Consider the following 72,089-nt stretch of genomic DNA (forward strand, 5'->3'; position numbering starts at 1 on the left):
GAATGCATTTAAAAAATCAAAATGTTATAAATATGGTTCAGGAATTCAAAATGGAGCTGCATGGCCATTGTGGACATGGGTTCAGACAATGTACCTGTGTCACTGAGAACTTACTTGAATTCTCTGAACTGTATTAGGCTCAAGGACATCATGAGTCATTCTCAAAATAATATCTACTGGAAGTTGCCAACTGCAACCTTCTAGTCTCAAGGTCTCCCCTTGTAACTATGCAATCATTTCAGACCACAACCAATCTTTGCTTAACAAGCACTCTTCTTGCCAGGTCTGGTTATAATCCTTGACAAACAACTTATGTAATTTTGCACTTTTTGCTTTTATAAGACTTCTCCATTTTGTAGTCTGACAGGACACAACTCAAGTCCTTCTTGAATCTGTGTCTCCTAGGCGATAATACTCAGTTTGGCTCAAATAAAACGCTTTTCTATTCCTATTATGGATTTTTTATTGATTGTTTCCATCAACATTACCTAGACAAATTATGACAAAATAATTTATAGGAATAATGTAACTCACACAGACACCAACAACTGCACACACATTGGCATTTTGGCAGAAAAAGTTGTCGATTTCATTGTTGTCTTTTGTAACAAGAGTTGGAAAACCACAATACAATATGATCTACTAGATATTTAGTGAAAAATGTCAGGGTCAAAGAAATCAGTTATCACCCATGCTGTCATACAGGTGTGAAGGTGAAAAATATATTACTAGGTGTAGAAAGATTCAGAAAAGTTTTTACCTATAGACTTATCTTGAAATATTTACTTAGACTTATTCTATTTAGTTGATAGGTAAATTATATTAGCAATTCAAAGATGGAGAATTATTCTATAAAACATGTACAGTACTGATTTTCTTTTATCTAGATTGAACTTGAACTCCACAAATTGAGAAAGAATACCGGCAGTCACGTGTATGCAATCTAAGGGAACTAAACTTGAAATGCTTTGTGGCACCTCCACTGTTCTCCTTATTTCCCCTCCATTGCCATCACATAAAATGCATCTCTGTGAGACTAATCCCTATTTACAATCCGTTTGAAATTTTTTGCCACATCTGTTTATCAATTACAACAATAAATGGTCCAACAATAAATGGTCATGTTCTATTCCAGTACTTACTTACTAAATGCCATATTTGGGACACTGCTAAAAGACATACTCAGGTATTATTTTTTCCCCTTCAAAATGGTTGCACAAAGAAATTTAATTGTAATTTTCACTCTCAAGGATATTGCATAATGAAAGTGTGCAGCTTTTTTTTTTTTTTTTTTTTTACATCTTTATTGGAGTATAATTGCTTTACAATGGTGTGTTAGTTTCTGCTTTATAACAAAGTGAATCAGTTATACATATACATATGCTCCCATATCTCTTCCCTCTTGCATCTCCCTCCCTCACCCTTCCTATCCCACCCCTCTAGGTGGTCACAAAACACCGAGCTGATCTCCCTGTGCTATGCGGCTGCTTCCCACTAGCTATCTATTTTATGTTTGGTAGTGTATATATGTCCATGCCACTCTCTCGCTTTATCACAGCTTGCCCTTCCCCCTCCCCATATCCTCAAGTCCATTCTCTATATGACCATTTTCTTAATTGTTTTGGGTTTGTTTTTCTAGGTCCTTTTCTTCTTTTGTGTTTCCCACTTAGAGCAGTTCCTTTAGCATTTGTTGTAGAGCTGGTTTGGTGGTGCTGAATTCTCTTAGCTTTTGCTTGTCTGTAAAGCTTTTGATTTCTCCATCAAATCTGAATGAGATCCTTGCCTGGTCGAGTAATCTTGGTTGTAGGTTCTTCCCTTTCATCACTTGAAGTATATCATGCCACTCCCTTCTGGCTTGTAGAGTTTCTGTTGAGAAATCATCTGTTAACCTTATGGGAGTTCCCTTGTATGTTATTTGTCCTTTTCCCCTTGCTGCTTTCAATAATTTTTCTTTGTCTTTAATTTTTGCCAGTTTGATTACTGTGTGTCTCGGCATGTTTCTCCTTGGGTTTATCCTGTATGGGACTCGCTGCGCTTCCTGGACTTGGGTGGATATTTCCTTTCCCATGTTAGGGAAGTTTTTGACTATAATCTCTTCAAATATTTTCTCTGGTACTTTCTCTCTCTCTTCTCCTTCTGGGACCCCTATAATGCGAATGTTGTTGCGTTTAATGTTGTCCCAGAGATCTCTTAGGCTGTCTTCACTTCTTTTTATTCTTTTTTCTTTACTCTGTTTTGCAGCAGTGAATTCCACCATTCTGTCTTCCAGGGCACTTGTCTGTTCTTCTGCCTCAGTTATTCTGCTATTGATTCCTTGTAGTGTAGTTTTCATTTCAGTTATTGTATTGTTCATCTCTGTTTGTTTGTTCTTTAATTTTTGTAGGTCTTTGTTAAACATTTCTTGCATCTTCTCGATCTTTGCCTCTATTCTTTTTCCGAGGTCCTGGATCTTCTTCAATATCATTATTCTGAATTCTTTTTCTGAAAGGTTGTCTATCTCCACTTCATTTAGTTGTTTTTCTGGGATTTTATCTTGTTCCTTCATCTGGTACATAGCCCTCTGCCTTTTCATCTTGTCTATCTTTCTGTGAATGTGGTTTTTGTTCCCCAGCCTGCAGGATTGTAGTTCTTCTTGCTTCTGCTCGAAAGTGTGCAGCTTTAAAACACTTATTTAATGGTCTAAATTAGTACCTTTATTAAATATATAAATGCAAAGATAAGTAAAACCACCAGGATTTTCCAGAGATGGTTCTTCATTCTACAGAGCAATTCAGCTCTGCCGTGGTTCCTGTATTTGAATTAACATAAACTATTATCACCATTACAGGACTCAGCAGAAAAGAAGAAAGACACTTCAAATTTAAAAAATTATTCTCTTTATAAATAATAATAATAATTTTATGTTTCATGAACTTGAGAGATTAATTTTATCTACTTCTTATAATAACCCAATTATTAATCATTACTAGTAATTATTTCAGATACATCCAGAAATACTTGGTTGATGTGGAGGTGGGAGGCCGCAGAGACCATGATAGCAAAGGCAATATTCAATTCAAATAGTCTCCAGGGAACCAGTAGAAGGATACACCTTTAACAAAATGTTAATCTGCTTTATAATGTAATGGGGGGGAATGCAAAGAGTAAAATGATCTGTATAATATTTTCTCCACTTAAGATCATATTTCTCATCATTTATACTTACTCAACTAGCATTTATCTAAGTTCAACTTCTTCCTGGTGGCAAATGAGCACAATTAAAGTTCTGGCTGGAAACTTCAGGTAAGAAATTTTTAAATCTCATGACAAGCAGTACATAAGCAATGTGTAATGTACATGTAGACTTTATATTTTCTTCTAAAAGAAATATCAATCATTACAAGTTTGATGGTTAACTTCTGGTTTGTTTCATTGTTTCCCTTTGAAAAAGTTTTCAGGTTTCTGGAAATAACTTGAGGGTCCCTCCCCAGCTCCAGTTATACAATTCACAATAATTTTATAGATATTGAGGGAATTGTATTATAGAGCAGTAAATTGAGAGTTTTATCTAAACGTGAGCCCAAAGGTCTCTTTAAAACTTCACTTACCTCAGTTCCAACCAGTGGAAAACTTATTTCTTCCTGCATTAGCCAACACATAAAGTAACAAGTAAGATTTATACTGATGTATGGTGAAGGCAAAGGTGATTCTCACAAGTGACCACTATGGTCTTTACGATAGAACATGTATAAAGATCAAGATGACATCCTTCGATAGGTATTTTATTTTCTTAATATTGTGCAGTGGATTTTTTATATCTACATATTTTAAGTATACATATATCTCAAATAAATCTCAAATAAGTTTATGCAAAGTCAAATTTATTTATTAACAAAAGAAAATTTAAAGGTTCTCTAAACAAAATCCTGTTGTGCAACCAATTTCGTTATTGTAAATACTGTGCTTGCTTCCTTTGTGCAATTAGGTAAAGCACATTTTTTATTATCATCATCTATGATAAAAATATTCATATACACTAGCTTCTTTTCAAATATGTTAGCTTTTTCTTTGAATTCAATTGATTTCACAAATATATTAATCATGTTTTTAGCTGTAGTCTCTCAAAAATTTTCTGGAAAGAGTATATTAGCTTTTCAGTGCTCTTAAGGTCAGAATAATTAAAATCACATTTTCAGATCCTCACATTTCAAAAAAACCTTTTTTTACACCCTCTTTAAACGTCTATGGTCAATATAATTTCTTCATTTGGTTTTCTATTAAATTTAAGAACACAAACAAATCTAAAATTTAACCTCAATAGTTTGACAAATTTCTTAACACTTGTCATATTACTAAGATATTTTTTAAATCAAAAAGTTTACGATATAACTCTGGTTTCTTTTGTGCACATTACTCATCACTAATGTCCAGATACTTCAGACTCCAAGATGAGTGTCATATACCACATCTCTCAAAAAGACTCTTGTATCCTTATGCCCCACAAAAAGAAACCTGAAAGCAACTCTATTCTGTAGAGCTCTGAAACAGTTTTTTTAACCGTGTCATTTCATCTGATGGCACTTAGCATTTTCTCTAATTAAGAGAAGGAGAAGGAATTAAAAGAGAGAGAGAATAGATTTTAAACATGTCTTTTACTCCAGGTACTATACTTGTTGCTTAATCAATATTATTTTATTTATTTAAATATATATTTATCTTATATATTGTATATATAATTACGTAATTTATAGTATTTATTGTAAGTTATTCATTTATTATATATTAATAAATATTTTATTATCTATTTTGTTGTATTATTTTATACTCACAGAAGCATCCTAAGTTGTTTTAATTTTCATTTTCCAGATGAAAAACCTAAGCTTTGTAAATATTAAGCAGCATAATGTTGAGCTAGGACTTCTTGGCCTGATTCTAAAAACTAAATTCTTTTTATAATATCATGCTGACTTTAATATGCTATGCCGATTTTTGTTACATTTATGTATGCAATTTTCTTATCTTCCTCTGATAGACTGTAAGATGAATATTAGTATCTCTTTGATTCATCTTTTGCCTAGTAGGGAGTTCTGTGCCTAGTAAGTACCCAGTCAACACATATAACCTGAATAAAGACTATATTTTAGTTGTTTAAACTGGATCTGATTCCCTGCTAGTAAATAAAATGAATAAAATAGTAGTACACTGTGACCAGTTGTTCATCCTAGTGTATCAACTATTTGAAAGTCTCCTGGCAAGTAACTGTGGACCAGGGTGACAGCAGCAGACAGAAGTTTTGTGCATACCATAAAATCCTACTGCACAGAGGCTTGAATTGAAATCCACCCCATGAACTGTCTGATTACTCTGCTAAGCTTTGAATAGTACTTTGTAAAAGGTAGTAACTGTTTTAATGAAGCAGTTAATGTTTCACTACAGATTATCTTTGGTGATGGGGAGCTCAGAAGAGACATCACTAAAAAAAAAAAATAATAAGATTTCTGATTTCAACAGACATTAAAACAAAAAGATTCATCTCTGCTTACTCATAGACATATGCATGCACATACACAATTTTCATAGAGATTATGTTACTGGGATGACTTGATCCTACATTGTTCAGTGTGACTTACACAGATTTATATTGTGTCTTTTATATTGTCTCAGCATGTTTGGGGCAGTTTATGGTTCATATACATAGGTGTCTTATAGTTGATAAGCAGACAGGATATATTCTCATGGGCTAATCTATCCTAGTGTTTGACACAGTAGGCTATGGGAGGCAAGGAACCTTAATTCTGTTAATACCAGTTCCTTCTTTATTTTGCTGTATGAACTTGTCAAGTTACTCAACTTCTCTGAGCAACGGTTCTTTCTTTATGTGGGAATAATTAGAGTAACTGCTTCACTGGATCTTTTCTTTAGTGTAGAAGTAAATGACATTAATGCATGTAAAACACTTTGCACGATGTCTGACAAATAGTGAACACTTAAATGCTAGTAACAATTTTAAAATCTGAGTCTAGATGTAAAATAATTTATTCACATAGGCTTAGCTAGCTTTTGAGCAGCACTTTCAAAAGAAGGATGTTTGAATTAGCAATTCTCTTCAAATAGCTCCTATTCACATGTAACATTACCCATCATCTCTTGTATATATTACTTGCACATAGTTTATTTATTTACTTGTAATTTTTTCTCAGTAATTCATTAACATAAAATATTTTCCTAAACATATTATTAAAGTAGTAATAAATATTGCACTCACTATATTTCTTTGTACTTTGCATTTTGTAAGTATTCTCTTTGCAATAATCTTATCTATTAACAACTAAGAACTACTTAAAAAGTTTAATTGTTACTAATGACATTATATAAAATGTATTAAATCTTGGAAAATCTATAGCATTAGCAACTCTACATTTCTGAGTAAGTTCTAGCCCTCTCTGAGGTTTTGGTACCTAGGCCTGAGTGTAGAGTTGAGATACACAGTGGCTTTAAGCAGCTTAGTAGTAATAATTTAACAATTATAAGATGCAAAGGAAGGGTTGAAGGATCAACTTCAAGAAAAGGATTAGAGAGCCAGAATCATCACCAAAGCTAAAGCAACAGGTTGAGAGACAAGACACATGATACCCCTAAATCTCCAATTATCACAAAACTATGATTATAGAGCTACCATGACTAATATCATTTTGTAGAGAGAAGGCTCTTAAGAGTATCAGTGGTTTGAATCAAAACTTAGAAATAATCTGTCTCTCCTTTTTTGCTTAACAAGCAGAGAAATTCATTTGTGCCACACCTCATTGAATCTTCTACATCAAGCGACATCATGTTGAAGAAGAACATTCTGCTGTTGGCTCTTCAGATAAGTCTCTTAGGAACCACTCTTGGTGGGAATATTTTGATTTGGCCAATAGAAGGTAGTCATTGGCTAAATGTTAAGACAATTATAGATGAGCTAATTAAAAAAGAGCATAATGTGACTGTCTTAGTTGCTTCTGGTGCACTTTTCATCACACCGACCTCTAACCCATCTCTGATATTTGAAATATCTAAAGTGCCCTTTGGCAAAGAAAGAATAGAAGGATTGACCAAGGACTTTGTTTTGACATGGATGGAAAATAGACCATCTCCTTTAACCATTTGGAGATTCTATCAGGAGATGGCCAAAGTCATCAAGGACTTCCATATGGTGGCTAGAGAAGTCTGTGATGGTGTTCTCAAAAACCAAAATCTAAAGGAAAAGCTGAAGAAAAGCAAATTTGAGGTCTTGGTATCAGATCCAGTATTTCCTTGTGGTGATATAATAGCTTTAAAACTGGGAATTCCATTTATATACTCTTTGAGGTTTTCTCCAGCCTCAACAGTGGAAAAACACTGCGGGAAGGTACCATACCCTCCTTCCTATGTTCCTGCTATTTTATCAGAACTTACTGACCAGATGTCTTTCACCGACAGAATAAGAAATTTCATTTCCTACCATCTACAGGACTACATGTTTAATGTGCTTTGGAAATCATGGGATTCCTACTATAGTAAATCTTTGGGTATGTTACATTTTTTATTATTTAAGTTTGAACAAACAGAGCTTTGTATCACTTCTTCTCTATTTCCCTATGGCTATTCTTCTTCAATCCTACATATTGATTACTGTCTATTACTATCATTTGACAGCAGGAAAGAACATAAAAGACACTATGATTTGCAGCTACAGTGTGTTGTTTTCTAATTTTATGGACTTGAAGGTACCAAATAAGTTCTTTTATGGATAACATTCTGGTGACAAATACCTAAGTTTAAAAATAGGACTAAATTCTCATTTAGATATTGCACTGAAAATAGAAATTGCCTAGAAACTTCAGTGGGGTATGCAAAAAGCTGGAAGAAATTAAGCTGTCTACAAGCCCATTATTGTAAACATTTGTGCGTGTGTATTTAAAAACATACATGTTTATGGAAAATGTTTGATTATTGCACATAGATTTCTTACTGTTTACTAGGCTCTCCCTTAGATAGAGAGGTTACAACAAAGACTGAGACCAAGTTCTTGGATTCAAGGATTTCACAGTCAAGCAGAAGAGATGTCAGACATGAAAAGGAATACTTACAGTATGAATGAGGTGAGTAATGGAAATATGTATAAAGGACAGAGATAGTATAAAGGAGACAGGCAGTATGTGACGAGAGAGAGTGGTATTCTGAAAAACTTCAGAGTTGAGGTGTTGCACCTCAAAAGGAAATTTTTAAACAGTGAATATAAATTTTCCTGCAAATTAAGTGTGGGGAAGGAAACAGTGTGCCCAATATTGTGGAGTCTTAAAATAGCATGTGTGTGCTGTGTATTACTGATGATTCAGTATTTATGAAGGTCAAATTGATTTGCATTTCTTGGATGATTAGTGTTGTTGAACACATTTTCATGTATCTGTTGGCCATCTGTATGTCTTTGGAAAAATGTCATTTCAGATCCTCTGCCCATTTTCAGTCATATTGTTTGTATTTTTGCTACTAAGTTGTATAAGTTTTCATATATTTTGGATATTAGCCCCTTATCAGATATATGATTTGCAGATATTTTCTCCCATATGATAGGTTGTCTTTTTATTTTGTTGATAGTTTCCTTTTTTGTGCAGAAGCTTTTAAGTTTGAGGTAGTCCTACTTGTTTATTTTTTCTTTTGTTGCTTTTGCTTTTGGTAGTAAATCCAAAAAACATCATCAAGACCTATATCAAGGAGCTTAGCACCTATATTTTCTTCTAGGAGTTTTGTGGTTTCAATTCAAACCACAAAAGTCTTTAAACCATTTCAAGTTAATTTTTGTACATGATGTAAGATAGGGGTCCAGTTTCATTGTTTCACATGTGGTTGTGCAGTTTTTCCAACATGATTTATTGAAGAGTCTGTCTTCTCCACTGTATATTCTTGGCTCCTTTGTTATAAATTAATTGACAGTATATGAGTGGGTTTATGGGTGAGGAGTATGAAGAGGGATGTAAGTTACAACTGGCTGATCATATTCTCTGGATATATTAAATAGTTGCTCCCAAACTCAAAAACAGATATTTATCTCCTGGAATCCAAACAAAAGTCTACCTGTTCTGATTCTTAGAGAGAATAAACTCAGCTACTATGACAATCGTGAACTACCCTACGAAGATAAAAGTGAATGGTCAACATCATAGGGCTAAAACTGGACCTTAAAAATTAAGAAAGAGGACAAAGAAATGGCAATTTTATAAGGTAACAAAGCTGTCAAGATTTTGAAAACTCTTTAATCTCCTCATGCATGTAGTAAACTAACAGTGACATCTGAACATGTGCAGAATCTCAGTTAATGAACTAGAGGAATGTACATGGAGAGTTCCTTGGTCACAGTATGTGTCTACATTTTCATCTCATCACTTATGTTTTTATTAACTACTTGTTCTCAACTTGAGATAATAATTATCAGGATTATGATGTTCTTTATTTATATTGGTGAAATTATCCCTAGATAAACCTTCTCCATGCTGGCAATCTCAAAATAACATGTTTCATTGTATTTTGCTTGTAAGTTAATACTGGTAATAAAACCACACTATTTTCCCATCTTAAGATATTAGAATAATATTTCTTAACAATTTTTTCATGGGAATGTAATGAAGATTTCTAGAAAGGTTCTTACTCTCTGATTTTGATAATCTCATGTTTCTAATCAAATTATACTCTTCCGACTTAGAATGGCTATTTAAACTTTGTTGTACTAAAACACAATATTCTTATTGATGTCCAGGGACTTGAGCACTCATATTCCAAAGGTCAGGTAAGAAATGAAAGTACTGACATGACAGAGTAATTTATTTTTTTGCAAGACTTTGTACATGTGGAATGATAAATGAGGATGATGAACGGAACTGACTTGGAAAAATAACTTATTTCCAATTTGTAATTTGAATTTACCTTTTAATTTAGCTTGACTGCTCTAATCAAAGTCATTGCAACAAATCCATATCTACTCAGTTCTCAAATTGTCACACCTGAGTAAATAAATAGAGGACAACTTTCTTTCTATAACATTATTTTTCTGCAGTGGTATGCTATAAGACCTCAGAGTGAGTCCATCTCTGCTAATTGCTAGGAATTGGATATTATCATGTGAAAATTACTTCTTTTATTTCAGGTAACAGGTATTTGGTTGAAACTCCTGGATATCATTATAGTAAGAGCAGGCAATATTTGTTGATAAGTGCTTCACATGTAATATATACCTTAATCCTTGCAATGAACTTGTGAAGAAAAATCTACTATCACAAATGAAAATATTGAGGCTTAGAAATAGTGAACATGTTAAAATCAAATCATATAGCTATTAGGTTGAGAGAATTTTCAAACAATTCTTTCTGACACCAAAGCGTCTAGAACAATTTTTCTCTCCTTTAAAATCTTCAGGTACAAATTCATCAATTATTCAGAATATTTTAGGTTTAAACTTTCTTGGGTACTTTTCTTCTTCCTTTCAATATATTTAGTTTTTACAATCTGCTATTCTATTTCTCACGTATTTAATTTGCTGAATTGAATTTAATTGGGCCATGTTATCACTAGGCACCTTGTTATTCCTTTAGGCATAGCAATTATGTTGCCTGGGATAATTTGCCTGAGGATAGCTTTCTGGTCTTAAGAGAGCTTCACTTTAACTGAAAGTTAGAAACGGCTTCTGCAGATTTCAAATGTATTTGTCTAAAGTTGATCCAGGTAAATTTTATTTTTGTTTATATTAACAACAAAAAAGCTGCCACCAAAATTGGGGAAACATTTAGGGAAATGATAATGTAGCATTTTAATGCCAGTAAAAATATTTATAATCCATAAATATTACCTCTTGCTACCAACAGTTTTACCTTGTGGCCACTATAAAAACAAATATTTTTTGTGAGTAACTTTTACATATTAGATTTATATAAATATACAATGTATTTTTATATATGAATAATCTCTAAAAATGAATGCCATCTATAATAACAATAGATAATCATGCAAATATATTAAGTTCAATAGGAAAAACAGTAGACCTTCATAAAAGAAAAAAGCTTGACCATAGTATTCAGATCTTCACATGAACGAGGTACTCACTAAGCACAGGTAATTAATGTAAAATAAAGTGCTAGAAATTAGACATATTTGAGTGTGTATATCTGCACAGTGCTTGATTTCCAGTTGTCATTTTAAAAGAGAAAAAGTATATTGGGATATACTCTTCTTTTCCCTGAAGAGTAATACATTTTGGTTTGGAACATTCTTTTTCTTTCTTTTATTCTCTTCCTGTCTTTCCTTTGCTTCCCTCTCTCCTTCCTTCCTTTCTTCTTCTATTTCAAAATTTAAGTTAACCTTGATTGGTTAGAATTTTTCAAATCACCACTGGTAGCATTCCCTTTTACACAATTACCCATCAGCCAGATGATAGCCATAGGCGGCATGACAACAAAGATGGAACTTGCTGTGGGACATGCACAATTCCCAGAAAGAGCTTTCACTCTTTTTTGCTCCCACTCAATGAAAGGGAATGAAGGTTTTAATCTTTGTAGGTATAATCTTGAGCTTTATATCTGTGTATTTCTTAAATCATTTTTGAACTTTGCAACTGCATATATTGTTAGTGATAGATCATTTGTGATGTGCCTGGAGATTGAGCATGACTGACACTTGTGGGGAAAATTGCAAGTGTTTGGGAACATCTGCACTGAAGCTCAGGTGCCCCAGGGGGCCATTGTCTGAGTAGTGGAAGAGGGGAGGTGGGTCCAAGTGATGAGATCTAGGTGATCTGATCTGGTTAAATTGATCATTTTAAAGTCAGATTCTCTCCCTACAATATCAAATATAGCTAACATTTATTGAGTGCAAATGCTATTCTGAATAATTTACATGCATTGCTTCGTTTAGTACTCATAACTACAGAAAATAGGCACCGTCATTCTCCCCTGGTTGTAATGAGGCTGAGTAACTTGCCTGAGGTTACAATCAAGGAAGTGGTGAAGGATTTAATGCCAGACCCAGGGCTAGAAAGAAAGCTTTAGACAATATTCAGTGTATACAGGATAAAACAAAGGGAAAAAAGGAAATTCACCTAAGTTTAAAATTTCAAATTAGATTTCTGTGCATTAATTTTATACCTGGCTACTTTACCAAATTCATTGATTAGCTCTAGTAGTTTTCTGGTAGAATTAATGCACAGAAATCTTTTGCATTCCTATACACTAAAGCTGAAAAATATGAAAGAGAAATTAAGGAAACACTCCCATTTACCATTGCAACAAAAATAACAAAATACCTAGGAATAAACATACCTCAGGAGACAAAAGACCTGTATGCAGAAAATTATAAGACACTGATAAAAGAAATTAAACATGATACAAACAGATGGAGACAAATACCATGTTCTTGGATTGGAAGAATCAGCATTGTGAAAATGATTATACTACTCAAAGCAATCTACAGATTCAATGCAATCTCTACCAAACTTCCAATGGCACTTTTCACAGAACTAGAACCAAAAATTTCACAATTTGTATGGAAACACAAAAGACCTCCAATAGCCAAAGCAAACTTGAAAAAGAAAAATGGAGCTGGAGGAATCAGGCTCCCTGACTTCAGACTATACTACAAAGCTACAGTAATCAAGACAGTATGGTACTGGCCAAAAAAAAGAAATATAAATCAATGGAACAGAATAGAAAGCCCAGAGATAAACCCATGCACATATGGTCACCTTACCTTTGATAAAAGAGGCAATAATATACAATGGAGAAACGATAGCCTCTTCAATAAGTGGTACTGGGAAAACTGGGCAGCTACATGTAAAATAATGAAATTACAACACTCCCTAACACCATACACAAAAATAAACTCAAAATGGATTTAAGACCTAAATATAAGGCCAGACACTGTAAAACTCTTAGAGGAAAACATAGGCAGAACACTCTATGACATAAATCACAGCAAGATCCTTTTTGACCCACCTCCTAGAGAAATGGAAATAAAAACAAAAAAAACAAATGGGGCCTAGTGAAACTTAGAAACTTTTGCACAGCAAAAGAAACCATAAACAAGACCAAAATACAACCCTCAGAATGGGAGAAAATATTTGCAAATGAAGCAACTGACAAAGGATTAATCTCAAAATTTACAATCAGCCCATGCAGCTCAATATCAAAACAACAAAGAGCCCAATCCAAAAATGGGCAGAAGACCTGAATAGACATTTCTCCAAAGAAGATGTACAGATTGCCAGCAAGCACATGAAAGAATGCTCAACATCTCTAATCACTAGAGAAATGCAAATTAAAGCTACAATGAGGTATCACCTCACCCTGTCCATCCTCAAAAAATCTACAAACAATAAATTCTGGAAAGGGTGTGGAGAAAAGGGAACCCTCTTGCACTGTTGGTGGGAATGTAAATTGATACAGCCACTATGGAGAACACTATGGAGGTTCCTTAAAAATTTAAAAATAAAACTACCATACAACCCATCAATCCCACTATGGGGCATATAACCTGAAAAAACGATAATTCAAAAAAAGTCATGTGCCACAATGTTCATTGAAGCTCTATTTACAATAGCCAGGACATGGAAGCAATCTAAGTGTCCATCGACAGATGAATGGATAAAGAAGATGTGGCACATATATACAATGGACTATTACTCAGCCATAGAAAGAAACAAACTGTGTTATTTCTAGTGAGGTGGATGGACCTAGAGTCTGTCATACAGAGTGAAGGAAGTCAGAAAGAGAAAAGCAAGTACTGTATGCTAACACATATATATGGAATCTAAAAATATTTAAAATGGTTCTGAAGAACCTAGGGGAAGGACAGGAATGAAGAGCAGACATAGAGAATGGACTTGAGGACATGGGGAGGGGGAAGGGTAAGCTGGGACAAAGTGAGAGAGTGGCATGGACATATATACACTACCAAATGTAAAATAGATAGCTAGTGGGAAGGAGCTGCATAGCACAGGTAGATCAGTTCGGTGCTTTGTGTCCACCTAGAGGGATGGGATTGGGAGAGTGGGAGGGAGACACAAGAGGGAGGAGATATGGGGATATTTGTATATGTATAGCTGATTCACTTTGTTATACAGCAGAAACTAACACACCATTATAAAGCAATTATACTCCAAAAAAGTTGTTAAAAAAAAAAGAGACAATCCATCATATTAAAAATGTATAAATGAAGAAAATAAAAACAAATACAATTTCAAATGAATTAACTAAATGCCAATCAAGGAACTCAAATAAAATTGAAGTACTAAAGTAAGGCTAAAACTTTAAAGTTACTAAAGAGTTGATTACTCAGGTTCCTAAAACAGTGTGAAGACTGGTTTGTAGGCTTTTGTGGCCTCTGGAGCCACCTCCAAATCTGAGTGACAATGAGAAATGATCAGCACAATTAAATCCTAGCATCCAGGGCAATGCACAGAAAGAGGAAAGCTTCAAGGCAGGGCATGTGTTTGGGGAAAAAATTTGTAAGAAAAACTCCTGTACAAAAGTGTTGTTTTAAAAATTCTCAATTCAAACTAATAGCATTATACATTTTAAGATACTTTAACTCTAATTTAGTTTTATACAGATGACTAACATTCTCCAACAAAACCTCATTAAATCTTATTCTGAAAAATTTATGTCTGTTTTATTATCCTTTGGAGTCCTCTCTTTCAAAATAGGGAATGAAAAGGAGCAATTGATTCTGAGGGGAACAAAATCTTCCACCCCAAAATGTGTCTCTTTGGCTTGAGGATTATCTGAGGCTGATTGCTTTTAAGAGACAAAGACTCAGGAAGTCTTTCTTTTTACCTTCCCTTTAACTGCTTAAAGGAATTTAGATACGAGGCCCTGTCCAGGAAGAGCCCTCTCACCAGAGAAATCTACAGAGAACAACACCTACTGTGGTAGGGAAACTCAACAGGGCCTGGAGACCAAAGTCCAATCTGTGTCTCATTGTCTCTATGGCACAGCAAATATTCATTTACCAAATATTTGTTTTTCCATCTCTATGTGAATTGCCTTCCTCCACTGTAAAGCCCCAAACACTTACCCCGTTCTCCTTCCCTCAGGTGGCATATAGGCCTCAGTTGCCTAACTTGTTCTTGGGCCTCATAGTCTTGAGGAGACCCTGCATGTCACTAAATTTGGTTTTTCTCCTGTTCATCTGTGTCACATCGATTTAATTTTTAGATGAGCCAAAATAACCTAGAAAAGGTAGAGGGAAAGTTTTTTTCCTCTCCAACAATTCAAAGTACAAGAACAATATCATAATTGGTGCAAATTTTCTATGATTAATCTATTTTTCACTCATGGTACTTATGTATTGTTTCACAGGCATATGTTTTTAAAATTATTTTCTGAGCTCTTTAGTTATGTTTAAGATGTCATCATCAAATATTCACCATTGTGAAATGTAATATTTTCTAATTTTTACTGTTATAAAATATATATCAACTATTCAATTTAAAAAGTAGATTATAGAAGAAGGAACATTGGACTGGGAACCAGAATACTTATGCATTTCCAGCATTGTGACTTTCAGATTATTTAAACCTCTCTTAGTCTATTTTCTTACATACAAAATGATGGAGATGGGCAAACTGGACTTATGTTGGCTATAGAATGACAATCCCACATGCTATTACTGAAACCGTATTCAGAAGAGCTATAAGTAAACTCATAAAGCAAACAAATATGTGATTGTTTTAAATTACAGAACTTCATTATTTCATGAAATTATGCATATTTAGCATATTATTTTTTCACTGATGGAATTTTAAATCTAAGCTTATACTGCATATGTCCCCAAACATAATTTATTTTTTAATCTCTTCATCATTTTTGAATTTGCAAATTATGAAGCATTTCAGGTATACAGGAAACCATAGAATAAATGGAACAGAACTCTACATTGATGGTAGTGAGATTAAACATTTTAACATCCAAGAATAATTTTAAAACAAAAATAATATATATATATATATCAGCTACTAATTAATTCTATTATCTCTTATTGTCTTTATTAAATTATATAATTTTATTATTGTCCTGAAAAGACCACCTAACAGTGGAAAGTTAACTCCTTGAACGCTTGAATTTTTTTTTAAATGCAGGGTAATTTAGGGCTGCCTACCTGCATTTGATTCTTGGGTATATTTTGATAAGCTTTTAAATGTTATCATAGCTGTTGCTAGTGAGTAATGGCTAATTAATTATTATACTTACAAGGACTTCAATAACTGAACAAATCTCAGTATTTTATAAATGAACTTTCAGTTATCCTTTATATGTTGTTGTGTTTTGTCTCCTTTTTATAATAAGGTCATGACAGCAACAGATTTCTTTATGAAGCTATTTTAAATTCTCTTCACTAGGCCATTTTAATGGCCATCAAGATTAGTCATACTCTTCTCCTGCTGTTTTGTTTCAAAATGTAATTAATTTTAAAATTACTGCCCCTATAACCAAATTGAGGCTAGCTCTTGAAAGGACACAAATACAATCATTCTAAAAGCATAACTTCTCTCTCTCCTCTTTCCCTTTCTCTGCCTTCCTGGTCCTTTTGTTCCTTAAGGTCCTGAAATGACAATTCAAGGGCAAAAGATCATAAAGAGAAAACCCAGCACTTAATTTCCAATCTCAGTTCCCGGTTTCTATCCTTTTAATCACTTTATTTGTTCTTATTTTCTCTTTTTAATGGCAGCTTTCAAAGATTTTAACTTTTAAAATAGCACCAGTATATATTTGCCCTTGTTCAGTTTGGCATTCACTAAGAACCTCAACATGTATCATTACATCCATGTTTAGCCAGTAATTCTGTAGCTAACCCACTGATTTACTGGTCAATCTTTAGGCAAATTTATTAAACTGCTAACATTACTAAACTCTTGCTCTGAACCAAGCAGTCTGCAAAGCAGCTTTGCAGATATTATTGCTAATTTACAACTTAATATAACAAATTAGCATCATCTCTCATTTACACATGAGAAAACTAAGGCTGAGAGGATCTAGGTAATTCATCAGGGTCACAAATCTTGTTAAAGGTCAGTTTTTGAATCCGGGGCTGTTGAAATCTAGAGTTCACCTAATTTAAGCTACTAAACAGCTCTGAGTAAAAAGCGTATGTTTTCTCAGCGTGCTGGTTGCTATCTCCTTGATTGTGTATAAAGATATCATAGGGAAGAAAATTAAAATTTCCCTGTAACAAGGAGACAGTGATCAATTTGCTTTATCAGAGAAGAAAACAGTCCTCTATCAAATGTGTAGTAATTAACTCTATTACCCAATTAATCTAAAACTTCTTGAAGTGTTTGAGCAAACATCCTCTAAGGGAAGCTTGTTTTTAATATTTTCCTAAATATGAGCCATGGGGAAATGATAATAATGCTGGTCACTGGGCATTGCCAAAGTTCCTGAAACTTAACAAAGATGAGACGTGACATTGTAAAAAGCCAGAAATGAGTGAAATAGTGTTATGATTGTTGTCCCAATTGTACTACTCTGTCAAATATGCTTCTGGATATGCAATTCAACATTAGTTTCATTATCCATGAAATGGAGTAAATCACTTCTGCTAAACAAGATTATGAAAAGGATTGAGTCAGACAATGCATGTAGAAATGCCTTATAATAAAGATATCCAGCTTGAAAGTTCTGCAACTTTTGGCAAAGTGACTTTAGCAGTGAGAAATATTATTTTTCATTTAACAATTTGGGGAAAGGTATACTAAATTGAAGGCACATTTTATAAATTATGGTTATTTTCACAGAGAACACAGATATCAGGTTTATAACCTGCCTGCTTCTTTTTCTTTAAAATAGGGCCAGATTTCATTTCTTTTGTTGGACTAATCATATTAATATATTCAAGAATTTGAGTTATATTGTTTTCCTTTTAGTCTATAGATCAATTGACTTATGAATGAGTGTAGCCATCGCATTAAATATTATTTTGTTTGAAAAAATAGTCTACCTAAATATACTTTGAAAGTTTCTTTTCGTCTTAAAAGATCTGTAGTAGTATGGTTTCCATAATGGATATCACCATGCCTAAGAAGTTTTCCCATCTTCTGATTTTTAATTTGACTCCGATTGAAATTGTTCTAAGTGGGAATGTGCTAATTTAGCCAACGGATGGTAGCCATCGGTTAAACATTAAGATCATTTTGGAAGAGTTGAATCAAAGAAATCACAATGTGACTGTACAGGCTTCATCAGCGACTCTATTCGTCAACTCCAGTGATGATTCTCTTATGAATTTTGAGGTGATATCTATTTCCTACAAGAAAAGCAACATCGGCTCCTTAATTGAACATCTGATAATGCTGTGGATAGATCATAGACTGACTCCTCTCATGCTCTGGACTTTTTACAAAGAACTAGGAAAACTACTACCTACAGATTAATACACAAATCTGTGATTGAGTATTAAAGAACCCCAAGTTAATGACAAGACTTCAGAAAGGAGGCTTTGATGTGCTGCTAGCTGACCCAGTAACAATCTGTGGAGACCTGGTTGCTCTGAAATCAGGAATTCCATTTATGTACACGTTGAAGTTCTCTCCAGCCTCAGCAGTAGAGAGACACTGTGGAAAAATCCCAGCACCTGCCTCCTATGTACCTGCAACACTTTCAGAGCTCACTGACCAGATGACCTTTGGCGAAAGGGTTAAAAATACCATATCTTATCCACTGCAAGATTATATATTTCAGTCCTACTGGGGACAATGGAATTCATACTATAGCAAAATCCTAGGTAAGTCTCTAAAATATTATCTTACTATTGATTCTAGATATCTTATTTATTGTTAATACAGCAGAAGGTTTCCATACCACCGCCTATGCCAAGCTGAAGTAAATACACTTATTATGCCTTTGTACACATCCTTGAACATTATTTCTGGATAAATTCCTAGAAAATAGAGTGGTGGTATTAATACGTATGTTGTTGTCTCAAAGCAAATAACGTTGTGCTTATTTAGGTAATAGCTTTTCAATGTGTAAATCAATCTTCAAATATAAATGAAAATACCTTTACTAGGATGAATTATGACACTGCTAAAAAATACCTTGACACACATTTTGAAGTGATACCTGATTTACTTTCCCTCTTCATTCTTCATTTTTTCTTTGTCTGAGGAAGCTTTAAAAAGCCTAGGGAGAAAAAAAAAAAAGCCTAGGGTTAGGCATTGGAAACTTGAATTTATACTCTGCTCTGCCTCTCACTACCTCTCCATCCTTAGGTTCCCCTGGGTGCTTGCGGCAGCACTGCCTCCAACTTAATTGCTCAGGGACCTTTGGCAAACCTCAAGGTTCCTTGTCTCACAGATTCCTTTATGAGCATCAAACAAAATAAAACAAACTGTCAAGGCCAGTTCTGGTTCATTGTATATATTATTTCTTTTTCTCATCTTCATGAGTCTTCCTTTCTTTATTTTTCTGTTTTCTTTTCTAATTAATGCTTTTTTCTCTAGGTCTCTTAGTAGTAGCAGGGATACTAATTAAAAGCAAAAATTAATAGTTGATGTTACCAATGGTACTTTCTTATAAAGGTAATATGCAAAATACTATTCTTTCACTCACCTTTTGGCTTTCCTCTGTCCCTCCCTTTATTTCTTTTCTTCTTTCTTCCATCTCTCCCTAACTCCCTTCATTTATTTTACTTTCTTCTTTCCCTCTTCCTTCCTTCCCTCCTCTTTTCCTCCCTCCCTCCTTCCTTCCTTCCTTCCTTCCTTCCTTCCATCCATCTCGCTTTCTTTGTGTAGAAAAGTTACCAAATACCAGACCAGTACCTACCTCTTTTCTAGGTACTGGGAATACAACAGTTAGCAAAACAGATCAAAATCTCTACTCTACCCTTATGGAGCTCACACTAGTAAAAGGAGACAGTCAACAAATAAAATGAATCTATAAAATATACAGGGTGTTAGACTGTGATATATGCTATGTAGTAAAACATGAAGACTAGACAGTTCTGCAAGTAGTGTTATACTTTTAAATAAGGTGGCAAAGGAAGGTCTGAACTGAAAGGATGACATTCAGACAAAGACCTCAGAGCAGTGAGAATGAGAACCAGTAGGATCCCTGGAGAAAAAGCATTTCAGGCATAGGTAAAAACAAGTGCAAAAACCCATGGCAGGCCATAGATGCAGGACTTACATAAGGATTTACAATAAAGATTTAATGTATCTTGACCTTAAATCTTACTTTTCACAAGTAGAATCTGTAAAATTTTTTTCTTTCCTTGATTTTGGAATACTCTATCCTGTTTTCCATCACTTTTAAACTTCTTTGTGGAATTAGTCTAGAAGAAAGATATTGAACATATCATACACATATAAATAAAACATATGCAAGGTAATTAAATTTTGCATATACTTTTGTAGATATGGTAGAATTTTGAAAGTAAAATTCTGTGTATTTATATCTTTTATAATGTAACATAACTATATTTTCTTTTTTTCTGGGTTCCAAATTTCATATGCTTCAGAAACATATTTCACTTTAAATTTAGGTGTTATTCACATGATTATTTTCCAAGACATTTGAAATGTGTGCTATAATAGTTATCACTGCGCATATATGTATCACATACCAACAACTACTGTGGGTTTTGAATAAGGTAACTGTCTATAAATAAGGAGATGTAAAAAGTAAAATGGTGAAGGGCCTTGCAAAGCACAGGAGATTCTGGGTTCAAGTTCCATTTGCTAAATGTGTGATCTCAGGCAGGTAAACTCGAGTCACAGCACATCCTTCTCTTTAAAATGGGGAAATTATTTCACAGTACTCTTTAGGATGATCATATGACACTTTATGGATGGAAATGTTATGTCAATTATGAAGGTTTATACTTATGATGAATATTATTTACACCAAACTACACAAGAACTCTGTAATGACAATGCCCTAATTATACTATCATGGGGCTATGTACATAGAAAGTAGTCAGTAAATATTTGTAGAAAATAAACGGCCTCTGGGATATACTAAATCTCCCTTCTCAAAGGAAACCATGACAAATTATATAACGTGTGAAAAAGCTTTTGTGAAACAGAATGTTTCCAACTTCTCATTTGCACAGTATACTAATCTAGCTTCAGAAATCCCACATATTAAGAAATTAAATATTTTATTTACTTAAATCCTTTATGCTCTTCATGTTACTAAATGTAGTTGAACAACAAATAACTACCTTGAATATTTTATTTCAAATCAAGCTATATTTCCAAGAAGAACTGGTAAAATCTAATTTGTCTTTTGTTTTCAATTACATTCTTAAAGTATTAGAGACGCCTGTGAACTGTAAACTGACACTGAAATAGGGCAGGTACCTTATATTTGATATTATCTTTGAATACGAGATTTCATAATGTCAAATTTCTGAGAAGTTTCCATTTCAATGACTGTTCTTCAGTTCTGTGAGAAAAATAGACTAGAAAAATAGCATGCTTAAATGTGGTTAGAAAACAAACAAAAACCCTCAAAAATCTATTTTGAAAGAAATAGAAGTAAGTAACAAGGAAATATCTAACTGCATTGGTTAAAAATCCTGTTTTATTTATCAGTGAAGAAATATTTTGTGAATGAAGTAAATTAAAATGATCATCAATTCAATTTTGAATATGTTTCTAACACCTAATGGAACAGGCATATCTGGGAATATGCCGATATTGTTATTCACATTAAGGAGTGAATCTATTAATAAATCTTGCCCTGGCTAATTGTTCTGCAAGGCATCATCCAATTGCACTGAGCCTGATCTCTCCCCCCAACCTCAGAGAGATTTGCTGTACATATAGTACATAGGTAGTTCTCATGTGGGAAGGATTTGAGACTAGCCTTTGCTACAGCTATAGGAAGGCCAAGGACTTGAATGTTGTAATGAAAATAGTTAAACCGGTAAAGAAACTGAATAGTCCCATTTTGCCTGTGTCTTTTGGTTTCCTGATCTGTCTCCATTTTTCCCAGCACACTGCAGACAGGAGAGAGGAAAGCTCAGTACTAATCTATGTAACACTCAACCAGTGTAGCCTGCTTTTACCTCTAAGTACCATGTGGGTTCCATGTTGGTCCCTCTTTCCCTGCTGCTAAATTTTAGATGGATTCCCTAGAACTAACCCTACCTTTTCCCAGACGATTAAAATAAATTAATTAATTAAATAAATAAGCCTCATAACATTTCCCATCTACCCCACTTGACTGAAACTGGGCTAGGTTACTCACTACATTTTTTACATTTGGTTTCTGGCTCCCTTTCTGGGCCCAATATTTTTAAATTTGTTTTTCTGTAACTCACTCCCATTCTAATCCTCATTGCCAACATCTCATCCTTTCCCTGGAAAAGGTGGATCTCTGTTATTCTGCTCTCACGTAGGCTTTTATTTATTTATTTTGCGGTACGTGGGCCTCTCACTGTTGTGGCCTCTCCCATTGCGGAGCACAGGCTCCGGACACGCAGGCCCAGCGGCCATGGCTCATGGGCCCAGGCGCTCCGCGACATGTGGAGTCTTCCCGGACCGGGACACGAACCCGTTTCCCCTGCATCGGCAGGCGGACTCTCAACCACTGCGCCACCAGGGAAGCCCTCACGTTGGCTCTTAATTCCTTCTCACATACGGTTTTCCTGTGGCCAGTGCTGTGAGATTTAAAAAATTCTCTGTAACCTTTCTTTGGAGGTAAAACATAAATCATAAATTGTACAGCTCATTGCAGTTTCGCAATATAAAGCCACCGATGCAACCAGCACCCAAGCCAGTACGCAAAACATTATTATACCCATAACGTCTTACCCCTCCTCGCATCAGTCCCTACAACTCCCATCTAAGGGTAACGACTTTCTTGACCTCGAACACCACAGATTAAATTTGCCTGATTTTAAACTGTATAACTGAACCACACATTATGACTCTTTTGTATTTTGCTCCTTTTATTTAACATCATGTTTTTTTGTCCAGGTCGTTGTACGTATAGTATGTTCATTCTCAAATCTGTCTATTGAATTAATATACATTTTACTTATCTATTCTACTGTTGACGGTCATGTAGGCTATCTTGGTTTTGGCTATGTATGATAAACATTGCTATGAACATTCTTGTACATGTCTTTTGGTGAATACATGTATGTCATAGTATGGGGTATATACATAAGAGTGGAATTGCTAAGTCATAGGTTATGCATCTGTTTAGGTTTAGAAGATACTGCTGAAGTCTAGATTCTCAAGCACTTGTACGGATTGATAATCTCATCAGCCATTTACTAGGATTCCGATTGTTCTCCATTGTTTTTTTTCTTTTCATTTTCATCTCACTGGGCATTTTCTTTTTTTCTTTTATTTTAATTGTAACCATATTGTTGATGTGCTCATTATTATTTTTTTTATTAATGGTTAATTTGCATGTTGTTTTTCAAAAAGTACATAAAGCATACAGTGCTTTGTTTTATCAGATGTATATACCTTTGTAACCAACACGTCAATCTCTAAGATCCCTTTCTAACATGGCAGCTCTCCAGAACTTTTTAGACACTTATCAGACTGAATAACTCCTACCATTTAGTTCAGTTTTCTTATTTACTTCCATTTTTCTTTTTTTATTGAACTATAATTGATTTACAATATTATAACATATTTGTTTCAGGTGTATGACATAGTGATTCAAAATTTTTATAGATGATACCCCATTTAAAGTTGTAAAACACTGGCTATATTCTCTGTGCTGTACAATATATCCTTATTGCTTATTTATTTTACATATAGTAGTTTGTATCTCTTAATCCCACTTCCACCTCCCCACTGGTAACCACTGGTTTATTCTCTATATCTGTGAGTCTGTTTCTGATTTGTTATGTACATTCATTTGTTTTATTTTTTAGATTTCAAATATAAGTGATAACTTAGAGCATTTGTCTTTCTCTGTCCAACTTATTTTACTAAGCATAATATCCTCTAGGTCCATCCACATTGTTGCAAATGGCAGATTTCACTCTTTTTTATGGCTGAGAAATATTCCATTGTGTGTATTATGTATATATATATTTTATATATATATATATATATATATATATATATATATATATACACACATCACATCTTCTTTATCCATTCTTCTGTTGGTGAACACTTAGATTACTTCCATAACTTGGCTATTGTAAATAATGCTGCTATGAACATTGGGGTGCATATATCTTTTTGAATTAGTGTTTTTGTTTTCTTTGGACTTCCATTTTTCTAATCATTTTAACTGTAAAAGTAACATCATTACATTGTCACTCATGTTCAATTTGTGATCCATCAAGCATCTCTGGTCTAATTTTCTATTCAGTGATTTGGCAGCTAATGCCCTTCCTAGATGTACCAAGTGTACATCTAAATGTGAGTGGACTAGAATACGTAGAGAAGGTGTAACCAAGGGAACAGCAGAGGTGATGCTTGTAATCCCAGCAACTCAGCCCCAGAGAACATGGTTACAGCAGGGAAGGCAGTGCACACAACTCAGGCCTCCTGGCTGCAATGGTGCTCGCAGCCACAGGTAACCGGGCAGCAGTGGGAGCAATGTCTATGACTCTGTCCTTCTAACCATGGAGACACCCACAACTCCAGGCCCTTGCCCCTGCCTCCAGTGGTAGTGCCTGTGAACCCAATAACTCCGAACACAGCAGAGGAACCTGTGACCCCCACTTCCCTCCATCTTTCCCCACCCCCTGTGGAGAACAAGCCTATGCGTGACTCAGGAGATGGCAGACAGAGCAGGAGCACCCACTATCCTGGAGCTTCAGGCAGCAATGCCAGTGACATCAGCAGCAGCAAGGCACCAAGGACTCCAAAGTAGTGACAATGCCAGCACTAGGCAACACCCATGACAGAGTTAGCAGAGGGTGGAAAGTGCCTACTCTCAAATATAACCAGTCAGTGCAGGTAAGAGAAACGAAAAACCTTTGCTATAGTGCCATGTACTGGAAAACAATAGAAAGACATTCACTACTTCGAATGTGCCAGCAGAGGAACAACTCATCAAGCTCCATGAAGATCCACAGTAACATTGTACCACAAAAAGAAAATGACAGTTGTCCAGAAACCAATCTTAAAATCACTGAATATCACAATCTGATAGAGAATTCAAAATAGCTATCATGAAGAAACCCCAACAAGCTACAAGAGAACTCTGAAAGTCAATTCAATGAGCTCAGGAATAAAATTAATGAATTAATTAACAGAAAAAATAATTTACCAAGGAGATTTAAACTCTTAAAAGAATCAAACAGAAATTCTGGAGCTGAAGAACTCAAAACACTGGAGGTACCACACTCTCTGATTTCAAACTATAAAAAGCTATAATAGTCAAGACAGCATGGAATTGACTGAAAAACAGATACATAAATCAACGGAACAGAATTGAGAGGCCAGAAATAAACCCACATATATGGAGACTTAATTTACGACAAAGGAGCAAAGAACATACAATCTAGAAAGGATTCTCTCTTCAATAAATGGGTACAGGAAAAACATTTTACACAGAAATTTACATTGCAATATTGAATTACACTTTGTTTTATTGAATTATCCATAATGTTTTATTATTCTTACTGCTTTTTTAATTCCAAAATTATCAATATTATATATATGTGTATGTGTCTATTTGATATTGATGTTGTAGATATTGTTTAAAGTTGAACATATGCATCTATCTATATAAAGTGGTATTATATATTATATAATATTATATATAGTGTATATTATAAGAGCTATCAACTTTTTTTCAGTTTATCAAAGCATTTTTATTAATTTTTTCTTTTACTTTTTAAAAAATTTATTGAGGTATAGTTAATTTACAATATTATATAGGTTTCAAGTGTACAACATAGCAATTCACAATTTTTAAAGCTTATACTCAATTTATAGTTATTATAAAATATTAGCTATATTTTCTGTGCTGTACAATATATCCTTGTAGCTTAGTTATTTTATACATAGTAGATTGTATCTCTTAATCCCCTACCCCATCTTGCCACTCTTCCCTTCCCTCTCCCTAAAAAGAATTTTATTTTTAACAGTCTGCACTGACTCCCTGAGCATTAATATGGAAGTTGGCTTATCAAATGATGAACTCAATCTTCCCATTCAATGTAGGAACTGCTCATATTTAAACAATAAGTGGACCAGTTTTTTTTTTGGCCCTGTTAAAGCTAAACGTTATACCTGAAGGACCAGGAGATTCGTAATTCTTTGCATAGGGAGTCAAAGTTGAGCTAATTCTTTTTTTTTTTTTTTCATAAGATGACATTTATTACTGTCAGTAAAATATAACACTAAAGACACTAAGTACAAAATAGGTTAAATATGTCACCTCCCCACACAATTAAGAGCTGACCCCCAAGATCCAAGTGGACGATAGCTCTGAGGAAGCAGAAGGGCCATTCATTCTGCAAGAACCAAACTAGACATATCAACTTAAAAACATTACATATGTATAATATATATGTTTGTGTATGCAATATTATACTATGGATATGTTCAAGTTTGTAAAACATTACATATGCAGAACATCTCTCTATACATTATATATAATATTAAATATATATATATATATATATATATATATGTATAAGTTGAAAGTTTGTCTCCCCAGGTGCAGAGCTGTAACTTGGCAGTGGCTATATGTTTCTTTGAATTTCAATATAGATAACTATAGCATTTGAAAGTTATGGCAGTTTTATTTTCTTTTTTTTTCCCTTAGTGCATCCTTTTTTAAATACAATTTTTAAAAGTTACTTCCCATTTGCAGTTATTACAAAATATTGGGTACATTCCCCATGCTGTTATGTGAGTATTAGTATGTGCAAGTGTATTTACTAGCTTTGTCTTCTGAATAAGACTAAAAACCCCAGTAGCACTGAACACACCTAACATACCTTGATTTTTAAGTGCCATTCTCTAATAAAATGAACCAGCATTCATTGAAGAAATGGTTGATTTTAAGGTTGGGGCTGTGAAAATAGTAGAGGTTCCTGAAACATTTTGTGGTATCAGAAAGTAAAGAGTGCTTGAAAATGATGGGGTCATATCAAAAGGACATAGGAACTAATATATGATAAAGTTTCCAAAATCTGTGACAATTTGAGCAATAAAATGAATAATGATAATAAATTAAATAGAATCTATAAAAATAAATTTTTGAGTTATAGTGATATAAGTAAATAAATAATTAAGTAGGAAATTCTTTAAATTCTAACTAATAAATATAGAAGGAACAATTAAATTTTTTAATTGACTGGGTTTTTAACATTACATTTACACAACCAAAATAAAGTTATCAAAACTAGGAATTCTTATTAAAACATTGTCAATTATCCTGATGATACCCTTTTTTCTTTCCAATATATAATCCAGGTTTCCCCCTTATATTTACTTGTCCAGTATCCCTACTCTTCAATTTGTGACAGTTCCCAGTCTTTCTTTGTTTTTTCCTTTATGAAGAGTACTGGCTAGTTATTTTTCAGAATATCCCTCAATTTTTTTTTCTGGTATTCTCTTGTGATTAGGGTGAGATGATGCATTTGGTGTAAGAATACTACCAAAGCAATCTTGTGTCCTTCACAGTGTGACATAGCAGAGGTACATCATAGAGATAGGTTATTACTAGTGACCATATTTTGATCACTTAGTTAAGATGGTGTCTGCCAGGATTCTCCCTATTTCACCCTTTGTAATTAATAAGTATCTTGAAGGGAGATACTGTGAGACTATGCAAATCATGCTATTCATATGTTTGCACATATTTTTACGATCCTTTACAGTAAATTTCCAATTAATAGTTACAGAAGGAGTAATGGAAATAGAAAATCACTATTAGGCAAACACATAGTAATAACTACTGCAGGGTATACAGAAATTTCTATACTTAATTTGAAACTTTTTATGTCTAAAATGATTATTTATTTAAAAAGTTAAAGTAATTGGAAGATTTGGTTAAAGGAACATTAATGTAGGGCTTAGTTGTGCAGACTGGTTGCATGAAAAATGCACAAGCTTTAAAGAGTGAAAAAAGACTTGAGAGAGGAGGCACCAAGTAGGCAAAACCACTAACTAGATTCAAGTCTTAAGTCTATTCTCCATGCCTCTTCACCATTCTATCATATTTCCTATTTCATTTTTTTAAATTCAGAACTTAATTCCACATAACATCTTCTGATTTCTCTTTTGGGTCACTGTTCATTTGTACAGTTGCATTTAATCTGCTCTTCAGTCAAAATAGACTTTTAAATTTTATTTGTTGAATTCTTAATTTCCAGAAATTCACTTTATTTCTTTAGCAAATTTTCACAATTATTCTTTTTAATCTCTTGTTCCTTGCCCATATTTTCGGACTTCACTTTCATAGCCTTAAATCTATTGTACAAAATAATTTTATTTTTCATTCAAACAATAATAATACTTCAAATCATTGCACTAATATTTCTGGTCTCTGTTGCTTTTTCTGGTTCTCAGTCCTGAAGCCTTGTTTCCTTGTGAAAAGGAGCTGTTTATTTCCCTTGAAATTTTATCTGTGGGAACCTTTGAAGCTGGGGTCAGTTTCTTCAAAGAGCCTTTTCTAGTTTGAGCTGCAAATCCATACAAAAGCTGACTGTGTTAATTCTAAGGGAAGATTTTTTTCATCCATACAATGCCAAGTCAAAAATAGCAATTTTCCTTGCTGTAAACTTCTGTGTAAAGGAATTATTCATAAAAGTGAGGCCATATCTCGAGAATCTAACATTACATGAACATACGCAGGGTGTGGGGTCTTAGGCAAACCTTCAGACTTTCCTTCTCCCTACTCCTGCCCTATACTGTGTATTCTTCAAAGAAATGACAAGCTTGAACATCAGAATTCCTGCTTTGACTTTGTTTAGGGATTCTGCTGCCTTTTTACTTTCTTGCCAAATCAAAAATGAATTTTAATGGGGCAATTTTATATTTTATCTAGAATTTTAAATGTTTCAGTTTGACATAAGTGAAAAAAGGCCTATATTTTTAAATTTATGCAAATAAATCCTTCAAAATCTGAGTTCTACCTTAGTTTTCTCATATAATAAAAGAATTTAGAAATATTTCTCTACCAAATTACACATGTATGTTGTGGTCAATTTCTGAACTGTATTATATATCTCTACTCTCTCTTTGACTTTGTTTAAGCTGTTTACAGCATATGAATTTTGTCATAGTGAGTAGATAAATTTATGTCTTTTTTTTCAAATCACTTCTGGGTTACTTATCCTGTATAAAAGGACCTTCCTCCTTTAAGATTATAATGTTATCTCAATTTTTCTTTTCGTGGATTTATGGTTCTGTCCTATCTTCTTGTTTTCTGACTCTCTTTTGGATTCTACTTTTTACCAATTACTACCAGAACTTAGCCTAACTATGCAACATAGCACAACCCTCAATCCTTGGTCCTGGATTTATCTTGGCATCTTCTAAGCAAACCTACTCTGTGTTTTCATTTTAGCAAAACAGATAATCTCTCAAGGGATTTGAAATTTCAATATATCTCTTTCAAATTATTGAAATCAGTATAATTTTGTAACTGAATATAATAACCCTTGATATAACTATGCCACACGTCTTAGAACACAAATACATTAATATTATCTTTTACTTCTAAGTGATACTTTTCAACCTGCTAAATAGACTCTTAAAGACTTAGCTAACTCATAATTCCATCATTCCCTTCCTCCACTAAGCAACCTCCTTCATGGGCTTTGCCCTTCCTCAATTCATCTCTACCTCATATGATCCATCTCCCTTATACTTGCAGAATAAGTATTAGTTAACTGGTTAACTTAGTTTCTCCAATAATCTGTGAGATCATTTTGAATTAGAACTGTATCTTACTTGTCTCTTTATGCCCTGCAAATAATATAGAATCTGGTATATAATAAGTGCTAAAAATTGCTTGTTGAAGGTATGAAATATCAAGAATTTGGAGAAGAATTGGAATTGGATTGAAATATGGATGGATGACTAGACATAAAATCTGTACTTCTAAATTTTACCCCTTTCTTGGATTCACAGACATGTCCAGTCTTTAACTTACACACTGCAGGTCAAAAATTCTTCTGATAGCCACTCTTCCTTTAGTGTTTCATGATTTTGCTAGTGTCATTATCACACTCTGGTTGCTCAAAGTATAAACCAAGCACTTCCTTGTTAACTACTGGTCACCTTTCACTTCCCATCAGTCATTAAGACTTTCATTCTATGTTCTCCATTCACAAATCAATATTATATTCTCCCTGATACTCACATCAAATCTTGCTTTCTTAATATTTAATTTTTAACCAGTTACATATACTTTTTTCTCTACAACTCAAATCCTATTTAGAGGCCAGAATAGTTTTATTAAAGGATATATATGATCATTTTCTGAACCTGATTCGAAAATTTGAGTAGACATATTTTTATGGAGATTAAAACTGAACCCAGGGGCTTCCCTGGTGGCGCAGTGGTTGAGAGTCCACCTGCCAATGCAGGGGACACGGGCTTGTGCCCCGGTCCGGGAGAATCCCACATGCCGCGGAGCGGCTGGGCCCGTGGGCCGTGGCCACTGAGCCTGCGCGTCCGGAGCCTGTGCTCCACAACGGGAGAAGCCATAACGGTGAGAGGCCCGCGTACTGAAAAAAAAAAAAAAAAAAAAAAACTGAACCCAGAGTATAGCATTCAAGGCTCTCCACAGTGTCTTATTTTAACTAATATTTTCCTTTTCTGCACAGTTCTTTTGTGATAGCCTCTGCTCCATACATACTGAACTAATAACTGTATACTTAAATGACCATGACTTACATATTCATCTTTTTCTCCTGCTCTTCTACTTACCTTCAGAACCCTTCTCCTGTAATCTTTGCTTCTGGGCTCAGCTGAAATGTCCCCTCCATCTTGAAGCTTTGTCTGTTTTTCTTCACATTACAGTGACAGCATTTTCTGAGGCCCTGAAACTCTGTACCTTTGAACAGTATTTAGTATATTCCTTCTATATTATGTGATGTATGTGTTTTATCCACATACTAGCATGTGACCAACCTTATGACAAGACCTACATTTTATGTTTACCCAAATTATTAATCATCATGTTCCAAAAGATACACCATATTATTTACTAGACTTACTTAAATGGCTTCTTCTATCACATTTTAAAATTTTCATTTAAAAATATCTTTTCTATTTTAACATATTTAAAACAAACTCCTAGATGTGGCAATCATTTCCTCCAAAATATATAAATATTTCATACCTCCTCCTGAACAAATTTCATATAGTACTGTGCACAGTTAAAAACACTGGCAAAGTTCTCTGCATGTAAGTGCCATTTCCTAACTCTAGAAATTAATTTTTAACTTGATCTATGTCTAAATTGCCACTTCATTTCTGTGCCCAGCAAATATTCAACCTCTGTAGAGCAGTGAGTGAGGCAGCTGCTGTCATGGTGTCTGAGAAATGGGTTTCAGCAATTCTACTGCTGCAGCTCAGCTTCACTGGCTGTGGATTCTGTGAGACTGTCCTGGTGTGGCCCTGTGACATGAGTCATTGGCTCAATCTAAAGGTTATTTTGGAGAAACTCACAAAAAGGTGCTACGAAGTAACTGTGTGGGTGTCTCCACAAAATCTCATCACTGATCACAACAAGCCTTCCACACTGAACTTTGAGGTGGTCCCTGTGCCACAGGACAGAAAGACTGCTGAAAATACACTAAATGACTTTTCAGACCTGTCTGTTAACGTCATGCCATCATTGTCACCCTAACAATCAGCAAAACAACTGCAAGAATTTTTTCTTCAAATAAGTAGACACTTAACACTTCTGTGTGAGAGTGTTGTCTACAACCAGTCAATCATAAAGAAACTCCAGGAAAACAACTATAATGTTATGATTATAGACCCTGTGATGCCCTGTGGAGAGCTGATTGCTGAGTTTCTGGGAGTCCCTTTTGTGTACACGCTAAGGCTCTCCTTGGGTAGCACAAGGGAGGAATACTGTGGGAAACTTCCAGCTCTGCCTTCCTATGTGCCTGTTGCCATGGTAGGACTAACAGACAAAATGACATTTCCAGAAAGGGTAAAAAAATTAATGCTTTCCATTTTCTTTGACTTCTGGCTCCAACAATATGACTGACACTCAGCTTTGGGACCAGTTTTACAGTAAAGTATTAGGTAAGAGACTCTGCTCTTCATTCTAAAGTAGTTATCAGAAGAAGCTAAGGAGGTTTAAGAAAAGTCTAGAAAGATGAAAGGAATATATTTTTAAAACTTTCACTTCCACATAAAATTCCACAACTGATAGCAATGAACTGTTATTCAATAAAAAATTGGGAAGGGGAGGCAAGAAATATCTTGCTATAGTTACTCTTTCTTTCCAGTCATCTATTTTGTAGGATACTTCAATACTTAAAAGATTGTTACCAAAACAAAATGAAATATAAAACATGCTATTAAATGTCAATCCAGTGGAAGATGTATTTTTGTCAGATGCAGTATATCACAAATAGGTCTAGTACACTGAGTTTTCATAAAGGAGGACGTTTGACTTCTTATTGGTAAAGAGAGTGTAATGTTTGTTGAAAGAGGAAGATAATCTTCTTGCCTGGTTCCAGTAATAAACTGAAACCTAAGCTATATTAACAATGGGATTAAATTTGTTATTTAACTTTCTTTGAATTTTGCTCTACAAATTTAGAATATCATAGATTATTAGATTTAAAATTTATACCATTCTCTTGTTGGACCAGAGTACCTTCTATTCCTCTCTCTCTCATAAATTTGGGATGAAACTTCAGTAAGTCCTATGTGAACTGCTTCATCATAGCTGGTCATACTGAAAAGTTTCCTAGTATGTTTTATGTTTCTTGGAGGAGCATAATACAGAAACCTGGAAAATTAAATAGAAACTTAAAAGAGTTTACAGCTTGAGGTGTTAAAAACAGCATATTTTTCACTTCACTAGTTACATACATTCTATTTTTAATCACTTGCTTTTTCTAATAAAGAATTGTTTTGCTTTACAATTTTCACATATCTAGCTCTTATCTGATCCCATCAGCTGAGGCTGGCTTTCTCTCCAAATATTTTTTTTTTAACTGAAGTATAGTTGATTTACAATGTTGTGTTAATTTCTGCTGTATAGCAAAGTTATTCAGTTATATATATGTATACATTCTTTTTTATATTCTTTTTCCATTATGGTTTATTTCAGGATATTGAATATAGTTCTCGTGCTATACAGTAGGACCTTGTTGTTTATCCATTCTATATATAATAGTGCATCTGTTAACCCAGAATTCCCACTCTATCCCTTCCCCCACCTCCCTCCCTCTTGGCAACCACAAGTCTGTTCTCTATATCTGTGAATCTGTTTCCATTTCATAGATAGGCTCATATGTGTCATATTTTAGATTCCACATATAAGTGATATCATATGGTACTTGTCTTTCTCTTTCTGACTTACTTAGGATGATAATCTCTAGTTCCAGCCATGTTGCTGCAAATGGCATTATTTCATTCCTTTTTATGGCTGAGTAATATTCCACTGTATATATATACTACATCTTCTTTATCCATTCACCTGTCGATGGACATTTAGGTTGTTTCCATGTCTTGGCTATTGTGAATAGTGCTGCTATGAACATTGGGATTCATGTATCTTTTTGAATTACGGTTTTCTTTGGATATATGCCCAGGAGTGGAATTGCTGGACCATATGGTTCTAATTTTCATTTTCTGAGGAACCTTCATACTGTTTTCCATAGTGGCTACACCAACTTACATTGCCACCAACAGTGTAGGAGGGTTCCCTTTTCTCCACACCCTCTCCAGCATTTGTTATCACTCCAAATATTTTTGAGAGTCATGAAGAAATATGAACTAACAAACGAAAGATCATACTGGGTATTATAAATATTAACTAATTTAACTTCCTTAATGTAGTAGTTTTCTAGGGATGCTATAACTAAATCTAAAAGACTAGATGGCATAAAAAAACAGAAGTATATTTTCTCACAGTTCTGGAAGCTAGAAGTCCAAGACCAAGGTGTTGTCAAGGCTGGTTTCCCTTGAGGCCTATCTCTCTGGCTTGTAGATGGCCACCTTCTTGCTATGTCCTCTCATGGTCTTTCCTCTGTATATGTAAATTCATAGTGTCTCTTCCTCTTCTTGTAAGGTGATCTGTCATGTTAGATTAGGGCCCCACTCTTATAACCTCATTTAATTTTAATTACCTCTTTAAAGGACCTATGTTCAAATACAGTCAGATTTCAATATATTAATGTTAGAGGAACATAGTTCAGTCCATAACACTGATTTTTAATAGACACATTGTTTCACAGAAATAATAGTCAAAATAACCCACTTTAAAAATCCTTAGATTTACACACGATTTTGAATTTACACTGAATTGATTTCACAGTAAATAATTTAACAACTGATAAGAACTTCCTGGGTATAGGCAGTGTGTGGATTTAAGGTAAATAAGACTAGGGCCTTGGCCTCAATACTTCCCTCACAAATAAACACAAAACACAGAATTAGAAAAATACTCTGATTATTAGAGATGCTGCCCTAGTTCTAATCAATAACTTTCTAGGACATTTGTCATATTATACATAAATAGAGGAAAGGTATAGGATTCTGTATGTATACATATTATGAAACAAATACAGTCCTTAGGATCAATGGCAAATTTTTAACTCTAACATCTTTAATAGGTTTTTCTTTTACTGTAAGTACTGTCATTGATTTTCATTGCTGTACTCTCATGTTCTTTATTAAGCAATTCTGAATGCACTATGAGTATAATTTCATTCCTGATGTTATGATAAAAATAACTAATACAAATTGCTAAAAAATTTGAATGGAACAAAAGTATATATAATGAATGTTAATTAGCTTCATGTTTCTCCTACATAAGCACTATTAACTTTTCTTATTTTTACATCAAGATATTGTCTATGTATTATTAAACATAAATATACATTTTTTTCTTTCTTTTACCAGTAGGAATAATGAGTAAATATTCATGTTTACCTACTTTTTCACTTAATATATATTTGACATCTTTCCACACAACATTTTAAAATCTACATTATCCTTTATATTGATTTAGTAATATTCATATGAATAGGTATAACAAATCATTGAACTGGTCTAGTGTGAAAGCTATACTTCGATTGTTCCAGCTCTGGTGTTACAAAAAAACATATATATATATTGCCCTAAACTTTGGTACTTATATCTCTGCCACAATGTCCTCTAAAATTTTTGAAACATTTAACCTTTATCTTCAGACCTTTTCTTAGGTGGCCAGCAATTATTCCATTTTCTTATGGACTGTTTATTCTATTGATCTCTAACTGGTCTGGAATTTTAGGGAATCTAAAGCCTTTCTTTCTATGACATGCATTACAAACATCTTTTTAAGCTCATCAATTGACTTAGGAATTTTAAACCAATTTACATCAACATAAAAATATTTTTATATAGTTTAAAAGATTACACATGAAGTTTCAGATTTTAGAAAATATCATACCAATAAAAAGTGAAAAAATGTAAGTATACAGTTGATGTAAATAATAAAATAAACTTCTGTGTGCCATACAAGCAAGTTAAGAAATAGATAGTCGTCAGTTTCTTAGAAACATGCTTCTTCCAGTAAAAACCACAAGTCTGATTTTGGTGAACATTTTCTTGGAAATTTGATGTCTACCATTATATGTGATTTCCTCAACACTCTATTGTTTAGTTTATTTAAATATTATACAAATACAAGCATAGATGGGCTACTTATGCTCAGTACTCTTAAAGATGCAATCATGTTTTTTTTTTAAGCTCTATAGATAGTGTTCTGTTGTGTGACTACATCATGACATTTTGTGGGTGGACAACTATCTATTTACAATTTTTTTTATATAATGCTGCTATTATGAACATTTTTGTATATGTCCTCTGTTGTAATAACAGAGCAATAGTATCAATAGGATGTAAATTGTATATATATATATAATATATTTCCCCTACTAGGTAATTTCAGACTTTTCTCAAAAAATTATACTCCAACCAAGACTCAAAATTTTACCTTAACCAACACAGCATTTTAGTCCTCACAGTACCACATCCTTACTTAGCATATGATTGAATGACTTTTATTAACAGTCATCAGCAACTGTCGCCATGTTCTAATTTTATAATTCCTCAAAATAATGATTTTTTTTTAAGTTTGGTCAATATGGTAGGTCTGAAATTGCATCTTAGGTTTTATTTAGATTTCTATTACTAAGATTAAGTAACTTTTCATATTTTATGGGCCGTTTTTATTTCTTTTTCAGTGAATATCTTTCTCATGTCTTTTGCCCATTTTTTCTAATGGGTTTGCTTGTGCTTTCATTATGGATTCAATAAATTCCTTGTATACTCTATATAAGCCTTTGTTAGTTTCATGTATTGCAAACATCTTCTTGGGAGTTTATAATGTGCTTCTCATTGTCCTAAATATCATATGAAGACCTTCAGGTTTTAAACTTAATGGAGTCAAATTAATTAACCATTTTCTTTATGCACTTGAGGAAATCCTTTCTTACTCTGAAAGCATAAAGATTGTCTTTTGTATTGTCTCCAAAGAAGCTATGGTCTTGCTTTGCTTTTGAAGATTTTAATCTACTTACTAATTTATTTTTGTGTATTTTGTAGGTTGGACTCAATTTCTTTTCTTTTCACCTTCCTTCCTTTGCTGTTCCTCCTTCTTCCTTCTTTCATGCCTCCTTCCCTCTCTTCTTCTCTCCTCTCCTTTCTTTCTTCTTACCCTTGCCCAGGGATAAGGAGTTGTACCATTACTATTTATTCAAGGCTTCTTCTTTTCCCTAGTTAACTACAATGTTTGCTTTATCATTCAGAAATTTCACTACTTAAGTGGTTTTTCTTCTATTCATTATCTTTCTTTCTTGTACTTGTTCTTTTTTGTAGCTTTATTAAGACATAATTGACATATAACATTCTGTAAGTTTACAGTGCACAACATGATGACTTGATACACACAGAAGTATAGTGAAATGTTTACTACAGTAATGTTAGTTAGCACATCCATCACCCCACCTATTTACTATTTTTGTGGTGAGAACATTTAATGTCTACTCTCTTAGCAGCTTTCAAGTATATAGTACAGTATTGTTAACCATAGTCATCATACTGAATATTAGATCCCCAGAACTTATTCATCTTATAACTGAAAGTTCGTACCCTTTGACCAACATCTCCCTAAGTCTCCCCCGCCCATCCCTGAAAATCACCAATCCACTCCCCATTTCTTTGAATTTGGCCTTTTTTTTTTTAAGATTCCACATTTCAGTGAGATCATATAGTATTTGTTTTTCTCTGTCTGACTTATTTCACTTAGAATGTTTCATTCATTTTGTCACAAATGTCAAGATTTTCTTCTTTTTCATGGCTGAATAATATTCCATTGTGTGTGTGTGTGTGTGTGTGTGTGTGTGTGTGTGTGTGTGTGTACCACATCCTCTACCCATCCATCAAAAATTAGACTTATGGACTGTGGCTGGGAGGAGCTGGAACTAAGTGTATGGCCATTTCAGTATCTCTGAGAGCACAGACAGGAGTGTCTCCTACTGGGTCCCTGTGTGGCAGATCTGCTAATGGACTGTAGCTGTGATGAAGTTGCAGCTAAGTAGGGAACTCTTCAGGATCCCTGGGGACACAGCCTTGAGTGTATTTTGCTGGGTCTGTAAGTTAGCAGGATTTCCACAGACTGTGGCTAGAAGGGGCTAGAGCCAAGTTAGGGCCCTTTCAGAATCTCCAGGTTGTAGGTCAAAGTGTCTCCCTCTGGGACCCTGAACCCTCAGGACAGCAGGCAGACTGTGGCAGTGAGCAAGCTGGAGTTAAGTATAGGAGCCTTTCAGGATCTCCTGGGGTGCAGACAGGAGTGCCTCCTGCCTGGTTGCTGTGCCAGCAAGGCTACTTGAGGACTGTGGCTGGGAGGGGCTGCAGCCCAGTTACAGGGTCTTTTCAGAATCTACAGTCTGACCAAGTTTAGCAAACTTGCTTCCAGGGATCCCATAGGTGCTCGAGCCAGTTCATGGGCCACTTCAGGGCCCACAGCTGAGACTGAAGTTTGTGTGTTTATTACTCGACATGCAGGTGGGCATGACTCTTCTTGGGTTCCTTGGCATATGGTGTTGGTGACAGAACCAAAGAGAAACAGGCTGTAGCTGAGTTCTCAGGGGTACAGAGCTTTTTTCCACGTCTGCAACCAGGATCACACTCTATGGGTCAGTCATCTGATTGCAAACTTGCCTTCTCAAAAGGTCTTTTTCTGTCTTGTACTGCACCCGGATTTCACAGTCTCCTATCTGTATTCTGAATCTCCAGCAAAGGCACATTTGTCTGTGGATAAATGCCAAATCATTGTTGTTGAGGGGTAGGAGGATACATGAGAGACATCTTATTTGGTCATCCTGCTCAAAATACCTAGAAGGGTAATACCCTATCCCCTTGTATCTCTTCTAGAGCACCTTGGTTATCCTTAGCTCTTTGCTCTTCTATTGTAGATTTTTTAAATTAAATATAAAATTCTACAAAAATTATCAAGTTTCATGAACCTTGGGATTTTGAGATTTTAATAAGAATTACAAGGAATCTGTAGATTGATTTGGAGAGAATGGACATCTTTATGAATTTTGATTTTCCTATCAATGCACATGATAGCTCTATTTATTTTTCTACAATTTTTTTTATTGGAGTATAATTGCTTTACAATGGTGTGTTAGTTTCTGCTTTATAACAAAGTGAATCAGTTATACATATACATATGTTCCCATATCTCTTCCCTCTTGTGTCTCCTTCCCTCCCACCCTCCCTATCCCACCCCTCTAGGTGGTCACAAAGCACCGAGCTGATCTCCCTGTGCTATGCAGCTGCTTCCCACTAGCTATCTACCTTACGTTTGGTAGTGTATATATGTCCATGCCTCTCTCTCGCTTTGTCACAGCTTACCCTTCCCCCTCCCCATATCCTCAAGTCCATTCTTTAGCAGATCTGTGTCTTTATTCCTGTCTTACCCCTAGGTTCTCCATGACATACAATGGGTTTTAATAAGACTTTACAATTCTAATCAGACATAGTTTACACAACTCTTATACAATTATTCAACAATTAGAAGTTGAAGTATATATTTTACTTATATTTTCTTTTATTCATACACACAAATTTCAGTTGCCATTTCACAATATTTTGTATCCACTGAAATTATCAAACTCTATTCTAATAATGTATCTGTATATTCTTTTGGAATATACAGAGAGTTTCAGCTTATCTGAACACTCAAGAGCAGAGACTCAGGATTGGAAATCACCACAGGAACCAGTCCCTGGGTAGGAATACCTAAACTATAATTGGTGAATTGCTGGAGGTTCAGTGTGGACAAATCTGAGGGTTAAAAAATCCAGTGGGACTCAATCATAAGGGAGTCCCCACAATATTGTGAGATTTATTTCCAGGAGCTCAACCAATTTTCCATAGTGAATATCAAAGAAAAATCCCTTACTTCCAGTTAGGGGAGGGGAAAAGGAATCATTTTGAAAGAAGCTAGAGCACTCTGTTCTTCCTAAAAAGGTCTGTCCTCAGGGTAAACTAGTTAACCAGTACACAATGTGTTGGGGTATTATCAGAGCCTAACTGACCTGCAGAAGAAAAATACCCAACTCCAGGTCCCGCTAGACTACCACATGGAAAAGGGATATACCCAACTCTAGACCATCCTGCCCCAAGTAAAGTGGGAGAAAAAATTGAGAAAGAGTTGTGATGAGTCCAGAGGCATAGACTCAGTAAAATACTGAGACCAATCTTAGGGCTGTAGACTGCCTCTCTACCCACAGTTCATGACCACATTTAAAAGGCCTATTTACAATAGTTTATTTTATCCAGTACATCATGACTGGCTATGAAGAAAAAATTACAAGGCATACCAAAAGGCAAAAACACATTTCGAGTAGTCAGAACAATCATCACCAGAGATGGCAAGAATGTTGTAATTTTCAAAACAAGGACCTGAAACAATTCTGATTAATATGCTAAAGGCTCTAAATGGAAAAAGTGGACAACATGTAAAAACAGATGAACTGTGTAAGCAGTGAGATGCAAATCCTAAGAAAAACCAAAAAAGGAGAGATAAAAAAATTGTAACAAAAATGAATTCAAAGATGAAATTATACTAATTCTTTATAGTCATTTTTAGAGGATAAAAGCTGAGAGAATAAGTTCTAACTCATTTTATGAGGATAGCATTACCTAAATGTCAAAACCAGACAAAGACATTACAAGGGAAGAAAGCCACAGATCAATATTTCTCATAAACATAGAGTCAGAAGTCCTCAACAAAATGTTAGAAAATTCTGCTCTGTGAAATAAAATGTCAAGAGAATGAAAAGACAAGGCACAGACTGGGAGACAATATTTGCAAAAGACAGGTCTGATAAAGAACTGTTATCCAAAATGTTTTTTAAAAACACAAAACTCCACAAGAAGAAATCATGAAACCTGATTAAAAAGTAGACGAAAGACCATAACAGATACTGCACAAAGGAGATATATAGTTGGCAAATAGCATATAAAAAGATGCTCCATGTCATTTGTTTTGAGGGAAATGCAAATTAAAATAATAATGAGATACCACTTCAAATCTATTAAAATGGCCAAAATGCAAAACACTGACAACACCAAAAGCTGGAAAGTTGTGGAACAGGAACTCTCCTTATTGCTAGTGGGAATGTAAAGTGGTACAGCCACTTGGGAAACACTTAGGTGGTTTCTTATAAAAGTAAACATACTCTTACCATACTACCACACTCCTTGGTATTTAACTAAAGGAGTTAAAAACATGTTTACACGAAAATGTGCACGTGGATATTTATAGAAGTTTTATTCGTAATTGGCAAAACTTGGAAGCAATCACATTGCCTTTCAGTTGGTGAATGGATAAACTTGGAAGCAACCAAGTTGCAGATCCAAACAAAGGAATATTATTCAGCTCTAAAAAATGAGTTATTGAGCCAAAAAGAGACATGGAACAATGGAACAACCTTAAGTCCCTATTATTAAGGAAAAAATCCAATCTGAAAAGTTTACCTACTGTACGATTCAAACTCTGACATTCTGGGAAAGGTAAAACTGTGGAGACCATAAAAAAAAAAAATCAATGGTTGCTAGAGGGTTAGATGGGGATGGGGGATTTATAGGCAGAGCACGAAAGAATATTGGGGCAGTGAAAATACTCTGTATGATACCATAATGATTGATCATGTCTTTATTATTTGTCCAAAACCACAGAATTTATAATACTAGGAGTTAATTATAAGGTAAACAACAGACTTTGGATGATTATAATGTTTCAGTGTGGGTTCATCAATTGCAACAAACGTACGATTCTCTTGGGGGATGTTGATACTGAAGGAGTCTATGCATGGGTGAAGACAAGGGTACACGGGAGATATCTCCACTTTCCCCTCAGTTTTGCTGTGATCCAAAAATTGCTCTAAAAAAGTAAAGTATTAATTTTTTAAAAGTGATACAGAAATTATGCATATTAGTTTTCTCACATGCCTTTGAAAGGAATGAATAAGCTAAAGAGCCTAGAAAAGTTATTTCTAGGTTGATATCTGCGGCTTGCCTGACTTACCACCGAGAGATTGGTAACTGTCCTCTGCTCAATTCCCTCCATCCAACTCACCTACATTAAGGCTTTTGCCATACATTCAGGCTACCTCTAAGAATTCTTTGAAATTGAAAGGCATCTCAGTAAACTCACCATGTAGGATTACAGTAATAGATTCAAACAATAACAATATTTACATGGTAATTCAAATTTAATGGCCATTTATCAATTATTTATATAATTTTCCACTGTGTTCATAACTCATTTTGTGTAATAATATAACTATAGGAAAAAGATTGGTGGTAAAGTTTAATTCCATATTTTTGTTTTGCAAGTCCTCAGCATAACATTTAGAATGTCTTATGAAAGTATTTAACAACTTTTGCATACTTTTGCTCAGTTTTGTTCTCACATTTTATTGGCTTTGTATTTCATACTGCGCATAACTGTTTCAAATATAGAAGCTTAGTGAATACTTTAAGCTAGGTCTTTCTTAAAATGTGGTCTACAGGTTTACACAATAATTTCACCTAAGTACTTAGTAATCAAGGCAGGATGTCACACGCATGGAACAAGACATCTAAAGAACAATAACATATTGGTGGGAAATTGTGAGGCAGTGTTCTCATCCAGTCTCTGGCAATTTCAAGCTGAGTGTCCTTGGAAATTGCTTCTTTATTATCAAATTAAATCATTGCCTATATAACTTCAGACATATATCCAAGCACTACAAAGTAGTAATGATTCTAAAAGGAGGCTATCCAACCTGCAGTATACATGATCACCAATTCTGAATAGAATCCTTAAGAAAGGAACATTCTCATCTGAATTCTTCTTTACTTGGATGCAAAACACGTTTTCTGTGTATACGAATGATTGACTTGGTAATTTGCAAATACTCATTCTTCTCCACAGTGTCAATAACAGAGCTATGCTGCTGGATGTCTTCAGTTTGCTACACCAAATCTATTTTCAAAATCATAGGGGTCTTTTGTGAATGATATTACTTTTTTTTTTTTTACTTTACTTTGATATTTAAGCAGAGAATGAAGTCTGCCATGTGACATGTTAAAAATATCATTGTGTCCATAGTATAGATATTGGATTGAAGAACAGGAAGCTAGAGCCTTGGAAATCATTAAGAAGACTGCTGTAGTCTTCCTAACAAGTATGATAGAGTTATGAATAGGGACATTTACTATGATCATTTGAGTGATAAAGATGCTTTCGTGAGTCTTGGGCAGACTCTTACTGACAGGCTTTGGTCAGTAAGAAGAAGTTAAGTGTTGATGGAAGACATGGAATCAGACAGGGCCTCTTGGAGAGCAATGAGATTTACTGAGCCAGGAAACAGTTAGTTGAAAAAGCTTTTTTGAGATAGCAATGATGAGTTCCATTTCAAATTCACTTTAAGAAGTCTAAAGAGTTTTCAGGTGGAGATTTCTAGAAGTCATCTTTTAATACAAGGTTTAGTCTCAGCAGAGAGCATTAGAAATAAATTGGGAGTCATCAACATAAAGTAGAAATCATAAAACTGAGAAACCCAAACACTGAATTGGTTCTTTATGACCATGATATCAGGGGTTTTTTTGGAGTAAAAGAGAAAATCATATACCCATATTCCAATGTTATTAAAGAATAAATATGGACTGCCAGAAATATTAGAAGCAAACAATATTGAGAAACAAAGGAAAATAATAGGTAAATACAGTAAGAATATTGTATTTAACTATCTTTATCAATAGGCAGTGAAGAGACAGATATTCATTTGCTTGGGTTGTGGGTAAACAAACATAATCTCTGTAGAAGATAGCAGGTTAAATGGTGTTCCCAGGTGAGTTCTTGATTTCTGTTTAGGGTAAGATGAATATTGAAGTTTAAAACTTTACTTCAGGATTCTGAATATGCTTTTCACACCAACTAAGGTATAGCTGAAGACAAGCTCTATTGAGTGTTATTACTGGAGATAGTAAACCAATATCTAAAATAAATAAAGGTACAGAAAGAGATAAGACATATCCCATGGCTCATTAGGTAATACCTTGCCACACTATTATGTTTATCCTTCCAACCCCACTTTTCACATGCAGACAATTTCACAAAAATGACTCAGACATGTTTCACAAGGTAGAAAAATTATTCCATCCCAAACCCAATTATTAATATAGATATTTGGGCAATACCAATCTTGGCTTATATCTCTGATGAAAGAATTATGCCAGTCACTGGATACACAGAATAGAAAAGAAATGACAGTTAAATCAAGAATCCAAATCAAACAGGTAAGTGTGTAAATCTTAATATACCTGTGTGTATATGTGCCTGCATATGTGCTTGTGTGTGTGTAATGTTTCTTTATTCAATCACTATCTGTTTAGGGAGTTGAATCAAAATGGTAAAATACCAATTCCTGGGACATCAGATATTCTCTTAACATTAACTAAGTAAAAATAGCAGTCTAATTTCATTTATGGCATTGTCCTTCCCATTGTAATTTTATTAGCCTTAAACTGAGAAACATAGTGATTGCAGGGTGACCACATATAGTTACAAAGAGATGACATATCTCTAGAGGGTGACATTACATAGATTATGTGAAACACCCCAATCCCAGACTTTGCTATGCCTAGTTTGCACAACTGTAAGTGATGATCAAGAGAATTTTATTTGCAGAGAATCTGTGCTAAGGCTCAAATTTTGGGCACGCAGTTAGTGTCACACTCTTGTGGGAAGGCAGAGAAACACTGTCTCATAAGTGTTATCATGATTGTAGCAGGAATTTAACTGCATTATCATCTTTTCAAATGTATTACTATATATACCATTTCTTAAAAAATATTTTTTAGCCCTATTAATCAGGGAAATAATAAACATGAGAAAAATATTCTGAACGCCCAACAGGAAGTTAGATCAAGTTATTCATAATTTATTGGATGTAAACTGGCGTGCTAAAAATTTTCAAAGCCTCATTCAGAACCCTTCTTTGGGCTTCCTTCCAAGGAATATTTTTACAAGTTTGCCACCAGCTCTGTTGGTTCATAAAATTAAGCCTTGGGAGTAATAGTTCCACGTACCATGAGAACATCGGCCTCTTATCGCCTATTCATTTTGTATAATGGTTTGGTTCCATTGCTTTATGTGTAATCACTCATTATATATTTAAGCCATAGTTTTCAGAAATACATTTCCTCTTAAAGAGACTAGATGGTTCTATGTGGCAGAAGACAGAATCAGTCTAACAATGTCCCTGACACTTCTCTTGAGTCTGCCTATTTAGAAATGTAGGAGAGCCTTTTTCCCCCTGTGATTCTGCACTTGTGTAAGAGAAAGAATTTTATCTCTGCAGGAAATGGAAGAATTTGTCCAAAGTTCAGGCGAAGATGGTATTGTGGTATTTTCTCTGGGGTCAATGGTCAAAATCCTCACAGAAGGAAAAGCCAATCTCATTGCCTCAGCCCTTGCCCAGATTCCACAGAAGGTTAGTACAAACTCCAGTCATGGTGGGCAGCTGCTCTGCCAACTGGAGAGAGTGTGTGGCTAATAGTACTCTTTCTAGGTGAAAGTTGTAACTCATCATACACTGAGAAGAACTGGTACCACCTTCAAGTAAAAATGTCTCAAAACATTAAAATGTATTTGGGGCACATTTTACCATTTGCCTACTGAGCCTTCGCATTACTATGAAAATACATCTTTTTATGAAGTCACTTATTTTCAATGAAATAGAGATGAAAATGTTAAGATTCTAATAACTTTTTACTCTTTGAAACCTTATGACTTGCACTGACTCTTTCCAAAAGTTCTAAAGTGTGTTAGCTTCAAGGTCCAGGAAAAGAGAGATTACACATAGAGTAGAGTAGAATCATGTTCAAGAATATACTTTATATTGCTAGGCTTTATTAGGATTCAATTAAAGTATAGTTGGTTTAGAAATAGAAGCCTAATCTTTCTAAGATAAATTTTCTACAGTTAAAACAATTAAAGATCCTAGTGTTATTGTCAAACAGTATATATTTTCTAATTTATGACATTCAATTAACTTTAATTTTGTTAATTCTAGATTTCTACTCTTTATATACTTCCATTCACAAAACACCCTGTCTCTTTATATTTTTATATTAAAGTAAATAAAACTCTATAATTGTAAGTGTACTATTTAGGCCTGTTAAAACTCTGGATTTTTATTTTTAAACTTTTCTGTTAAAGAGTTTGCCACCTATTAGTATTTAATCTGAAAATTGTCATACAGAAAAGAAAAAAAAAAAGAAAGAAAAAAATTATGTAACAAAAGGTTAGCATCCTAACAAGATACTTCATTAAATAATAGAGTATAAAGAAATCCTCTATCTCATTCCCCCTCAAAAACAAAAAAGGGAAAAAGAGAGAAAAAGAGAGAGAGAAAGGAAGGAAGGCAGGCAGGAAGGCAGGAAGAAAAGAAAGAGAAACAAAGGGAGGAAGGAAGGGAGGGAGGGCAGAAAGGCAACAAATCATCCAAAAAGCAGCCAAAAAAATTTTAAAGCTAATTATATTTTTGGAAAACATTACATTTGAAACTTAAGAACTAGGATGGCCTCATGACAAGTAAAGTTACGTAGTATTCATGTTCGTTTTAATGCTTTTTAACCCTCATATTCTGCCTAAACTAGTCCTATTTATTTTCTGTTTCTTCACTCACAATCTCACTTCCAAAAGCTTTTAAGTGATAATACTATATTTAATAGACTATTAGTATAAGCCCTTTCAAAAAAGGTAAAGGCAAGCAGTTTTACCTTATTTATCAATGTTTGCAAACTACCTCTTTTGTATGTTCCTCTCAACTATCACATAAAGGAGGATGGGCTAAGAAAGGGCGGGTTTGTGCACCACCTGCCGGCCATTGAGGGCAGAACAGGATGCTTAGAACTCAGAATTTGGAGGACATGTGCACCCCTCACACCTGCCTGGCTGGGATGTTAAGTCATTCAATATGTCAATGTCCCAGACTCTTTGCTGATGACACTGGTGATGCTCTGCTCCAGTCATGCCTGGTTTCCTGCCTGAGACGTGCCTCACTCCTTGGAGCCATAGCCTGGGGAACAAGAGAGTCAGCCTTTTATGCTACCTGAAAAAAAAAAACCCTCTCTCCTGTCCCTAGAAACGAGCTTCTGGTTTCCACCATCAGATTCTCCACTGGATCTTCAGCCTGTTAGGCACAGAGGACTGCAGCTCTGCTTAGAATAAAATCTTCCTTGATAAACTACTATGCAACCTAGATCAGTTTCACAAATAACTGAAACAGAAGATGAAAGTGAAAAGTGTTTGGACTTGTCTCCATTTGGGAATTAAGGCCCAGAGTTGATTCCAAGAAAGCAGGAGCTATTTGAAGCATGTGGAATACAACTGTCATGCCTTGGAGCTTGTCAGGGAGGGAAGCAAACTGCACTTTTCTCTCATTTATCAATTCCTCTCAAAATACAAAGAAATAAGGAAGAACATTATGTTCATGACCCTCTCTATTCAATTATATTTTTATGCAAGAAAAGTAATCTGCACTCAGTTATAAAATATCTGAAAACAAAATAATGGTTATAGATTTAAACATGATATATTATATCTTGAATATCCAACAAATTATTTAGAACACAATCTGTGTTTCTTAAATTAATAAAACTTACAAATTATAATTTTTATCCTTTCAGAACATCAAGTGGTATTTGCTGTTTTCAGATTTTAGTATACTTTTTCTTGAAAAACTTTCTTCGCAATATTCTTTTGTTTATGACTTAAAGTTAACTGCTGTAACAGATATACATGAACATCAGTTGTTTGAACTTTTTATGAACTTCTGTATACTTCATGTAATACCTCAACACAGGCTTTCAAATAGTCAAAAAAAAAAACCACCTAAGATGCACTATATGATTTATAAATAACTCTATGGCCTTAAAATGCCTTAATTTTGTGTTTTTACTTACAAAATTAAAGCACTGTCTTCCACAGGTTTTATGGAGATACAAAGGAAAGAAACCGACCACGTTAGGAGCCAATACTCGGCTCTATGATTGGATACCACAGAATGGTCTTCTTGGTAAGACCAAGAAAAAAAAGCTGTACAGTTGGATGATGGGCAAGTAGCTGCTTAACAGCAAGTAAATTCAATAAACATTTTAAATATTTAAATTTCCACATTTTACTTGCAGTTTTAAAGCAGATATAATTAAAGAATGGGCCATTAATTTTATAGATTGATGCTTACTCTGGCTCATAAAAGAGAATCTTCAGTTAAGACTCTCACCGCTCTCCAAGTTTCAATTTCAGTTCTGATATGGCCTCCTCAGTAAGTCTTTCTAGACAATGCAGAGGAAGTTAATTCCACCTTTTTCGGGGATCATGATTATCTGAGATAGCAATTCCCCATGTTCTTGGCTTTTGTAGAAAACACTGCCTTCTTCATTGAGTTATCCAATAGTTTTTTCCCCATCTCTCTCTGAAATTCTATTAATGTATTATGTATCATGAAATCCTCACCTGCTTCTCATCCAATCCCCAAACTAGGTCATCCCAAAGTAAAAGGTTTTATCACTCATGGTGGAACCAATGGGATCTATGAAGCTATCTATCATGGGGTGCCTATGGTGGGAGTTCCCATGTTTGCTCATCAGCCTGACAACATTGCTCACATGAAGGCCAAAGGAGCAGCTGTGGAGGTGAACATAAACACAATGACAAGTGCAGATTTACTCAATGCCTTGAGAACAATCATTAATGAACCTTTGTAAGTACTACTACTTTTAAAGGCTTGTCATTAATTATGCTACCCATCATACTCAAAAATGTCCAATGTTTCATGCATTTCTAACTAGTGTATTTTCAAATAACAACTATAACATGACCATTTAAAAACCATTTTATTATTTCATTTCCCAAATTGCTGAAGTGATTGTCTGAGATGATAAAACAAACTAAGATTTCAAATATTATATTAATGTTTTTTCAAAATAAATAATGTTGGTGATTACATAAATTCTTAGATAATTTTCTGGATAATCTGCTTTTTTTATAAACAAATATATATGTTTATTTAAATATTATAACCATTCAGTAAGTACAAAAATGGAAGTGATAATTCACCCAATATTGATCATTCAAAAATAATCATTGTTAACACTTGGTGTATATCATTAATCAGTATATGCATATATACAGGGAGGAGTAGTTAGAGTAGTTAATAATTTTATAAATATCAATTGATACTATATATGCATTTTTAAACAAAATTTTAAATTTTATCTGATTTAGCTAAAGATAAAATAAATTTGTAAACTACATTTATAAACTATATGAACTTTAGATACAGATGATTATATCTTAATATTTTTCTCTGAAAGGTCTCACCAAGGTTAAGAATTAATATATGTATACATAGTGTTTATTTTTAACAATGTGTTTTAATTTTAGCCACTAATAGTTGAAATTGGAAGTTATTTCATCTCTAATATATATTACTTAAATTTTTAATTTGTCAATATTTATGGCACTTATTTTCCTCACAGTAATTTAATCTTTTCACATATTTTAAGAGAATCAATAATCACCATTGAATCAGAGATTCTACAAAATATTTTGAATTCATTCTTAACTGAATGCTTCATATGGAATTTTCTTTCATCAAAGAGTCATGGACTCCCTGAAATCACAATTAACAATATTTGCTCATTGACTTGATGGGAGAATGACACCTATCTGAATATAACATACTTAGATCTCACTTTCTTTCCTTTTGAACTGTGCAGGGTTACTTATGATCTTCTGGCTTTAAATGCTGCTGTAGGGTTTTGAGGACTTTCTGATCAGTATTACTTTTTAAGAGTTTCTTGTTCAGCCTGGAAATAGATAGTATTTTTTAAATTCAGAAACTTAAACATGGCATATCCTTATCATTTGTTTTCTACATTTTCCTGGGATTATAGTGTATTCTTTTACCACTGTTAATCTAGGATGAAAATTATTCAATTTTCCTTTTCAGAAATTAATTTTTTTGTTTATTAAAATGTCTTTTAGTTCCATTTTTTATCTCTATTTCAGGGACATCAGATTTTAATATTCCCTATGTTAAAATATTTGAGTTTGTTTTCTTTCTCTATTATTTTCTAATTGTTCTAATCATTTTTTGCTTTCTTAATTTACTGAGATTCCTTCAAATAGTCCATAAATTAGTAAATTCACTTTTTCATGAACATTACTTACTGTTTGTAATTTTCTTATTAATCCCTTAAAGTGCTATTTTTAACAACTAATTTCAATAGCTCATCTTGTCTTTTGTTACCTCCTCTTGTTTCATAATCTGATCCTCGAGCTTTTGTTCATAACTCTCACATTCTTACTCTACTCAAACTTTCCTCTTCTTTTGAATTATGTATTATGCCTAATTACATTCTAAGTCTGTCATTTTTATGTTTTTTCCCCAGTATTGTGTAAGTTGCTGTCATGTGTTTCATCTTGCTTTCACTATTTGCTCCACATTTGTATAGATACCTTATTTTAAATTTTGTTTCTGGGCTTCCCTGGTGGCGCAGTGGTTGGGAGTCTGCCTGCCGATGCAGGGGACACGGGTTCGTGCCCCGGTCCCACATGCCGCGGAGCGGCTGGGCCTGTGACCCATGGCCGCTGGGCCTGCGCGTCTGGAGCCTGTGCTCCGCAATGGGAGAGGCCCGTGTACTGCAAAAAAAAAAAAAAAAAAAAAAAATTTGTTTCCAGTTTATCTCAGACTCAATTATTTTTATTCAGAGGCAAAACTTGAAGGATATTTGTAATATTCCATTCACATTACTGAAACCTGCAATTTAGGAGTTAGGAGAGAAGGTCAACATAAATGGAATTTTTTGCAGCTTTTTTTAGTGGAACTAGTCTATGAAAAACCATCTGTTAAAGCCCTAGCAGCAACGTTTTCTAGACAAAGTGGTCAATGTATTCATTTCCAAAAGGGAAGACACGCAATATCTGCCTTGAACTCATCCTAAAAAGTCAGCCCTGGTGGTCCATTTTCCCCTTCCACTCACATTGCAGTCAAAAGATTTTTGTTAAGATACATATATATTCAAATCATATATTTCAGAATATTATATATATCATCAGGATCTGGAAAGGGAGGTTAGGAGTTTCAGCAAGGCTTACTATGATCTTTTGTTTCTCATAAATGATGATCTTGATGTCTAATCTATTAGGCTATTACCAAATTGTTAATTGCTGATAATTTGGTTCATTTTACTAAATATCAGAGTAGGTAAATTCTGTAATTTTTAAAAATTCTACTTCATTTTGTAGAAGGCTTACTAAATTTTCTTGTTGATTTGAAAACTATTGATGTGAAAAAATTATACTCTTAGAATTTCCCAGGAAAATACCTGAAATTATTTATTTTAAAAATACTTTAACTGGGCTTCCCTGGTGGCGCAGTGGTTGAGGGTCCGCCTGCCGATGCAGGGGACGTGGGTTCGTGCCCCGGTCTGGGAGGATCCCACGTGCCGCGGAGCGGCTGGGCCCGTGAGCCATGGCCGCTGAGCCTGCGCGTCCGGAGCCTGTGCTCCGCAATGGGAGAGGCCACAACAGTGAGAGGCTCGGGTACTGAAAAAGAAAAAAAACAAAAAAAAGAAACAAAAATAACAAACAAAAAAATACCTTAACTTTAACCCTAAACTTAATTCTAAGTCTGAAATTATCTGGGAACAAAAGTGTTTAGTGTAGAGTATATATATAATGTATTTGTATTCCATTTTCTTATTCCTTAAAGGAGTTAAGGAGCACGAAGTTTATATTTAAATACATAAACCATAGCAATTTCATAATATTTTAACATAACTGTCATAAAACAGTGTACAACAAATATTAAGTAATCATCTTAATGAGCATAGATTATCCTATCTCATTTGTAGGAAGGCTTACTGTATTTTTATTTGTATTCACATGTACAAGTGTATCTGTCAAGTATATGCATATTTCAAATTTTAAATCTCTATCTATAAATGGAGAAAACCTTGAATAAAAATATGATTTGAACAGATAGTCTCTTATCACCACTGTAGTTTGCCTAAAATGTATTAGGATGAAACTTGTGTAACTACTCTTCTAGTTCTACCTATATTTCAATCTGGTTGAAAGAGAGTATGAAAACAACGAAAAACAAAACAAACAAAACAACAAAACAAAAAGAGAGAGTATGACTATTCTTTCTCACTGTGCACAAAAAAAAGAACACAAGTAAATTACCTCTTGCTGCTGGATGTTGTGTATCATGTTCACTGGTGAATGATGATTACATTTCTTCTTCTCTGATCCCAACAATGTCCAACTTGCACCAGGACATCTCTTCACATCTCTACCTTCTGTCATCTTCATGTCTGCAAGCTGGAACTTTTATCTCTAACACAAAACCAAAGGTAAACATACTAATTCTTGTCTCAGCCATCAAGAAATCTCCAGTGAATTCAGAACATGCCTTTTGAAGACATACATATAACCATTGGTGTTTGAGAGACTATTAGAGTTGTTAACTATTGCTCTTGTGATGCCACATTGATTATGGGCTTTATGCTAGTGAGACATTTCTATTTACCTCAAAAACTCAAAACCCATGTCCTTGCCATTTCTAAAATTACCTTAGTATCTTCATTCAATCTTGACACTGCCAATATATAGACACTGTCTTTTGCATCACAAAGGCACAGGTGTGTGCAATGGAGGCATTATCACAGTGTCGATCTCAGGCATTGCAGAAATGTCTCACTACTGTTGACTATCAGTTTCTATGTCTGTCATCATTAATTAGTCTGACATTAGAGGCCATGCTTATGGACTCTCTAATGGGTATTTTCTCTCAAAATAGGGTTATTCAGAGTCTTGGTCTGGAACAGTCCTGGAAACTATAATTCACACAATACCAAAATTCCTTTTTGGAAAAATGAGGCTATACATTTACAACTGATTTATTCCATCTTTTTTATATGTTTGCATTTTACCACACTCCATTAAGAATATATTTCTTCCACACCCCTCTTTCACAACTCTTAACATGCTATGTGACCAGCAAAGTTCATGTCACAGCAAGAATTAAAATGTTTTTCTCAACACACCTATGGATTTTGGCTTGCATAACACATATCATGTATTGTATGCTTACTTTTAATGAAAACAAAAGCTCTATAATTTCTATGTTTTTGTTTGTTTTTGCCTACCAGTTATAAAGAGAATGCTATGAGGTTATCACGGCTTCACCATGATCAGCCTGTAAAGCCCCTGGACCAAGCAGTCTTCTGGATCGACTTTGTCATGCACCACAAAGGAGCCAAGCACCCGCGGCCAGCTGCCCACGACCTCACCTGGTTCCAGTACCACTCTTTGGATGTGATTGGGTTCTTGCTGGCCTGTGTGGCAACTGCTGTATTCTTGGTCACAAAATGTTGTTTGTTTTCTTGTCTAAAATTTGTTAAAACAGGAAAGAAGAAAAAGAGAGAATAGATCTTTCTAAGTTTGGTAAAGACTTGTATGGGCAATTCTGTTCATTCTAGCCACAATGGCCTTAATGAAAACATAACATCTTCATTCTGTTTTCAAAATTCCCATTCCTCTCTGCCTTAAGCTAGAGATAAAGTCTAGAATTCAACAATAGCATTAACTGGTGGGCATGTCCCCTTCTTCTTTTGTCTTTTCCCAGGTGGCTTTACCCTCTTCCTCAAACATTCCTGACAAAGGTTCACTAATAATTTTACGTTTATTCTATTAATAATATCAATTTTTCCTTTACTTTTAACCTTAAGTGATATGCTGACTGACAATATGCTGAATCCTGGGGAACACACAAAATGTAAGCCAAAGTTGATAGATGCAGGGACCACAGAGAAAAAAAATTCACATGTTCCTCTAGAACATACAAATTAGGAAACCATCACAGGAGACTAGTATATCATAAGAGTAATGATTTCATTTGTCATAAAAATAAGTCTTTCTGTTTGCCCAGTGTTACTGGGGTCAGAGCACGAATTGATAATAATTGTGATGGCACATCACACCAGGGAAGGTCTACAAATTTCCATTAAACACATAGATAATCATACCCACATTTCTGCCTTTAGTCAGCAAGTATGCTTGTGTGCCCTTTAGTGCAAGAGACTGAGCACTGCCTTCAAACAAGAGATCGATTGAATCATTGATTTTTTTGTCAGGGACAGAGAATGTAAGCAATATTTTAAGGGGAACAGATAATTTTTAGAAAAAAATAAAAAATATAGGAAAATTTTAAAATAATTTTATGAAAATTTTAATTTACAGTACAATTGATAACGTTAAAGTTAAATGTCAATTCACTATATTTAAAAATCATTAAAGCTCATAATCTACAATTGCTATTTATAATCAAAAGTGTAGTTTTCTGTCAAAAACAAATATTTACCTGAAAGATACGATTATTATGCTATTTTTCAGTCTCTATCTCCTACAAATTTAAATTCATCAATAATTGTTATGCCAAGGATATAAGATGTTAGCAGACCTGTTTGACCAAAGATATGTTGTAGTAAACATGCATCAATGCAAAGCACTAAAGAGAAATGTTCATATTGGATTCAGCTTTGCATTAGTTTAACAAATAGATTAAAGATTTTACTTTCTTTACCCATCATAAACTTAATGACATGTCTAATTAAAGTTTTAATTTCAGTATTTGATATATAATTGAAGAAATAAATGACATCTATCAGCTTACTGAATTTTTTGAAATTCTTATTTATTTTAATATGGTATATCAAAAATTACTTCCAATTTAAAAATAATTGTATCACCAGAACGTACAGGTATTTCCTCTAGAATATGTACATTACTGAAAATGCAAATAAATTCTAAAAATTTTTTTGTGAAGCCTGAAAATGTGTTTGTTAAATGTTTTCTTTCTAAAAGAGTGATTCATACGGATACGTTTTGACTTTTACAATTATGTTTCGAGAAGAGCTGTTTGTGTTTGTTCTATGCTCAATTTATTTTTGGTAATTAAAATGTAGCAAATAGCTGAGATCTAATGAGAGGTGGGCTGGCCATCCCTGGCCCTGAACACTGCCCAAGTGCAGGCACCCATTTGGTTTGACTTACTTCAGCTCCATAGCTGCTGCTCACCTGATTTATCCCTTTCTGCCCTCTGGTCATCTACAGGTTTCTTCCTTTGCCTGAGAATCATCAGAAGTCATCTGGCAAAAATTCCTGGGTGATACCAACTGCATTAGCTAAAATAACTGCAGCATATATTTGGATTTTTTTAAAAAAAAGGTTAAGAACAGACTTTCCTTACCAGTCATTCATAAAACTGTTCATTCTAGGATAATAAAGCAGAAACCAAGTCCCATCAGCCAGGTACTTTTACATAAATCTTACTTTCTCAGACCTTAGTTATGACCAAGAGACTGAACTTAATATTTTTACTTACTTTGTTCATAAACATTCCACATGCCGTTTATCCTCTGGTCAGGGTTCTTTACCTGGTAGGATGATCCAAATCTTTGTACACTCCAAATCAATGTGAAAATATATCTTGTCTTACTGGTTTGCCACAGCTTTCCACTGACATTTTACTATTGGACATCAGAGTATTGAGATGGGTACTAGGCATAATTTTGCCTACACTTATCATGTGTCAGCAACCTAGTTTATCTTTGGTATTTTGGATAAATTACCACAGCCAGGAGAGTAAGCCCTTCTCTAAGTGAATTCTGATGCAGAGGAGCTCAAAATAATTAAGAAGTATGCATGCTTCCAATCTAAGTATATTATGTCCATATGCCTGGGTAGAATCACTGCTCTCTTGAGAAATGCACCCTCTAAACTGCCTGTCTCCAAGTTGTAGTAAAGAAAAACAAACTTGTCTAAGGGAAATAGGGAAGCATACTTGTTAGAGGATCCATTCCCACTTTCAACCCCTTAATATCGTAACCCATGTATTCAAACTGAAATACAGAATATATCGTATATCAGGCCATAATTTAAAGCATACACTGCCTTCTTTAAAACAGAACCTAAAATATACAGGGTATTAGCCCCCAGCTAAAACCCTGAAAAGCTCTCATTACCTAATGGGGAACCTGGTAAAATCAGCAAATTTCATGGATATTAGACTTTGTGGAATTTCCTCAGCTGTAAATATGTTTCCTGCCCATACACAATGCTGATATCATTACCATGATTTTTTTTTAAGATATTGGGGGTAGGAGTTTATTAATTTATTTATTTATTCTTGCTGTGTTGGGTCTTCGTTTCTGTGCAAGGACTGTCTCTAGTTGTGGCAAGCGGGGGCCACTCTTCATCGCAGTGCGTGGGCCTCTCACTATCGCGGCCTCTCTTGTTGCGGAGCACAGGCTCCGGACGTGCAGGCTCAGTAGTTGTGGCTCACGGGCCTAGTTGCTCCACGGCATGTGGGATCCTCCCATACCAGAGCTCGAACCCGTGTCCCCTGCATTAGCAGGCAGATTCTCAACCACTGCGCCACCAGGGAAGCCCATGATTTTTATTAAGACTATGTCCCTGGTTTGTGATGCTGGCAGAAATACTATAGAAAGGTTTTAAAAGCATTGGTAGGTTCCACAAAAGTCTAAGCCACCTGCAGAGACAATTTACTTGTTTCTCTGGAACTGCTTTGGCCTGTTCTCATATATACTATATCTATTTAATTGTAGAATGTTGCTGCTAATGTTCAGTTATATTTTTGTTATTGCAAAATAATAGTCATCATAAGTAACATAGTCACTTGGTACCCATGATCAGGTATTCATTCTCAACCAGAGCTCAATAACAAGCCAGGGACTGTTTCTTCTAATGGAGAAGAGACATCAGAAAAATAGGTCATAGTAGTGCTCCAGAATCTTAGGACTTCTATTTTTCTGATGCTTATCAAATGTTTATTTAACTCTCTGCTATCTGCTACAAGCACAGCAGGTACACTTGGATATTCTTTCTTTTTTTTTAATTGTGGTAAAAAAATATATCTACCTTCTTAGATTTTTACAGGTACAATATAGTATTGTTAGCTCTATGCACAATGTTGTACGACAGATCTCTAAAACTTGTGCATCTTGCAGAACTGAAACTCATACTTCTTGAATAGCTACTCCCATTGTCCCTTCCCTCCAGTTGCTGGCATCCACCACTTTATTTTCTGCTTCTATGAGTTTGATTATTTAAGATACCTCATATAAATGGAATTACGCAGTATTTTATTCTTCTATGACTGGCCTATTTCACTTAGCATAATGTCCTCAAGTTTCTTCCCTGTTGTAGCATGTGACAGGATTTCCTTCATTTTTGATGCTGAATAATAGTCCATTGTATGTATATACCACATTTTCCTTATCCATTCATCTGTGGGTTTACATTTAGTTTGCTTCTATATCTTAGTTATTGTGAATAATGCTGCAATGAACACGTAAGTGTAGATATCTCTTTGAGATAGTGATTTCAATTATTTTGGATAAATACCCAGAAAAGAAATTGCTGCATCATATGGTAATTCAATTTTTACTGTTTGGGGAAATCCCCTTACTGTTTCTAATAGTGGACACACCATTTTACATTCTCACCAACAGTGCATAAAGATTCCAACTTCTGCAGATCCCTGACAATACTTGTTATTTTTTGTTTGTTTGTTTTATAATTGCCAACAGGTATAAGGTGATATCAAACTGGTTTTTATTTGCATTTTCCAAATTGTTAGTGATGTTGAACATCTTTTCATATATACATACATGTTCACCATTTGTATATTATCTTTGCAGACATATTTATTCAAGTCTTTTGCCTATTTTGTAATTAAGTTTTGTGGGGATTTTTGCTATTGAGTTGTAGGAGTTCCTTATATATTTTGGATATTAACCCCTTATCAGATATGTGATTTGCAAATCTTTTTTCCATTTCATTACCTTTTAAATCTTCTAACAGTTTCCTTTGTTTTGCAGAAGTTTTTAGTGAGATGTAATCTTACTTGTCTATTTTTGCCTTTTGTTTACTGTGCTTTTTGTGTTGTATCCAGTAAATCATGGTCAATACCAAAGCCATGAAACTTTTCCTCTGTTTTCCCCTTGGGGGTTTGCAATTTCAGGCCTTACATTTAAGTCTTTAGTGCATTCTGAGTTAATCTTTGTGCATGATGTAAGGTAAGAGTCCGATCTCATTTTTTTGCATGTGGATATCCAGTTTTCACAACACTATTTTTTAAAGACACTATCCTTTCCCCACCATGTATTCTTGGTGCCTTGTCAAAAATCAGTTGACCATATATGTGTGGGTTTATTTTTGGACTCTTTATTCTGTTTCATTGGTCTATATGTCTGTCTTTAAGTCAGAACCATACTATTTGCAATATGTTTGAAATCAGGTAGTGTGATGCCTCCAGCTTTGTTATTCTTTCTTGAAATTGTTTTGGATATTTGGGGCCTTTTGTGGTTCCAAATCAATTTTAGATTTTTTTTCTATTTCTGTAAAAATTTGCATTTGGATTTTGACAAGGATTTCATTGAATCTGTAGATCGTTTAGGGTAGTATGGACATTTAATAATGTTAGTACTTCCAATGCATGAGCACAGAATGTCTTTCCACTTATTTGTGTCCTCTTTAATTTCCTTTATCAATGTTTTGTAGTTTTAACTATCCAAGTCTTTCACCTCTTTGGCTAAGTTTATGCCTAAGTATATTTGGCTAAGTATATTCCTTTTAATGTTGTTATAAATGGGACTGTTTTTTAAATTTTCTTTTCAGATAGCTCATTGTTAGTGTGTAGGAAACAATTTTTTTAAATAAATTTATTTATTTATTTTTGGCTGCGTTGGGTCTTCGTTGCTACGTGTGGGTTTTTCTCTAGTTGTGGCGAGCGGGGGTTACTCCTTGCTGTGGTGCACAGCCTTCTCACTGCGGTGGCTTCCCTTGCTGCAGAGCATGGGGTCTAGGCGCGCAGGCTTCAGCAGTTGTGGCACACGGACTCAGTAGTTGTGGCTCAAGGGCTCTAGAGAGCAGGCTCAGTAGCTGTGGTGCATGAGTTAGTTGCTCCGTGGCATGTGGGATCTTCCCGTGTCCCCTGCATTGGCAGGCGGATTCTTAGCCACTGTGCCACCAGGGAAGTCCAGGGAACAAATTTTATATTGATATTGTAATCTGCAAACTTACTGAATCAGTTGATTTGTTCTAACAGTTTTTTGTGAAATCTTCAGCGTTTTCCACATAGAAGATCATGCCTTCTATGAATAGATTTTATTTCTTCCTTTTCAATTTGAAAGGATTTTATATCTGTTTCTTTCCTGATTGCTCTGGCTAGAACATCCAGTACTGTATTGAATATATGAGGTAAAAGTAAGCATCGTTGCCTTGTTCCTGATCTTTAGAGGAAAAATTTTCATGTTTTCACCATTGAGTATGACATTAGCTGTGGGCTTTTCATATGTGACCTTTGTTACGTTGGGTAGTTTCCTTCTATTCCTAGTTTGCTGAATGTTTTTATCACGAAAAGGTGTAGGATTTTTCAATTCTTTTTCTGCATATTGAGATGATTATGTGATTTTTTTTATCCTTCATTTTGTAATGTGGTGTATCATATTGATTGCTTTCCTTATGTTGAAACATCCTAAGAATAGAGCCCACTTGGTAAGAGTGTGTGATCTTTTTTAACATGCTGCTGAGTTTTCTTTGACAGTATTTTGTTGAGGATTTTGCATCTATATTCATCAGAGATGTTGGCCTATAGTTTTCTTTTAAGTGTCCTTATCTGGCTTTGGTACCAAGATAATGCTGGCTACATGAAATGAATTTGGGAGTGTTTTCTTCTCTTCAAATTTTTGGAAGAGTTGTGAAGGATTGACATTAATTCTTCTTTAAATGTTGGTAGAGGGCTTCCCTGGTGGCGCAGTGGTTGAGAGTCTGCCTGCCAATGCAAGGGACGCGGGTTCGTGCCCCGATCCGGGAAGATCCCACATGCCGCGGAGCGGCTGGGCCCGTGAGCCATGGCCGCTGAGCCTGCGCGTCCGGAGCCTGTGGTCCGCAACGGGAGAGGCCACAGCAGTGAGAGGCCCGCGTACCGCAAAAAAAAAAAAAAAAAAAAAAAATGTTGGTAGAATTCATCAGTGAAGTCACCTGTTCCTGGGCTTTGCTTTGTTGGGAGACTTTTTGATTACTGATTCAATGCCCTTACTACTTATAGATCTGCTCAGATTTTCAATTTCTTCATGATTCAGTCTTGGTAAGTTGTATGTTTCTAGAAATTTATTCATTTCTTTTAAGTTCACCAATTTGTTGTCATATAATTGTTCATAATAGTCTCAAGATTCTTTTTATTTCTGTGGCATAATTTTCAGTGTCTCCTTTTTCATTTCTGATTTTGAGTTTTCTCTTTATTTATTTTAGTCTAGCTAAAATTTTGTTGAGTTTGTTGATCTTTTCGAAAACAACTCAGTTTTATTGATTTTTAATAGTTTTTCTATTCTCTAGTTCATTTATTTCTGCTCTAATTTTTATTATTTTCTCTTTCTACTAATTTTGGGCATAGTTTGTTCTTCTTTTTCTACTTCCTTGAGGTGTAAAGTTAGGTTTTATTTGAGATCTTTCTTCTTTTTTAATGTAAGTGTTGATCATTAAAAACTTTCCTCTTGGAACAGCTTTTGCTGCATCTCACAAGTTTTGGTATCTTGTATTTTCATTCTTGTTTATCTTAAGATATTTTCTAATTTCACTTTTAATTTCTTCTTTGATCCATTGATTTTTCAAGAGTGTGTTGTTTCATTTCCACATATTTGAATATTTTCCAATGTTCTTTCTACTATTAATTCCTAGTTTCATTCCATTGTAATAGAAAAGGATACTTGGTATGTTTTCAATCTTCTTAAATTTGTTAGGACTTGTGTTTGACCTAATATGTGATCTATTGTGAAGAACATTCTGTTGCTTTTAAGAAGAATATGTATTCTACTGCTGTTGGGTGCTATGTTTTATATATGTGTGCTAGGTCCATATGGTCTATTGTTTCATTTGAGTATGCTACTTCTTTATTGATCTTCTGTCTAGATTTCTATCTATTAGTGATAGTGGGATATTGAATACTATTGTTGTATTGCTATCTATTTCTCTCTTCAGTTCTGTCAATGTTTGCTTCACATATTTGGGTGTTCTGATACTGGGTGTGTATATACTTACAATTTTTTATTTTCCTGGTGTATTGATACTTTTATCATTATCTAGTGTCCTTCTTTGTCTTTTCAGCAGTTTTTTATTTAAAATCTATTTTGTCTATGTTGTCCAATATCATTACAACTGCTCTCTTTATTTTAGTGTTTGATCTTTTAAAAAAATTTATTGAAATATAGTTGATTTATAATATTGTTAGTTTCAGGTGTACAGCAAAGTGAGTCAGTCGTATATATATATATATATATATATATATATATATATATATATATATGCTGTTTTTAAGATTCTTTTCCATTATAGGTTATTATAAGATACTGAATATAGTTCCCTGTACTATACAGTAGGTCCTTGTTATATATATATATATATATATATATATATATATATATATACTAGTGTGTGTATTTTAATCCCTAACTCCTAATTTATCCCTCCCTTCCCCCTTTGATAACTATAAATTTGTTTTCTATGTCTGTGAGTCTGTTTCTGTTTTGTAGATAAGTTCATCTGTATCATTTTTTTTAGATTGTACATATAAGCGATATATGATACTTGTCTTTGTTTGACTTACTTCACTTAGTATGTTCATCTCTAGGTCCATCCATGTTGTTGCAAATGACATCATTTCATTCTTTTTATGGCTGAGTAATATTCCATTGTGTATATGTACCACATCTTCTTTATTCATTTATCTGTCAATGGACACAGGTTGCTTCCATTTCTTGGCTATTGTAAATAGTGTTACTATGAACATTGGGGTGCATGTATCTTTTCAAATGAAAGATAAAACTATAATGACTGTTCTCTTTTGGTACCATTTGCATGGAATAACATTTTTCATCCCGTCACTTTCAGTCTGTGTGTCCATATAGCTGAAGTGAGTCTCTTGTAGACAGCATATAGTTAAGTGTTTTTTAAAAAAATAATCATTCCGTGAAGTCATTTGCTGGCTCTAAGAATTAGCTAGACCTGGGAGGAGCAGCTCCGGGATCCCTCCAGGATCAAGGTCCCAAATACCAGAGCATCAAGTACACAGACAATAAGGAAACGTAGTCAATACAAACACATAAAGAGAAAGAACACTATGTGAACAAGAAGATAGCCATCTAAATGCCAAGAAGAGAGATCCCAGAGAAAACAACTCTGGAAACACCTTGATTTCAGACTTCTAGACTTTAGAACTCAGAAAAAAAAATTTACTGTCTAAACCACACAATCTGTGGTACTTTTTTATGGCAGCCCTAGAAACCTAATCCAATGAGCATTGTAATTTACCACCACTATTAGATGTGGGGACTGATAGTCATGATTTCAATTCAGCTACATCATATAAGGTATTATTTTACAACTTCCATACAGGATTTTGTTTCTTCATCCATGAGTTATGAGTTCAAGGTCTTAACCTAATCTGTTCTGTTTTTGTGTTTTTCAATTTAGTCAGAAGCACTCATCTCCAACTGAAACTTCCATTAAAATCACAGTGAGCTAATTTGAACTCACAAAGCTTACTCACTACAAACATTTCAACACATTTCAAATTATAACACATTTCAAACCAAGGTTATTTGAAGAGTCATGATACAACTTTATATAGACTGAATTGTGTCCCTCCCCAAATTTCATATGTTGAAGCCTTAACCAGCTTTGTGACAGTGTTTAGAGACAGGGCCTATAAGAATGTAATTAAGGTTAAATGAGGTCATAAATGTGGAGCCCTAATCCAATGGATTAGTGTCCTTTTAGGAAGAGACTATAGAGCTTGCTCTCTCTCTCTCTTTCTCTCTCTCTCTCTACACCATGTGAGGACACAAGAAAAAAGCAGCTGTCTGCAATCCAGAAAGAGAGCCCTCAGCTCTCACCAAAACCAGAATCAGCCAGCACCTCAATTTTTGGTATCCCAGCTTCCAGAACTGTGAAAAAATAAAATTCCTGTTGTTCAAGCCACCTTGTCTATGGTATTTTGTTATGGCAACCTGAGAAGAATAATACACCACTATATGAAAACATTACAATGTTTTAGCTTCTTCTGTCAAGGAAAGTATCCATATATTAATCAAATATGATAACAACCTCAGATTCTAACTATATAGTCTATTTCCTGAGGCCATGACTGCTATCAAATCAGAATCACTGAGTTTCCATGCAGATAAAAATTTCACCTCAGACATTTCAAATTGGGATACTTTAATGAAAAGAGTACTTAACAAATATCTGGACAATGTGAAGGGAACTGAAAGGAATAGTGAGGCACCCAAAGGCTAGCAAAAGTGGAAGCCATTAATATCCCATTAGGCTAAACCATAAAGTAAAGCAGTAACGTTCCAAGAAATTAGTGAGATTTGGAACATGGAGGAAGAAACAGATGGCAAAAATGTAGTAATGGAAGGATAAAGAGATTGCTGAAGACACGGTCCCAATCCAGGAATAGAACAGTGACAAAATACAATTACCCTTCCCCCATTGTCTAAATCCAGCCAGAAGCCACATAGCAGAGGAATTTAGTAGATATAGTGCACAAAGCTGAGCCTCCTGAGATCCAAAATTAGAAAATAAAATTGAGGATAATAGATCTGGAGAGATAAATGAAGAGTAATTAAAGCATTCCAGGGTCACCATTGAGAGCAGAGACAGAGGAACAGGAGCTATGAAGTGAGAATAAGAAAGAGTGGCTAGTTATTAGGAGCAAAACTGGGGGTTCTGTTGTTAGGGAAGCAGGAGAGGATGATTCAAGAATAAAGGAATTAACAATTGTGAAATAATTTAAGTATTCTAATTGATACATGGTATAAAACCAAGGAAATTTGTGCCTTCGTTGACGTGAACTTGAACATGAAAAAAAAAATCAATAAAAAGCACACTGCCATACAATGGCTATATCTGAGAAGTAGCTGAGCTGAACTTTGAATCATAGGCTAAACCACAAAATACTTATATAAACTAATTTTTGCAACAGCTCCCTTTAGAGCCATTGAAACAAAAACACTTAAAATATATTTGGATATTTTCTCATAAAACTGATTTAAATTTTAAAAATCATTTCCTTTAGTAAATGCTGTCTGGATGTATTAATTTTCTATTTCAAAGATAGAGTATAAGATTTTTTCACATTTCCTTCAAGTTCTACAGGCACTCAAGTGTTTTAAACTCAAGCTAGGCACTGCTTATGCTCTTCCATATACTGAGCAACACTCTCTTCATCTTACCTACCATCAAATTACAGCTGGCAGCACTTCAGAAACCTTCCAGCACTCCTGGTGAACTCTGTGTCCTTTGCCAGCTCTAGACAGTGACCTCTGCTCCTGTTCTACTGGGAGTGTGTCCAGGATTTATGAACCACTTCATACTCCCCTGCCTCCATCTGAGGCTCCACTTCTCTTTCTCCATATTCCGCCATCCTCATGTAGTAGTAAGGGAGGCTTGTGTCAATTGCAGTCACCACTCATAGTAAATGAGTAGGGGCTCCACAAAATAGAATTATTTTTGATTTCCACCTCCAGTGATAAGGACCAAACACTTATCAAAGTAAAAAAAATAAGTTCTTTTCATATAATCTTATCTTTTTCCCGTCATTTTTCTAAAATGTCAATGTAATCTCATATCTAATTCAGTGATAACCCTCGGGACTTTTGTTAGAAGTTAACACTACCTTTTTAAAACTCTTTCACTAATGCTTCAATTGTCCGGCTTCCTAAGTGCTGTCAGTCCTGTTTGTTTCCTTGTATATAACTGCTGGTCCTACCCATTAGCTTTTTGGAAAAGCAAACAAAGTGCTTGCACAGGCCACAGAATGACAAATACCACTACAGGCCACAGAATGACAAATACCACTACAACTGAGACTGTGAAGTGGAAATCTTTATATCTTGCTTTGGCGTTACTCATTTGGAATTAATAAAATAGCAGAGATGTGACCCATTCATTATCTCTGACTAATGAGGCAAAGTCTGTGTGGCTGTACAACTGTGTGAATAAAGCAGTTTGATTACAAAATATCCCATGTTTAACTTTCTTGATATGTTTTCTGATTTACGGACTTTTTTTGCAATAACTGTAGCTTGTTCGTTTTCACCATTGTAATATCCCATTACATCAATATACCACAATTATTTACCCAAATTTGTGTGTATAACTGTATTGTAAATCCAAAAAAGATTTCAATACCACATTTTCTTTATCACAACGCTGTAGATATAATCAAAATATCCACCTCAAGTTTTCACTTAATTTTACACTTTTCATGTACTTCTATCAAAGTTTCCCTTATAGTTAAGGTGATGTTATTAGTTGCACTCACATAGAATTATTATAGTTTCCCAGTGAACTGAAAATTTTAACATTTTTTTCTCAGTGACTTTTGTTTTTGATAATGCGTTTTTAGTCTAAGTAAATTATTTTCTAATATCAATATAACAATATCTGCATTCTTTAGTCAAGTATATATGTGATATATTTTTCATATATTTACTTTAAATGTGTAAATGTTGTAATGCTTTAGCTGTTGTCTTTCTATCTAAAATATAATTAGATTTTTTTTTCTCTTTTTTTTTTTTTTTCCGGTACGCGGACCTCTCACTGTTGTGTCTCTCCCATTGCGGAACACAGCCTCCTCCAGATGCGCAGGCTCAGAGGCCATGGCTCACGGGCCCAACCGCTCCGCGGCATGTGGGATCCTCCCGGACCGGGGCACGAACCCGTGTCCCCGGCATCAGCAGGCAGACTCTCAACCACTGCGTCACCAGGGAAGCCCATATAATTAGATATTTTTTAATCTACTGTTTATGAGTATTTTCTAAACACAAAATTTTAATCTGCATTTATTTATTTGGAAACTACTATATTTCATTGTCATTATCTTTTCATGGGTTTTCTGGATTTCAGATTATATTTTCCCATTTTTCTTTTGTTTTCAGAATTGGATGCTTCTTGTTTTGCTGTGCTTTTCTTTTTTTAATTTTTTTCTACTTATTTGGAAGTTACACACTATACTAATATCTAGGTATACCTTTTACCCAGTGCATAACTGAATTTTTATAACCTATGTAAGCTTTACATCTTTTACTTGGAAATTTTTATCCAGTGGTATATTCTGGTGAAACTGACATATTTTACTTTTATAATCATTTTATATATTTCTATTTCTCTGATTTTTAAAAATTATTTTTCTTTTTGGCTTTTTATTATGTTCTTATGGACTAGAAGTTTTATTATATCTTTTATTAAAGTATAAATGAATTACAAAATTATATTTGTTTAAGGTGTACAACAAAATGATTCAACATTTTTATGCATTACTAAATGATCATTAGTATAAGTCTAGTTACAACATGTCACCGTACAAAGATTCTACGATATTATTGACTATATTCCCTATGTTGTACATTACATCACTTTGACTTATTTATTTTATAACTGGAAGTTTGTACCTTTTAATCTCCTTCACCTATTTCACTCATTCCCCCAGCCCTCTCCCCTCTGGAAACCACCTGTTTGTTTTCTATATCTATCTATGAGTCTGTTTCTGTTTTCTCACGTTTGTTTGCTTTATTTTTAGATTTCACATATAAGGGAATTAAATGATATTTGTCTTTCTCTGTCTGACTTATTTCACCAAGCATAATACCTTCTAGGTCTATCCATGTTGTCACAAATGGCAAGAATTCTTTCTTTTATATGACTAATATTCCATTGTGTTTATGTATATATACATAAATGTGTATATATATATATATATATACACACACACACATATATACATGCACACGCATATACCACACTTCCTTATCCAGTCATTTATTGGTAGGCATTTAAGTTGCTTTCATACCTTGGCTACTAAAAATAATGCTGCAATGAAAATAAGGGTGCATATATCTTTCTGAAATAGAGTTTTAATTTTCTTTGGATAAATACCCAGAAGTGGAATTGTTGGATCATATGGTAGCTCTATTCTTAATTTTTTGAGTAAACTATATACTATTTTCCATAAAGGCTACACCAATTTACATTCCCAAAAAAAGTGCATGTGGGTCAAATAAATAGTTACACAGAAAGTGGAAATACTCTTCATATATTATCTAGTTTAAATTCCACTAAAACTTTAAAAATAAGCACTTCTTTAAAGTTGGTGTGTATACCACCTAGCTTGTTTCTATTCCTTAATTATTTAATTCTCTATATTTCTGCATTCTCTCCTAATTACTCACCAACTCTGAACTCTGATATTTATTTTAGCAAAAAAAATTATCCTAATCTTAACCACCTGTCTCTACAATCTCAAATGTACAACGTTTTGTTCTTATTATTGAGAAAACTAATATATTTATTAACTTGAAGTTAATGATTATTACTACTATAACTTTATGAAAGCTAAACAAAAATCTTAGATGCAACTATTCAATATACAAATGATTTCCCAGAAGATAAACATGGAGCATGACAGGTCTTTCTTCAAATGATGAGTTTGTTAAATATATCTGACTTGTTATATATGTATCATCTTCCAAATGGTGCAAAATCCTCCTTTCATGCCTTGATACAAACCCAACACTTTGAAAATTCATTTCAAAACACATCAACACTCAAGATTCAAATTTGTTCCTATATACCACTGTACAAGTTTGCTAGAGCCAACGCTGCAAAGTAGTATAAGCTGGGTGGCTTAAACAATAAAAATTTATTTTCTCACAATTCTGAAGGCTTGAAGTCTAAAGTCAAGGTGTTAGCAAGGTTGGTTTCCTCTAAGATCTCTCTCCTTGGTTTACATATGGTCATCTTCCTCTGATGGCTTCACATGGTCTTCTAACAAGTCTTCCATATAAGGTGGGCCCTATATGACCTTCTTTTACCTTAATTCCTCTTTCAAAGTCCTATCTCCAAATAAACTCACATTCTGAGGCACTTGAGGTTAGTACTTTTTGGAGGGACACAGTACAGCCCATAACAAACACCATTTAAAATTTCAAAATAAATTCTATATTTTGACCAAAACATCAGTAGTAAATTAGAGTATGATTCCTCAAAGTATACCACTATTGTCACTCCAATATTAAGAAAATACAACAGTGAGAGAAAATATTCTACTCAAATAAATATTTTTTTCAGATTTGAAAAAGCATGATACTCACATTGATTACAATAACTCTAAAAATGATTGTAGCATTGAAACAGTACCTAGTATACAAAAAATGTCATATATATACATATGTATGTATATATATTGGGTGAGCCAAAAAGTGCCTTCGGTTTTTTAAGTAAAAATAAAAGACACATTTTTCATTTTCATCAAGAACTTTATTGAACAACGTATTCAAACTTTTGTTCCACTACCTTCTGCCATTTTTCAGGCAACTTCATAATTCCATCTTCCCAAAACTCTTTATCTTTTTGAGTAAAGAACAGTTCCAGGTGACATTTACAGTCTTCCAGGGAATTGAAATTTTTTCCATTAAGAGAATTTTGTAAAGACCGAAATAAATGGAAATCTGAAGGTGCAATGTCTGGTGAATACAGCAGATGAATCAGAACTTCCCAGCCAAGCTGTAACAGTTTTTGCCTGGTCATCAAACAAACATGCGGTCTTGAGTTATCCTGATGGAAGATTATGCGTTTTCTGTTGACTAATTCTGGACACATTTCATTGAGTGCCATTTTCAGTTGGTCTAGTTGGGAGCAGTACTTGTTGGAATTAATCGTTTGGCTTTCCAGGAGAAGCTCATAATAGGGGACTCCCTTCCAATCCCACCATACACACAATGTCACCTCCTTTGGGTGAAGACTGGTCTTTGGTGTAGTTGGTGGTGGTTCATTTCTCTTGCTCCATGATCTCTTCTGTTCCACATTTTTGTACAGTATCCACTTTTCATCATCCATCACAATTTGTTTTAAAAAGGGAACGTTTTCATTACATTTCAGTAGAGAATCGTATGAGGAAATATGGTCAAGAAGGTTTTTTCAGCTTAACTTATGAGGAACCCAAACATGAAAGCAATTCATATAACCAAGCTGGTGCAAATTAGTTTCAACGCCTGATTTGGATATTTTGAGTATGTTGGCTATCTACCTCATGGTATAACGTTGATTTTTCTCAATTATTGTTTCAATATGATCAGTATCAACTTCAACTGGTCTACCTACCATGTAGCATTGTCCAGTGAGAAATCTCCAGCACGAAACATCGCAAACCACTTTTGACACATTCGATCAGTCACAGCACCTTCTCCACATGCTACACAAATCTTTTTTCACGTTTCAGTTATGTTTTTACTTTTCTTGAAATAATAAACATAATATGCCAAAAATGTTGTTTCTTTTCTTCCCTTTTCAATATTACAATGGCTACACAAAAATTCACCAATTTTGATGTCTTTTTTTAAATGCACGCTGATATGACAGCTGTCACATGCAATCTAACAAAATTGTTTTGAATGAAGTTAAAGGCAACTAAGTGCTACTGGAGCCATCTTACAGAAAAAACTGAACGAATTTTTTTGCCCACACTATATATATATATATATATATATATATATATATATATATATATAGTCACCAAGAACTATGGTTCCTGTAAAATACTAATAGCCAGATACTAGTATATAAAATGTGAAGTTCTGACATTGTATATATTTTTAGGAAATAAAACAAAATCCAAAACCATTTTTGTTACTGTTGAAAGTCAAACATGCCAAATAACTTAGCTATGGGCACTATCACCAAGTATAGCCAAACTTGTATGAGATGATCACTGGATACAAAGCTGGTGAACTAGGACCTGACACAGGTAAGAAAGTTGTACTCGTTCTAGGACAGGGTAGAAAACATGAAAACACCCTTCTACATAATTCACATTTCTTCCCCAGCCTCACTCTCCCTCCCCCAAAGCTTTCACAAAATGCCAGTGCCCAAAAAGAATCATAATTCTATAACTATAAAGATAAAAGTTTCTCCCAAACTTCCTTGATGTTGGGCTATAGGTGAATTTTAAAGTATGCATCAGCTAAACAAGGCCATCAGTCACCCATCTGGAAGACTGGTGCACAGTTTCCTCCTAGGCTAGCGGTATTAGAAAGTACTCCAGTTTTTGAATGGAGCCAGATTTATATGTTAGCTCTATAAAATATTGAGCAACTGTAGCAGCAAATACAAAATTATGAAACAAAATAATTTTATTTAAAAATTCATTTCTGTTACATTAAAACAATTATTTTCCCTTCACATCTGTTTCCTTTAACCAGACATCAATTTCTTCTATTGCTGAATTATGGTCTATTACACTGTTGTGGAAAAAGGCAAATATAAATTCTGGAAAGTTTAAGTTTAATCTTAAAAATGTGAATTCAGGAATGTTAAAGTAAAAAAAAAGTCTGTTCTAAAAGTATCTCTCACATGTATATATATATTTAAATACTAAAATAGGCTACCTAGGATTTTTATAAAATGGCTCTTGAAAAGATAGCAGAGGCCCAAAGAAGCCATATAGTATTTTCTAACTGGGCATAAGTGTCACAAGGGTACCCTACAAAAAGACAGACAATCTCTAGCTGATGCAACAGGAAGCACCAGCAACAACAGAAAAAATCAAATACATTATTGGGACCTGAACTGCCCCAACGAAGGAACGCCCTAGCTAGGCCTACAGGCCTGTGGTTCTTCAAAAGCCTGCAGAGTCACACGAAGAACTGGGCTTTAGATGCAGTCGGAACGCAAGCCAACTTTCTCCCGGAGGCAGGGTGAATTCAGGCAAGAGGTCCTAGATGGAATGCCAAGCCGAGTGTTTTTCTCAGTGCAGCTCAGATTAGGGCAATGAGTCAGATTTCCACGGCATGGTGGACCTGCCAGAACGGTGTTCGTGAACCTCTGGGAGTGCTGGGGTTTTCAAGCTGTCCCAAGAAAGATTTCAGTGTGTTGCCCTACACTCGGCATACACAGAGTGGCTCTGAAGGGCTACGGGCCTGGATGTTGCTTATCAGGTCCAGGGGTGCCTGGGGGTACTCAGCGTTCTGGATGGGAATAGGGTGCCCAGGCGAGGCTCCTAGGTGTCCTGAAACGCGTACGGCCATGAAGATAATGCAAATTTTACTCTGTTAGGGTTGTTGTCTTTAAAAAAAAAGACTTGAAATATAAGCATTAGAAGCCATCGCTTTGTATAAGGAAAATGAATAAAGTTTATCATCTTACTCCTTCCAAACACCTGATGGCATTCACTTCAGACACCTGAAAGATGAAGAGCAGTGCAACTTTCAATAATTTAATGGACCAGTCTCAGTATGAAAGACTTTACGTAGCATTTGTCAACTTGAAAATTAAATTGATAACTGAAATAAAAGAAAGCACTTAGAGAAAACATAATTATAAACTAATCATAGAAAAGTTTCTTTCTAGAAAAAACAAGTGTTTCTAGGAACTGCATGAAAGGTTTCCCATCTTTAAATGAACACAGTCTCCGCTAATACCAAGGAAACAGCATGTGTTTTGAGGAGATGACAGCGCCTCTTAATGTAGGGAACATTGATACTTCCACAGCAGATGATATAATTTAGTAACTTAAACATTCATTTACAGGATGATTTCTTAACTTGTTTAATTGAATAGTGATGTCTTGATATGGTTAGACCAGTATTTGGGAAAACAAGGACAATTTAATAAACGTCATGACACTGTAGGACCTCAAATCCTCAAGAAGCAATTTTATCAATAAATCATCACAATTGAGCCTAGGGCTTTAAGTTTAATCAGCAAAATTATTCAGTTTAAAAGAGAAAGGTAATAATCAAAGAATCTGATTTTATAAACCAGGCACTTCAAACTGAAATTTAAAAATTTTAGTTTAAAAAAAATTTTGTTAAGTTTTCTGTTTTCAACCAACTGTCTGAACGCTTAAATTCTTTATAAACTATTATGTACGAGATCTTGGTATTCGTTGGAACTGGCCTAGGCCCTAGGCAGAGAGAGATACGTAACCGAAGTAGCACATATACTTTAAGGCAGTCTCATTTTTTGGATACTGCCAAATCGAGATGCCAATAACATCATCGCCTGACATCTCTGCAGAGACAATTTGTAAAGATATGGAAATATTACCTTTTTATCATAAAAATATAATCACTATGATGTAGTAGAAATATCTAACTGTATTAGTTGAGTTTGAAGTTAGAAAATAAAAGTACAACGATGATGTCACTAACAGTCTTCCTCCCATAATCTGACATAGGCTTAACTCTCCATTAATAAATC

General features: G+C 34.5%; 1 protein-coding gene across 1 annotated transcript; it reads left to right on the forward strand.

The window, feature by feature from the left end:
• Positions 1–6,808: 6,808 nt before the first annotated feature.
• LOC309822271 (UDP-glucuronosyltransferase 2A2-like) lies at positions 6,809–53,177 on the forward strand (the record flags this gene model as incomplete). The annotated part of the gene is given in 9 exon segments (XM_082654012.1): positions 6,809–7,530; positions 18,145–18,396; positions 18,398–18,425; positions 18,429–18,759; positions 43,896–43,966; positions 45,031–45,162; positions 47,664–47,751; positions 48,219–48,438; positions 52,898–53,177. Coding segments are annotated over 9 exon segments (2,124 nt in total).
• Positions 53,178–72,089: the final 18,912 nt, after the last annotated feature.

The sequence above is a fragment of the Grampus griseus genome (assembly GCF_964374135.1).
Source record: "Grampus griseus genome assembly, chromosome: 4".
In the NCBI taxonomy this organism is placed as follows: domain Eukaryota; kingdom Metazoa; phylum Chordata; class Mammalia; order Artiodactyla; family Delphinidae; genus Grampus; species Grampus griseus.